Source organism: Panicum virgatum, chromosome 7N, assembly GCF_016808335.1.
Source record: "Panicum virgatum strain AP13 chromosome 7N, P.virgatum_v5, whole genome shotgun sequence".
Classification (NCBI taxonomy): domain Eukaryota; kingdom Viridiplantae; phylum Streptophyta; class Magnoliopsida; order Poales; family Poaceae; genus Panicum; species Panicum virgatum.
In genome coordinates this window covers 23,859,586-23,931,674 of record NC_053151.1, presented here as the reverse complement: position 1 = coordinate 23,931,674, position 72,089 = coordinate 23,859,586, and the positions used below count along the sequence as shown (strand labels likewise).

Sequence of the window (72,089 nt, the reverse complement as noted above, 5' to 3'; positions counted from 1 at the left end):
ATCGGCCACGAAAATACTTGAACGCATTATAATACGATCAAGTCTCCTCTCATTTTTGCGCTAGAGGCGATACATTTTCTGTATCGGCTATTTCAGAATTAACCGATCTTCTCGTGCAATCGGCTATGCATCTACCCAAACACTTGGGTAATATTTTTTTAGATATTTACCATTGAGTGCACTGAAAAATTCTTCTCCTTCCAATGTTTTCAGAATGTACGTGTTTCCAGGAACACATCTGCTAATCTTGTATGGCCCCTCCTATGTTGCAGACCACTTGCCGAATTTGGGGTCTTTTGTTCCTATAGGCAAGACTAGCTTCCATACTAAGTCTCCTTGGTCAAAAGACTTGGCTTTGACTTTCTTATCATACCATCGGCCCACTCTAGCTTTATTAGTCTCGATACTGATGAGAGCGTTCAGCCGATGCACAACCAAATCTTCCAACACATCTTTCATCAGCGCAGTATAATCATCGGCTGTCAGCTGATCTTGAAGTGTAACCCGTCTGGAACTGAGCCTAGTTTCCCAAGGAAGTATAGCTTCATGCCATAAACTAACTGATATGGAGACACTTTAGTGGCCCCATGGCAAGACATTCTGTAGTCCCACAAAGCTTCATTAAGAGTCGTATGCCACCTCTTTGGCTGCTCTTCAATTTTCCTCTTAATTAACTTAATGATCCCTTTATTGGAAGCTTCTGCCTGACCATTGGCTTGAGCATAATACGGAGAAGAATTTAACAATTTAATTCCCATACTTGCAGCAAACTTGATCAGTTGTAATAGTCTGCGGAGTACCAAACCGATAAACAATATATTCCTTCACAAATTCAATCATCTCTTTAGATGTCACAGTCTTCAGAGGAATTGCATCAACCCATTTTGTGAAGTAATCTGTTGCTACTAGTATGAACTTGTGATTTTTGCTGGATGGTGGATAAATTTGTCCAATTAAATCAATTCTCCATCCTCTGAATGGCCACGATTTAATAATAGGATTCATAGCCGAAGCCGGCGCCCTCTGCACATTTCCAAATTTTTGACACCCTTGACAACCTTTATAATAAGTGAAGCAATCTTCTAACATAGTTGGCCAAAAGCATCCATTCCTCCTGATTACGCACTTCATTTTATATGCCAATTGATGTGAACCGCAGACACCTTCATGTATCTCCCCCATCAAGACCTTAGCTTCCTCTTTGTCAAGACATCTGAGTAAAACTCCATCAATCGTCCGATAATATAGCTCTCCTTGAAGCAACACATATTTAGTCGCCTGAAATCTGATCCTTGGGCTTACTTTCTTGGAGGGATTTTCCAGATATTCTACAATCTCTTTTCTCCAATCATCGGTAGGCAATTCCAAAGTCATCACACCTTCCATTGGCTGATAACCAGAAGCATGTTGTGCCAGCCGGTTAGCATCTTCATTGTATAGCTTAGGTACATGTTCTATGGTCACCTTTTTGAATTCTTTCAGTAACTGGCAACACTCTTCTTGATAAACTCATAAGATATCATCTTTACGCTCGTATATGCCGATCAATTGATTAACCACCAACATAAAATCCCCAAATATTTCGACTGCATCAGCTCCGATTTCTTGCAACAGCCAAATTCCCTTAAGCAAAGCCTGGTACTCAGCCTGATTGTTGGTAGTAGTAGTAGTAGTTTCTATTGGAAAAAACAACTCAAATGTTATCCCCCCCGAGGTGACACCAAGACAATGCCAATACCAGATCCAACTCCACATGATGAACCGTCAAAGAACAATGTCCATAGAATTAGATCAACAAATCCCAATTCTGGCCCATAATGTTGAACAACAAAATCAGCCATAACTTGCCCCTTAACTGCTTTAGCTGATTCATATCTCAGATCAAACTCAGACAAGGCCAGAATCCATTTTCCAATTCTCCAGCTTAGAATTGGCAACGAGAGCATGTATTTAATAACATCATCTTTGCTTACCACAACACACTCAGCCGATAACAGATAATGTCTAAGCTTGGTACAAGAAAAGTATAAGCAAAGATATAATCTTTCAACAGAAGAATACCTGGTTTCAGCATCCAAGAGTCTTCTACTGACGAAATATATCATGCGTTCTTTTTCTTCAAACTCTTGAATAAGGGCCGATCCGATAGCACGCTCATCAGCCGATAAATATAATTTAAACAGCTTGTGTTTTTATGGTGGAACCAACATAGGAGGCGATGTTAGATATTATTTTATTTCATCCAACGCCTTTTGCTGTGCTTCTCCCCATACAAATTTCTGATCGGCGTTCAACTTCAATAAAGGACTGAACGGCTATATTTTACCGGATAGATTAGCAATAAATCTCCAAATAAAATTAATCTTGCCAATCAATGATTGAAGTTCAACTTTTGTTTCTGGGGCTACTACTTCGTTAATAGCTGCAATGGTCTTCTAACTGATCTCAATCCCTCTTTCTTGCACCATAAACCAATGGAACTGACCAACTGACACACCAAATGCACACTTGTTAGGATTCATTTTCAATCCATGTCTTCTGGTACATTCCAAAGCTTTGCGCAAGTCGGCTAAATGTTCTTGGTATCCCTTGGACTTCACCACAACATCATCAATGTAAATCTCAACAATCTTACCGATGATCTCATGGAAAATGTAGTTCATGGCTCTCTGGTATGTTGCTCTAGAGTTCTTCAATCCAAAAGTCATGACAATCCACTCGAACAAACCGACATGCCCTGGACATCTAAATGCAGTTTTATGAATGTCTTCCTCAGCCATGAATATTTGATTATATCCAGCATTCCCATCCATGAAACTTATCACTTTATGTCCTGCAGCAGCATCCACCAACATATCGGCAACTGGCATTGGGTAACCATCCATCGGTGTAGCTTTGTTGAGATTCCTGAAGTCAATGCATACACGTAGCTTCCCATTCTTCTTATACACAAGAACCACATTGGATATCCATTCAGCATATCTGCACTGCCTGATGAACTTTGCTTCTATTAACTTTGTGATCTCGGCCTTTATGTCTGGTAGGATCTTAGGATTGCACCGTCTTGACCCTTGCTGATGTGGCCAATACCCAGGCTTGATAGGTAGACGATGTTCAACAATAGATCGATCCAAACATGGCATCTCGTAATATTCCCAAGCAAAACAGGCTTTATATTCTTTTAACAACTTTACTAACTCTTGTTTATACTCGGGATCTAGCTTAGCTCTAATAAACGTCGGCCTTGGCCTATCTCCATCTCCAATGTCTACTTCTTCCAACGCATCGGCCGACGTGAACCCGTGCCCCAACTTCCCTTCATCTTTTAGGAACTCATCCATTAGGAACGATTGGGAGAACCGATTGCTTGGAGCGGTAGAAGCATGGAGGTTACATTAATAGATGTAGCCAATGATTCTGATTGCTGTCCTTCATCGGCCTTTGGTTTGACACGCCAAACTTCAGATCTAACTCCCCTCCCAGGAGCCTCTCCCTTTTTCTCTTCCTCTAGCGCCTCTGTCTGACGCAATCTCTGTAGTCGTCTCTTCTGTGATCTGGTCAGACCTCCCGGGCACCATCGAGGCCGATCAATGTTGTCATGAACATGCTCTCTCTCTCTGGATCTATGCGGTGTGGATATTCATCAGGAACTTGAACAACAACAGCTTGTTCAACTCGCTCATCAGCAGAAATCTTTCCTCCTGCAGGATCACGTAGCATAGTCTAGCCCCCCAACCGATCATGCACTGAAACCCTGCCCCCCAACTGATCATGTACAAAGATGTGTCTATCATCACCTCTCTCTCTCTCTAATGATCGGCCCTCGAGGCCTCTGGTCGAAATGTGGTTTCTTGCACGACCGGTCTCCATGATACAAACCATTGCACTCTGGATAATTATCCACTGTCGGCAGAGTCAACCCTTCTTCCCAACAGTACACAAAGAAAGGACACTTCCAGTGCCCTTCACATCGTCGTGCAGACTCCTCCCGGTACTGTCTCCTTTCTTGATCACGCTGGAACTTGTTCAGCAGCATCTGAGATGTGACCTTCTTTGGTGCCGCTGATTCTTCTTTCTGTTGCGGCTCTTTACCTTTAGCTTCATCGGCCGTTATCTGCGCTTTGGGATCAACAGCACCAGTCTCCTTGGCCGATTGCGATGTGAGCAACTTTGTTTGCAATGAATTTCCCTTTTTTCCAACATCTACCATGTTTGCTGGAAATGGATGCCCATCAATCTTCATTGTCTTTTTGGGTGTCTCAAACTTGAGCCTACCCTGTTCTATAGCCGATTATATCTGCTGGCGAAATACCTTGCACTCATTGGTGTCATGAGACGTTGCATTGTGCCACTTGCAGTACTTGATATTTTTCAACTCTTGATCTGTCGGGATTGTATGATATGGCTTCAGCTTGATCTGCCCCTCTGACAGCAACAGGTCGAAGATCTTGTCAGCCTTGTTAATATCGAACCCATACTTCTTGAGTTCTTTGTTACCGAAAGGACATGAGATCGGCTTCTTATTATTCTGAACCCATTCAACCGATCCTACCATCTGATCATCATCTGAGTCAGAAGTATCTGAGCAGTCAACAAAGTTGACCTTTTTCTGGAAGTTGCTTCTCTTCTGCTCATACGTTCTTGCCTTCCCTGTCATCCTGTTGGCAATCTGACTGATGTTGTAGAACTCTTGAAAAGCATACTTCTCCTTGATGTGTGGCAGGAGTCCTTGGAAGGCAACCTCTGCAAGCTGCTGATCAGATAAAACCAGACTAAAGCACCGGATCTTGACATCTCTGAACCTCTGAATAAAGGCAGCGACCGATTCATCATTATTTTGTCTCAGATTAGTCAGATCGGTCAGTTTCATCTCTTCTACACCAGAGTAGAAGAACTGGTGGAACTGCTTCTCAAGATCGGCCCAGTATATAATGGAATTGGCTGGTAATGTAGTGAACCACGTAAAGATCGATCCAGATAGAGACATAGAAAATAAACGCACTTTTAATGCGTCGTGTTGAGCTGCTTCTCCACATTGTACAATGAATCTGTTGATGTGTTCCACCGTGGAGACTTCCCCCTGTCTAGAAAACTTGGTGAAATCTGGAAGCTTATACTTGTGAGGCAATGGCAGTTGATCATAAGCAACCGGATACGGAGTTCTGTACATCAGATTCTGCTGCTTTGGCTTCAAACCAAACTGATCTCTCATCACCTCAGCAATCTTGGATGCCCAGTCGATCTATTGGCCACCAGCTGATGCTGCCTGTGGTGCTGGTGGAGTCAACGGCATGGATGCCGATGCTGGCTGGACGTTCGACATGATCGTCGGCTGAGCAGCCGATGTAGTCTGTGTGACTTGCTGAGGGGGTTGATTGGATGGTGACTGGTAAAGCACCATCTTATTGCCATGATTGCTCTGTGTTGTCCTCTGACCAGGCTGACACTGTGCGATATTGGGTACATTGGGCACATCCACATGGCGTAAGACACCAGTCGCAAGATCATGGAAAACCCATGTGACTCAATTGGCATGAGGAAATCTATTTGCCAAGACTTCTATAGGAGACTTGGGCTGCAGCATCATCACTAGATACTGTTGTTGAGGTGTCGGCCATGGGACCGACACATTGCTTGGGATTGCTGGCGAAGGTACTGACGTAGGTGTAACCGCAGGTTGTGACATTGGTGCGGTATCTTGAGGCTGAGTCGGCTGTGGAGCCGACACACTGACTTGCTGATTCATCGGCTGAGAAGCCGATGTACTTGGTTGCTTTGTTGGAGATGGGATCATGAATTCTGGAGGCATACCAAGTCCAGTAGTGGGATCCCAACCAGCTGGGTATCCTGACATGAAGCTCCCTTGTGCATATGTAGCCATCGGCGTAGAATTGGTGTACACAGGAGGAATCTGAGTTGATGCTACAGTACTAATCGGCTGTGCATATATGACACCCTCATTAACCTGAGCTTGAGGATGGATCTGTGAAGTGCCAACAGCCAATCCAATAGGAGAGAAGACCATCTGACTAGCCTGATGATAAGCCGGTCCCACGAAGCCAGGTGTTCCCCTATCTTGTAGCGTCTTGAGCACAGCATTATGGACATAGTTAGCCATGATCGGAGCATGATTCACAAAAGCATGCCCAATCACCTGATTCATCTGATGTATCATCCTGTCCTCCTTCTGTGACTCTTCATGTGATATGAAAGTGGGAAAATCAAATTTTTTTCATTACCTCCCCACTCCCGTTGGTGCTGAAGGATAAAAGGCACCGCTGTTCAAAAGCATCTGTAATTGCTTTAAGTTCTGCCTTGTGTTCTTCCTTCAACTTCTCCTTATCGATCGGGATCTGGTTCTGTCCAGAAACCTCTGCCTTCTCTGACATCTTGATGTTTCTTGTCCCACCAAGCGTGCCAAAAGATGTGTTGACGCTAGATGATCACACACCAAGCCCAGGAGCCCCGTACGGCAAGCCCGGACTGCACTTGATTTGAACCAAGGCGTGCCAGTCAATTTGACCTGTAAATTGACAAGGAAATAGCAAACAGTCAAATTCAATAGTGTATCGGCTGGATTTCCAAATCACTCTTACGCGGGGTATCGGCAAGGCCCTGCCGATACAGAAAACGACAAAAGATCGGGTATGATGAGCGTGTAATAAAAGCGATCTACTACGGATTGGCAATGAGCTGCCGATGCCGATAAGCAGCTAGACGACTAGATCTAAAGCCGACACGTGCCGGGTAATAATGTACAAACCCACGAATGTATGGATCTAGATAAAGCGAAGCTTATGATTCAGTCTAATCGGCTTTACAAGGTTTATCATGATAAACAAGGAGCTTACGGCCAATTAAATAGATCATTAAGCCAGGTAGTTTGTGAATTAATCTAAATGAGAAAATAGCGATGCGCCCATAGATCAAAGCTTAGATAAATTCGATAAATTTTGAATAGATCTGAACGAAGCGACAGCGATACGCCCGGAAGCTAAAGCTCATATTTACTCGGTAAATGAAGACTTACCAGCAAACCAAGTCGCTCGAATGTGAGACGTCCTTGATCAGCTTGAAAGAACTCGCAGAAAGAAAATAGATGGCGAAGTCGCCGATGAGAAAGTAAATTGCAAGTAGTAAAGTTTGTTTATTTGGATGTGTATCAATCTTTACAATAGTCAGGGGGCTCATATTTATACCCCACGCTAACACAATCCTAGCCGATTACGGCAAAGCACGATTCTATTTTAAGGAATAAAAACTACTTCTAAAAACAAAATAACTCTTGCTAAACTGAATCCAAAACATCTGGCCAACTCCTTCTCCTTCGGTCAGCAAGATCTTTGACCGTGGCACACGATCATCCTCCCAAATCTACCGATCGTACAACGCAGAATCCTTTCTCCTTCACAATACGCCTCCTTGACACGTGCCAAAATCTGGTGTCAACAAGGTGGATGGTGAGGAGGAGCCCCAGGAAATCCAGGGTGTCTCAGAGATGGACTTTGAGGAGCAGGCGCCGCAGCCCGCGCCGGTCGAGACTCACTCTCCCGCAGTGAGCGAGGCGTCGATCAACATGTAGACAGAGGCGCTTTTCTTAACTTTTGTAGACTCCTCTTAGTGTATCCTAAATTTTGGATCATGGGCTACTAGGCTAACTCAGAGTTGAGTAACCCCCTTAATATTGATGTTAGAAGCACTCAAGTAGAAGTGAGAAGTTGATGGATGTAATGAACCTCTAATGCTACTCATGTAAGATATTGGCAGACTGTGGAAAACTGAATGCAGAAGCTAGTTCGAATTTTTATCCTTATTTCCTTTCCGAATTAGCTCGTGAGTTGAATACCAACGTTGTTACAAATTTCGTCATCTAAATTCTCACAAAATTTCAGCACAAACGGACGTGTACAGCAGGATATATCTGCAAAGTACCGAGGTTCTGTTTTCTGTAAAATCAGAAAACCAGAGGAGGAGGAGTAATTGAATTTTTCGACTAACTTCCTCTGAGAATCTGACTTTATGTTGACTACCAAAGTTGTAGCTTATGAAATTATCTATCTCCTGTAAAACTTTCAAGTCCATATCTTGCACTGAACTCCAGTTATGTGCTTTTTCGTATCGCCAGTTTTCTGTGTAACGCGATTTATGCAATTCCTGTTATTGCATTCATGTTTTGAGTTGCATATTTCCATTTGAGATGATGAAAATGTTGATCCTAATGCAAACTACTCACGTTACAGATGGTTGGATCAACTCGATGTAGTCCCAGTGGTTTTGGAGCCGGAGGGAATGGCAATCTGCTGGAGTAATGGGCTTGGCCCATTTATTCTAAAGCAATAAAAGAATTTAAAGCCCACTATTAATGCTAGGGAATCAATGTTTAATTCCGTACCGGGAATTGAGGAGGATCTCAACCGACTTAAAAGGTGGACTTCTTGTACACCACTTGTGAAGCCGGTAAGAGGAGGACGGTGAACCACACGCGCGCGCGCTCGCTCGCCTCGCCGGGCCGGGCCGGGCCGTGGCCGTGGCCGTGGCCGAGGCGAGGCGAGGCGAGGCGAGGCGAGGCGAGGCGAGGCGCGGCGCGGCCGGCCGGACGGGCGGTGCGCGTGCGCGTGCGCGTGCGCATGCGCATGCGCGGCCGGACGTGACGTGCAGGTGCGGTGCGGTGCGGTGCGGTGCGGTGCGGTGTGATGGCTATTTTGCCGTTGACAGCAATTAATCGTGCGATTAAACGTGCAATTAAATCTGTAATTAATGGCCATAACCTCATCACCTAAATGACTCTGATGGTGTCCAGGTTCAACGATCCTGAGCACCTGAGACACTATATAAGGAGTGCCATTCCCCTCATCCATTCTGCACCAGAGCACTGAGGCAACTCGGCTCCTCTCTTCTCCCTCTCCAGTTGCAACAACTGAGTTCCCCAACGCTAATTTCTGCGCGCACAGAATTAGCGTGAGCAGGCCTCCGAAACCTTGCTCGCCTTGAGATCCTGCACGGGATAGGCGGGCAATCAGGTTTTTGGGTAACGCTTTAGCGTGACTGCTCAAAAATACTAAGGCTTTGCCCGATTGAACGACTACTTCCTGGTGGACGAGCCGAACGACTACGTCGACTACATTCTGGTGGCCGAACGACTACGTCGACTACATCTTGGTGACCGTTCGCGGGACTGCACTGCGAACTTCTTCCTGCACCGATTTAGTTCGACTACTTCGACTGAGGCCAATCGAGTAGATGTCTACTCCAGTTGGTAACAGCGCAGCCAATGCCTCCGGCAACGGCCCCGCTTCAGGGTACTCCCTGAAACTTTGGTTATTTATATTGTTTATGCTTATATGTGTGATAAGTATAAACATGTTCACATGTTTTATTTTACTCCTTAAAGTCATAGAAATATTGCTAGTTTATACATTTAATTTTGGAATTAAAATATACCGAAAATTGCCTAGATTTCTAACAATCCAAAAACCTGATTGTGTTAATAGGCTTTCGGTATCTAGCTTTGCTGCATCAATCAAACCACCACCTTTTGATGGTTCAAATTACAAACGTTGGCAAGAGCGGCTTATACTGTGGTTAACACTATCGAGAGTGATCCATGTGAAAGAGGGTAAGCCTGAACAATTCTCTCCAGAGGAATGGAGTGCGTTCGATGAGGCTGATATCCTCTTTCGAGGCTTGATCATTAGTGTTCTCGGTGATAACCTGGTGGATTCTTATATCCGGCTGCCAACTGGCAAAGCATTGTGGGATGCTCTTGAGGCTCAATATGGAGTATCTGACGCCGAGAGTGAGTTGTATATCATGGAGCAGTTCCTTGATTACAGGATGGTCGAAGACCGTTCTGTAGTGGAACAGGCTCATGAAATACATACTCTGGCAAAAGATCTCAAAAATTGCAGCAAAGAGTCCCCATGTGTGTTACCCAATAAGTTTGTGGCTGGAGGTATAATCTCTAAGCTGCCACCTTCTTGGAGTGACTTTGCTACTTCTCTAAAACACAAGAGACAGGAGTTCACAATAGATGGACTCATAGGGACTCTTGATGTTGAGGAGAAGGCGAGAGCAAAGGACATACGTGGGAAAGGAGTTGTTGGTGCTTCAAGTGCCAATCTTGTTCAGAAGAACAACTCCCACAAGAACAAGAAAAAGCCACCACAGAACCAACCAAAGACTAAGAAGACAACCACTTTTAAGAAGAAGAAGAAGACGGGAGCTTGCTATGTGTGCGCTAGTACGGATCACTTTGCTGCAAAGTGTCCGAACCGCAAAGGCAACGACTCCGCCAACATGGTTATTAGCGAGCCTGGAGGAACTTCGGGGTACGGTAATTTATTACCTACTGTTCTTTCAGTCTTTGGTTCACCCGAGTGGTGGGTTGACACTGGTGCTAATATTCATGTTTGTGCTGATGCTTCTTTGTTCTCTTCTTACCAGACCGGCGGGACTTCCTCCTTGCTGATGGGGAACGGATCACATGCGCGTGTTCTTGGTGTTGGTACGGTAAATCTGAAGTTTACTTCGGGGAAGACCGTGCAGCTGAAGAACGTGCAGCATGTCCCCACCATCAAGAAGAATTTAGTCAGCGGCTCTCTACTGTGTAGAGATGGTTTCAAATTAGTCTTTGAGTCCAATAAATGTATCTTGTCTAAGTTTGGTACTTTTGTTGGAAAAGGTTATGAAAGCGGAGGCTTGTTCCGTCTTTCTTTGTCAGATGTTTGTAATAAAATTGCATACAATGTTATTAACGTTGATGAAACAAATGTTTGGCATTCGTGGCTTTGTCACGTTAATTTTGGTTGTATGATGCGCTTAGCTAATTTGAGCTTAATTCCAAAGTTCACTTTTGTCAAAAATTCTAAGTGTCATGTATGTGTTGAATCAAAACAAACTCGTTAGCCTCATAAGACCGCGGAGGCAAGGAGCTTGGCACCCTTAGAATTAATTCATTCCGATTTGTGCGAAATGAATGGAGTGTTGACAAAAGGTGGTAAAAAATATTTCATGACTTTGATTGATGATAGTACTAGATTTTGTTACATCTATTTGTTGAAGTCAAAAGATGAAGCTTTACACTACTTTAAAATCTATAAAGCTGAAGTAGAAAACCAACTTGAGAGAAAGATCAAAAGAGTTAGGTCAGATCGTGGTGGCGAGTATTTCTCAAATTTATTTACTTTATTCTGCGAGGAACATGGTATTATTCATGAGAGGACGCCTCCCTATTCACCTCAGTCAAATGGGGTTGCCGAAAGAAAGAACCGCACTCTAACGGATTTGGTTAACACCATGTTAGATACAGCGGGACTTTCCAAGGAATGGTGGGGTGAGGCTATATTGACTGCATGTCATGTCCTAAACCGTGTTCCTACAAAGAATAAAGAGATAACTCCTTTCGAGGAATGGGAGAAGAAAAGGCCAACACTGTCATACTTACGTACATGGGGTTGTTTGGCAAAAGTGAGTGTGCCAATAACCAAGAAACGTAAGCTTGGACCTAAAACTGTGGATTGTATCTTTCTAGGTTATGCTATTCACAGCATTGGATATAGATTTTTAATAGTGAAATCTGGAGTACCTGACATGCATGTTGGTACTATAATGGAGTCCAGAGATGCTACATTTTTTGAAAACATTTTTCCCATGAGAGATGAAACAAGTTCATCTAGGCAAGAGTTCATCAAGGATGATGGCTCTGCTGAGCCGATAGAACACAATGAACATACACTTGTAGAAAATCCTGAGGAGGATAACAATGATGCTCCGAGAAAGAGCAAGAGACAAAGGACTGTAAAGTCTTTTGGTGATGATTTCATTGTATACCTCATAGATGATACACCCAGAACCATTGAAGAGGCATATTCATCTCCTGATGCTGACTATTGGAAGGAAGCAGTAAGGAGTGAGATGGATTCTATTATGTCTAATGGAACCTGGGAGGTCGTTGAACGTCCTTATGGATGTAAACCGGTTGGATGCAAGTGGGTGTTCAAGAAAAAGCTTAGGCCAGATGGTACTATTGAAAAGTACAAGGCTAGGCTTGTGGCCAAGGGTTATACACAAAAAGAAGGAGAAGATTTCTTTGACACTTATTCACCAGTTGCCCGATTGACCACAATTCGAGTGTTACTTTCCTTGGCAGCCTCTTATGGTCTTCTCGTTCATCAGATGGACGTTAAGACGGCTTTCCTCAATGGAGAGTTAGAAGAGGAGATCTATATGGATCAGCCGGATGGGTTTGTATCAAAGGGTCAAGAAGGAATGGTTTGTAAGTTGTTAAAATCTTTATATGGTCTCAAGCAAGCGCCTAAGCAGTGGCATGAAAAGTTTGATAGAACTTTGACCTCTGCCGGCTTTGTTGTGAACGAAGCTGACAGATGTGTGTACTATCGCTATGGTGGGGCTGAAGGAGTGATTTTGTGCTTGTATGTGGATGACATACTGATCTTTGGCACTAGCCTTAATGTGATTAAGGAAGTCAAAGAGTTTTTATCTCAAAATTTTGAGATGAAGGATCTGGGAGAAGCTGATGTTATCCTTAATATAAAGCTGGTAAAAGAGATCAATGGTGGGGTGATTCTTACACAGTCTCACTATGTGGAGAAGGTGTTAAGTCGCTTTGGTTATAGTGACTATAAACCTGTCTCAACACCATATGATGCCAGTTTAATTCTTAGAAAGAACAAAAGGATAATGCGAGATCAGCTGAGATATTCTCAGATCATTGGTTCATTAATGTATTTAGCGAGCGCTACAAGACCTGACATCTCGTTTGCTGTAAGCAAACTGAGCCGGTTTGTTTCAAACCCGGGAGATGATCATTGGAAGGGTCTTGAAAGAGTAATGCGCTATCTGAAGGGGACAATGAACTATGGAATTCACTACACCGGGTACCCAAGGGTACTAGAAGGGTATAGTGATTCAAATTGGATTTCTGATGCTGATGAGATAAAGGCCACAAGTGGATATGTGTTTACACTTGGTGGTGGAGCTGTTTCCTGGAAGTCTTGCAAGCAGACCATCTTAACGAGGTCAACTATGGAAGCAGAACTCACAGCATTAGATACCGCCACTGTTGAGGCTGAGTGGCTTCGTGAGCTCCTTATGGACTTGCCGATAGTTGAAAAACCGTTACCGGCAATCCTAATGAACTGTGACAATCAAACGGTAATTGTCAAGGTGAATAGTTCAAAGGATAACATGAAGTCATCTAGACATGTGAAAAGGCGGTTGAAATCTGTCAGAAAATTGAGAAACTCCGGAGTTATAGCCCTGGACTATGTTCAGACGGCTAAAAATCTGGCAGATCAGTTTACAAAGGGTCTTTCACGAAATGTGATAGACAATGCATCTATGGAATTGGGCTTGAGACCCACGTGAGTCATTCTATAGTGGAAACCTGTCCTATGTGATCGGAGATCCCGTGAATTAGGATGGTGAAACAAACTAAAGTCTGACTGTGAGAAGAGAACCTTTGTGAAAAGGGCTCATTCCGTGTATAAGGTGCATTTCTCTTCTAATCTGTATGGCAGGTTGGTCTATACCTTAATGTGTGCCAGATGGTTTCTTTTAAACAAATGAGTTGTTTTCTTGAGACAAAGATGTTGTCCTACAGAACATCTGAAAGGAACACACCTATATGAGTTTGACCACTGGTCATGGTCTATGAGAATTGGGTATTCTCTAGAAACTCATGAAGGGCCTGGAGTATGACTTATAAGCTCCAAACCGCGGGGATGCTTTTGCAGCCTAGTACCAGTGTAGGGCTCTGGTCAAACTTGTTTGCACAAAACTGGCAATTCAAGGCATAGTCCATTGCACAGTTGTGAATAAGTGTAGCCTTTGTCCTAGATGGAAGTTCAACTTAACAGTCTCTGTCGAATACTGGTATATCAATGAGAGAATGAGGGTATTTCTAGTGTGGCTTGAATTTCTTGGTGGGGATTGTTGGAGTAATGGGCTTGGCCCATTTATTCTAAAGCAATAAAAGAATTTAAAGCCCACTATTAATGCTAGGGAATCAATGTTTAATTCCGTACCGGGAATTGAGGAGGATCTCAACCGACTTAAAAGGTGGACTTCTTGTACACCACTTGTGAAGCCGGTAAGAGGAGGACGGTGAACCACACGCGCGCGCGCTCGCTCGCCTCGCCGAGCCGGGCCGGGCCGGGCCGTGGCCGTGGCCGTGGCCGTGGCCGAGGCGAGGCGAGGCGAGGCGAGGCGAGGCGAGGCGCGGCGCGGCCGGCCGGACGGGCGGTGCGCGTGCGCATGCGCGGCCGGACGTGACGTGCAGGTGCGGTGCGGCGCGGTGCGATGTGATGGCTATTTTGCCGTTGACAGCAATTAATCGTGCGATTAAACGTGCAATTAAATCTGTAATTAATGGCCATAACCTCATCACCTAAATGACTCTGATGGTGTCCAGGTTCAACGATCCTGAGCACCTGAGACACTATATAAGGAGTGCCATTCCCCTCATCCATTCTGCACCAGAGCACTGAGGCAACTCGGCTCCTCTCTTCTCCCTCTCCAGTTGCAACAACTGAGTTCCCCAACGCTAATTTCTGCGCGCACAGAATTAGCGTGAGCAGGCCTCCGAAACCTTGCTCGCCTTGAGATCCTGCACAGGATAGGCGGGCAATCAGGTTTTTGGGTAACGCTTTAGCGTGACTGCTCAAAAATACTAAGGCTTTGCCCGATTGAACGACTACTTCCTGGTGGACGAGCCGAACGACTACGTCGACTACATTCTGGTGGCCGAACGACTACGTCGACTACATCTTGGTGACCGTTCGCGGGACTGCACTGCGAACTTCTTCCTGCACCGATTTAGTTCGACTACTTCGACTGAGGCCAATCGAGTAGATGTCTACTCCAGTTGGTAACAGCGCAGCCAATGCCTCCGGCAACGGCCCCGCTTCAGGGTACTCCCTGAAACTTTGGTTATTTATATTGTTTATGCTTATATGTGTGATAAGTATAAACATGTTCACATGTTTTATTTTACTCCTTAAAGTCATAGAAATATTGCTAGTTTATACATTTAATTTTGGAATTAAAATATACCGAAAATTGCCTAGATTTCTAACACAATCCACCCCCACCTCCACCCGCGGGCATCGCAGAAGTTCTTGCCACTCAAACAGAAATCTTGTGGCAGTTGGTGCAAGCTCAGCAGCCGCCGTGAGGTGGGCATCATGCTCATCAAGCGCAAGAGGCGAGCTACCAGGACTTTCTCAGTACGCAACCCCTGCTGTTCACCAAAGCGGAGGAGCCACAGGATGCGGATGCTTCGATTCGCACAATCGAGTCCAAGTTTTCTTTGCTGACTGTTCCTTGTTCCGAAGCAAACAAGACTCAATATGCCACGCAGCAACTTCGCGGATCAGCTCGTATGTGGTGGGATCATTACCACAGAATGCTACCGGCTGATCATGTGGTGAATTGGAATGAGTTCAACGATGCTTTTCGAGCTCATCATATTCCGGCTGGACTTCTTGATCGTAAACTCAATGAGTTCTTGGCTTTAACTCAGGGCACTCGAACTGTACTACAGTATGCCCAGGCTTTTAATCACTTGTGTCAATATGCTAGTCGTCATGCGAATGCCGACGCTAAGAAGTGTGAATGCTTCTGTCGAGGCCTCGGCACCAAGTTGCTGGAAAGGCTAAATCTTGTCCGTGCTGATTCTTTCAATGATCTGGTGAATCTGGCCATAACTCAGGAGGATCTCATTTCGGCTCATCGCGCTGAAAAGAAGTGCAAGGAACCTGCTGGACCCTCGAGTGCCTCTGCACCGAGGTATCGTATTGTGCAGAATACTTCAGTTGCACCCTCTCAGAAGGCCCCTCAGCCAGGGCGTTGGGTTATTCGGCCTCCTTAGCAGCAGCAGCAGTAGAAGGCTCGTTTTGTGCCACCCCAGCAGAACCGTTATGCTCCACCACAGAAGCAGCAGACTGGCCCTAGGCCGAATTCTAAGCAGGCCGCTCGCCCTGACAACAACAACCGTTGTTTTAAATGTGGGAGCCCGAATCACTTTGCAAAGATGTGCCCTCAAGCGGGACAAACTCAGGGGCAGGCTTCTCACAAAAATGATCAAAACAAGGGCAAGAAGCAGACCGTTCAAGTCAGGCAAGGCCGACTTAACTTCACCAATTTAGCTAATCTTCCAGAGGGAGCACAAATTATGTCGGGTACATTCTCTATAAACCATCACCCCGCAATTATCTTATTCGATTCTGGTACATCTCATAGCTTCATTAGTTCTAAATTTGGAGCAAGAGTTGGGTTAGATTTTTGTCACACAAAAGGGTCATACATGATCTCTACTCCGGGTGGTAAAGTCGCATCGAACCAAATCGTTGAAAGCGCACCAATTAAATTGGGTAGTAAAACAATTCCCACCAATTTAATCCTATTACCACTGGAAGGGATGGATGTTATCCTAGGAATGGACTGGATGAATAGACATGGGGTACTGTTAGATATCTCTTCCCGAGCTGTTGAAATCAATTCTCCTACCCATGGCCACTCGATTCTATATCTACCTCATTCAGAATATGTCAATTCTTGTGCTTATGCCTTGAAAGATATTCGTATCGAAGATATTCCCGTAGTCCGTGAATATGTAGATGTTTTTCCAGATGATTTACCTAGTGTGCCACCAGACCGGGATATTGAATTTGTCATTGAACTACAGCCTGGTACAGCGCCTATTTCAAAAAGGCCGTACCGAATGCCGCCCAAAGAGCTGGAAGAGCTGAAAATCCAATTGCAAGAACTGCTGGACAAGGGTTTTATCCGCCCAAGTGCTTCACCTTGGGGCTGTCCAGCATTGTTCGTAAAGAAGAAGGATGACAGTCTGAGATTGTGTGTCGATTACCGGCCTCTCAATGCGGTAACCATAAAAAATAAATACCCACTTCTCCGTATTGACATACTGTTCGATCAGTTGGCTGGAGCAAGGATCTTCTCTAAGATCGATCGTTCGGAGTATTATCAAATAAAAATCAGACCTTGTGATATTCCCAAGACCGCATTATCAACCAGATATGGCCTCTATGAATATTTGGTTATGTCTTTCGGTCTCACAAATGCTCCCGCTTATTTCATGTATCTTATGAACTCAGTATTCATGCCAGAACTTGACAAGTTAATAGTGGTTTTCATCGACGACATTCTGATCTATTCCAAGAATGAGGCGGAGCATGAACAACACCTGCGTATTGTTCTTCAATGCCTCAGAGAACATAAACTGTACGCGAAATTTTCCAAGTGTGAATTCTGGCTGGACACAGTCAAATTTTTGGGTCACACCATATCCAGTGAAGGTATCTCAGTTGACCCCAGCAAAGTTCAAGAAGTAATGGACTGGAAGCCTCCTACTTCCGTTCATCAGATTCGCATTTTCCTCGGATTGGCGGGGTACTACCGCAGGTTTATTCCGGACTTCTCCAGAATAGCAAAGCCAATGACGGAACTGCTAAAGAAGGACGTCAAATGTAAATGCGATGCGAAGTGCGATGAAGCATTCCATACATTGAGAGCACATCTAACCACAGCCCCAGTCTTAGCTCAACCCGACAACAGCAAGTCCTACGATGTTTACTGTGATGCATCGGGTACTGGTCTTGGCTGTGTTCTAATGCAAGATAATCGGGTGATTGCATATGCTTCCCGAGCCCTTCGACCACACGAACTCAATTATCCCACCCATGATCTTGAGCTAGCAGCAGTTATTCATGCTCTCAAAATTTGGAGACATTATCTTATGGGTACTTATTGCAATATTTTCACCGACCATCATCATCAACAACAACAACAACATAGCCTTTTTCCCAAGCAAGTTGGGGTAGGCTAGAGATGAAACCCGAAATAAATAAGTTCAAGGTTCAGGCACATTGATAGCTATTCTCCAAGCGCTCCTATCCAAAGCTATCTCTTTAGAGATATTTCAATCCTTAAGGTCTCTCTTAACCGACTTATCCCACGTCAGTTTAGATCTACCTCTACCCCTCTTTACATTATCGACCCGCTCAAGAACCCCATTACGCACCGGCACCTCAGGAGGCCTTCGTTGGACATGTCCAAACCATCTCAGCCGATGCTGGGTAAGTTTCTCCTCAATTGGTGCCACCCCGACCCTATCCCGAATAACCTCGTTCTGGACTCTATCCCTCCTTGTTTGCCCGCAAAACCACCGCAACATCCGCATCTCTGCTACACTCAGTTGCTGGACTTGTCGCCTTTTTGTAGGCCAACATTCAGCACCGTATAACATCGCCGGACGAATTGTTGTCCTATAGAATTTGCCTTTTAGCTTTTGTGGCACCCTCTTGTCACAATGGATGCCAGAAGCTTGCCGCCATTTCAACCAGCCAGCTGAAATTCTATGCCTAACATCTTCATCAATGTCACCATCCTTTTGTAGCACCGATCCTAAATACCGAAAAGTATCCTTCTGGACCACCACTTGCCCATTTAGACTAACGTCTCCCCCCTCATGCCTAGTCGCGCTGAAATCGCACATCATGTACTCGGTCTTGGTCCTACTAAGTCTGAACCCTTTCGACTCTAACGTGCGTCTCCACAGCTCTAACTTCCTATTAACCCCTGCCCTACTCTCGTCAACTAGCACCACATCATCAGCAAAGAGCATACACCAAGGGATCTCACCTTGTATATCCCTTGTGACCTCATCCATCACTAAAGCAAATAAATAAGGGCTCAATGCTGACCCCTGGTGTAGGCCTATGTTAATAGGAAAGTCAGTGGTGTTGCCGTCACATGTCCGGACAAACGTCGTCACATCCTTATACATATCCTTAATGAGGGTAGTGTACTTAGTTGGGACTTTATGCTTCTCCAAGGCCCACCACATGACATTTCTCGGTACTTTGTCATATGCCTTCTCAAGGTCAATAAGAGTCTCAAATACATTTTCACCCAAAGTGAGCTGAACATGAGGCAACGAAGATGGCTGGAATTAATCAAAGATTATGACCTGGAAGTTCATTATCATCCAGGCAAAGCCAATGTCGTAGCCGATGCGCTCAGTCGCAAGGTTCGCTGCAACTGCCTTTCAGCAGAATCGTACAATGACTCATTGTGTGCTGAAATGCAAAAGCTGAATTTGAAGATCATTCCTCAAGGTTTGCTGACTCATATTTTTGTGGAACCGACACTCCATGACCAAGTCATCATGGCGCAATTGCATGACAAGAGTGTCGGAATTATCAAACAGAAAGTGTTAGAGGGCGAAAATAAATACAAGTGTTTCCGTGTGGACCATAAAGGAATTTTGTGGTTCGAAGATCGCCTAGTCATTCCCAAAAAATCATGAGCTGCGGAAACAAATCTTGGACGAAGCACATCTCTCTAAATTTTCCATTCATCCGGGCAGCACCAAAATATATCAAGATCTCAGACAAAATTTTTGGTGGACTCGAATGAAGAGAGAAATTGCTAAATATGTCACAGAGTGTAACACATGTCAGAGAGTGAAAGCCAGTCACTTGAAAGTTAATGGAACTCTCCAACCTCTACCAATTCCATCTTGGAAATGGGAAGATATCAGTATGGATTTCATCATGCGCTTACCCAATACCTCTCAACATCATGATTCCATCTGGGTTATTGTCGATAGGCTCACAAAGACCGCCCATTTTATTCCAGTGCATACTGAATATCGAGCTAAGAAGTACGATGAAATCTATATCGATCGAATTGTCTGTCTACACGGAATACCTAAAACCATTATCTCAGATCGTGGTACTCAGTTTGTGGCACGGTTTTGGGAGCAGCTCCAAGAGGCTCTCGAAACTAAATTAATTCGAAGTTCAGCTTACCACCCACAAACTGACGCACAAACCGAAAGGGTGAATCAAATTCTAGAAGACATGCTTCGAGCATGTGTCATCCATTATGACAAGAATTGGGACAAATGCTTGGCTTTGGTTGAATTCTCCTATAACAACAGCTATCAGGCCAGTCTGAAGATGGCACCATTCGAGACCTTGTATGGTCGACGGTGTCGAACTCCTTTGAGTTGGTCCCAGACTGGAGAACGCAAAATATTTGGACCCGAATTAGTGGTCGAGGCTGAGGAGAAAGTGAGAATCATACAAGCAAATCTCCGAGCAGCCCAATCCTGGCAAAAGAGTTATTTTGACAAGCGGAGGAAACCTTTGAAATTCAGCGTTGGTGGTCATGTTTATTTACGAGTTTCACCAACTCGAGGCGTTCAACGCTTCAGAGTCAAAGGCAACTGTATAGTACTTTACTATTCTGAACATGGTTTGTAATAAATTTACCTTCCGCTGCAAAACTCTGAGATGTATGAGATGTTCTGTGTTGTAATCTCTGGGCTCACCTTCGTGTGAGTGTTGTCTGCGCGATCCTGGAATAGCATGGCTTTTATCGAGGCTTCACTCGAGGAACTACCGGTGCGTGCCGAATTGGGTCTGAGTTGCCTACCAACGACGATTAGTGCACCCGGGCCCAGTCTTTTGGGTGGTTCCGCCACAGATCTCCCGGACGCAGCTGGGGATGTTCTGCCGACGAGCAGTAACGGTGCCGCCTCGAGCGTTCACCAACTCTGTTGCGGTGTGGATGCGTCGAGGAGGGCTTGGACTTGCGACTCCAGTTCTTAAAAGGGGAGGATTAGAAGCAAGAAGCCGGAGCAACAGTAGAAAGAGCTAATGCAAAGAAACTTACTAGCTACCCTAGCATCAGCGGTGGTGAGCTGGCCGCGGATGATGGCTCGATCGGTCTGCGCCGCCTAGAGTTGTCGGCGAGCCTCGTCCCTCACGCGGAGGAGGTCGCAGATGAACTCCTGGGTACCCTCGTCGAGGGTGTGGAAGTTCTCCGGCAGGTTCTGGGTTTCGTCGTCCCTACAAGAATCAAGAACTGAGTAAGCTCCGATTCGAGCCATGGCATTGGTCGTGGGAGGAGAGGTACATTACCCATGGCGAGGACGAAGAGGTGGAGGCTGATCGGAGGGACCCTCGCCTACGTGTTTGTTGCCCGCCATTGGTGGAAGTGAAGAAGGACTGGGGTTTTTAGCTGAGGAGGAAGAAATAGGCTGGAATGTTATAGCCGATGGAAGCTTGGTAGACTTGCCGTACCGATCGGTATTATTTATAGATCGGAGGTGAAGGAGGTGAATCGGCCGCAGGGATACCAAGCGCCTTTTTACTCTGAATTCAATTGGACGGGTGTATGGGTGAAAAGACATAAGGTGAATCGCCGTATTCCGTTTGTGTGGCTGAGAAGGCGAAAGGTGAAGGGCAAAAAAGAGTTTTTGGCTCGCTGTCCGCACGGGATACGAAGAGTGGCAGCATTGAAGCGTCCGTTCAGAAAAGCAATCATGACAGAAGTTAATTTCAAAGTAAAAGGGGTATTTTACTCCGAAATTGGGGGGCATGTGTTGACACCAGTTTTTGACATGTGTCAGGATGAGTGTTGAAAGGAAAGATAGATTGTTGTTTGAAAGGTGACGATGGATTTGGCGAGAATGATCAGCTGGCGGTTCGCTGCTGATTGGAGATTCTGTTGACCAACAAGAAGAAAGGATTGACCAAATCTTTGTGGACTCCGGTTTGGAAGGTGATATTTTGTTTAGAAATTATTTTTCTTTTGCGCCAAGCATGTATTTGCCGTAATCGGCTAGGACTCGGTTAGCGTAGGGTATAAATATGTATCCCTGGTCATTGCAGAAAGTTTGATACACATCCAATACAACAAACCCTTTATAATTTTCTGCACTTTTTACTTTCTTTTCAGCGACTTCGCCAACCCTTTTTCTGCAACTTCTTTCGAGTTGATCAAGGACGTCTCACATTCGAGCGACTTGGTTTACTGGTAAGCTTTCGTTTTTACCAAATTTATCTAAGCTTTAGTTCAACTGGCGCATCGATGTTGCTTCATTTAGATCTATTCGTAATTTACCGATGTTTGCTAGATCTAAAGGTTTTTCCTGTAGTTTTAGCTTTTACCAAACCTATCTAGCTCATAATATGTTTGATCGGCTGCAAATCCTTTTGCTTTTGTGTTAAATCTTGCAAAGCCGATTAGATCTGTTCTGAGCTTAGCTTTGCTTCAACCCACACATTCGTTGCTTTTTGCATTGTTTCTTGGCACTTGTCGGTTAGATCCAGCTAGTTGTCGCCATCCGTATCGGCAGCATCTTGCCAATCCCCGTAGATCGCTTTAATATCCGTTTATCCTGTTCGATCTGTCGTTTTCTGTATCGGCAGTGTCTTGCCGATACGCTGCATGAGAGTTATTCGGAAATCCAGCCGATACGCTCTCGAATTTGACGGTTTGCCGATTCCTTGTCAATTTATAGGTCAAATTGACTGGCACGCCTCGGTTTGAAGCAGTTGCAGTCTGAGTTTGGCGAACGGTGCTCTCGGGTTTGGTGTGTCGATATTTCGCGTCAACAGCAAGTTTGCTCTAGTATGATGTCTGTCCATCCGAAGGGTGGGCGTTTCGCTCGGGTTACTAGAGTATCGCTTAATAATGCAGGCATGGTGTCTGGGCTAGTTAAGTGTTGCAGGTGGTGATAGCCCTGTTTTGTGGCATCGTAATCCTCCACGTTCAGTTAGGGGGTAGGATGTTCATAAAACACTATGATGGCTAGTCGGTCCTATCTGTCTGTCATGCACAGTTCTCCCAGTAGTACTAGGTTGACTAGAGTTAGGCTAACCATATGCAAATTGTAAAGTGCTTAGTAATCTATATAATCAACTTAAGAATATCTAAAACCCATGCTGCTAACTTCTACCTATCTCCCTGGCTGTTATCTTTCTTTGAGCTGAGAATACTTGTGTGCCGCACTACCTTTACCCAATATTTATCTTACCCCTATTTATGCACCAGTAGAGTTGCTTATAGTGTACGAGTGGAGTTGTACGTGCATTTAATTTGTCTTCCATCAAGCAACGGTGTTATTTATTATCCTTCTAAAAGATAATACACGCCTTTATTTTCTTTCCATAAAATAGATATATCAATTATTATCCTTTCAAAACAAATAACGACGTGAATTATGGGTGAACGCATGTGCAAACGAAAGTAAAGTGTGTGTCACAGGAAAGTACTCCCTCCGTCCTCACATAGAAGGCATGCTGAGATTCAAAATTTGTCCACAAATATAAAACATCCTGGATTCTGAGTGGACTCAACCATCTTAATTGTGCATCTTTTCCAGATCTTTCCCAATAGAAAGACGTGCATGCATCCATATAGGAGGAGGTGCATTTGGGAGAGGTCCATGGAAAAGGGCATGCTACTTTAATTAGTACATATTTAGTTACCCAAATAGAATCTCAATGCTTAATAATTAGGGGTAGGAGAGTCTTTTCTACACAATCATAATCTATCCTAAAAACCATAATCTATCCTAAAAACCATAATCTATCCTAAAAACTCCAGAATGCCTTACATTTGATGACGGAGAGAATAATACACGGGCACAAGAGTTGGGTATAGAAAATTACTAGTGTAAAAAGTATTAGTATTTCGGTATAAATATTCTTTTTCTATTAAAAAATTGATATCCACCCCCTTCGTCAAACCTTTTGTCCTGATAAGTGGAATCTCCATAAGAGATACGGTGGGTCTAATCTTAGTGAGAAAGAGTCTCAATTATTTTAATTTTTATAGTATAAATTATAGTATAGATATATATATAGTGTATATAGACAAACAGCATGCATGCATACGTTTGAGGGGGATCTCGGTAAGTATGTTAGGTTGGGCTTCCGTATAATTTTCGTTGTTTACCAAAATGCACACATGACTGCCTAGTTAATGAGCTTATTAGGTTTTTCTATAATGCCGTAATGCTCCTATACCTGGGTTGGTGTTGATATGTTTTTTGCCCATTTTTTTCCTCAACCCTGCAATGACATGTTACCTCATGTTTTGTGAGAAAAAAGTTGTCACATTACCTCATGTTAGGAGAAAAACATGTTGCATCTAATATTAGCACATTGTCACAGCTAATAAATTGTCACGTTACACACTGGGAGACCTAGATGTTACAATTTGTCAATGTCACACTATTACGAAATAAATATTACACCACTACAAGATTCCACCTGTTTGTCGTGTGCTAGGGGCACACCTCAAAGGTAGGAAAATACTCCCTCCATACCTATAAAACAAGTCATTTAGGATATGATTGTGCTTACCGAAGAGTGATTAATTAGTGTAGGTTTTCCCATCTTACCCTTATTAAATAGGGTAGCGGGTATATTTTCAACACAAGCTGTCAACCGGTTAACTGGCTAGCGTGGGAAGGCCGGGTGGGCTCCAGATCCCGAGGGGTGCGTGTTCGATTCCAGGCTTTCTGCATTTTCATTTGGTGTTTGCATGCGCGGAGCTAGCAGCAGGGGCAAACACGTCCACCAGAGGGCAAGGAAAGCCCCAACGACTTAATTTGTGGATACGCGTCCACCCTCTAAAACGACTTCAATTTTGAGTATGGAGTACTCATCAAACGATTTTCGGTGTGCAACACATGGTAAACCACGCACGGCATATATCGGCCGGCAAAGGGAAGTTTGCCGTGTGCTTTTTTCGGGACACACGACAAATATTTTACCGTGTATTTTTCACGCTCACAGAAAAAACGATTTTCGGTGTACAACACACGGTAAACCACGCACGGCATATATTGGCCGGCAAAGGGAAGTTTGTCGTGTGCTTTTTTCGGGACACACGACAAATATTTTACCGTGTATTTTTCACGCTTACAGAAAAAAAAGCGACGACGATGGAGCTAGCCCTGAACGTCAATTTGTCGTGTGCTAATGGCAGGCACACGGCAAAGTTCAAATGTATGATGTGTGCCAGGAGCCTCGACACATGGTAATGTTCAAATGTATGCCGTGTGCCCGGGCTAGCACATGGCAAAAAGAATGGTCACTTTGTCGTGTGCCATGACCTAGCACGCGACAAAGAACGGCCACTTTGCCGTGTACCCTCCCAAGACACACGGCAAAGGGGCCAATTTCATCTCTTTTTTTTGTTTTGGTATGTATGTATACGAAATCCAATCAAATATCATATGCAGTTCATATATATTGCAATAAATACTACAAACATTTCATAAATCACAATAAGCATCACATGCAATCCATACAACCACTAGAACTCCATACAATAATCGATACAAATCCATACAATAGTCGATACAAGTCCATACAATAGTCGACACAAATCCATACAATAGTTGATACAAGTCCATAATCTAGTCGATACAAGTCCAAATGCAAAGCTAGAGTATGTGTGGATGCGAAGCAAGTCCATACAACTCACGGGGCCGGTGGCGGCGGCGGTGGCAGCGACGGCATCTGCGAAAACGAAGGGAGTTGCGAGTACTGAAAGTAAGGAACCCATTGAGGAGGCGGCCACATATTAGGAGTCTGAACCGGCGCCGGAGGCGACATGTCTACATTGATTGGCCCATCATTAGATGCTGCCGATTGATTGGATGTCTGAATTTGAGTTAGAAACATTGGAATGAAGTTATTGTAGCTTTATCCTAAGTTGGAAGCATGTATATTATGAGAAATGAAACTACAAGCATTATCCTAAGTTCTTAGTCATTGTAGTTGTATTCTAAGTCATTCTAGTTTTATCCATCATTTAGAGTGCTAAGTCACCATGACAAATGAAACTACAAGTTGTCAAGTCACTCACCGGAGTTACTGTAGGAGGTGGAGGTGCAGGTGGAGTGAATTGTGGCAGCGAAAAACCCATCACCGCGCCCAGAGACTGCATGTATTGAACAGCCTGCTCCAGTTTCTGGCGTTCAGCCTCCTTCCTCCGCTGAAACTCTTGCTCCATCCTCTCCCGCTCGGTCCGCCATCTCGCCTCCATCTCATCCTTCTGTGCTTTTAGTTCTGCTTCCATACGGGCCTACATTATTTGATCCTAGGGTTAGAATACAAAGCATGAATGCATGTAAAAATCAATGAACGAATGATAAAACAGAAGTAACCTGGAGTGCCGCAAACTGGGTCTGTGCAGCCTGTGACCGTGAACGTATGGCTGGGCTTGAGTTGGTGCTCCTAGCTCGAATCTGCGCGAGAGTTGGAGTACTGGCCGTGTCAATTGTGATGCCGGCAATCCAGTACCGGCCACTTTCCTCCTCCCACCCTCATGACGAGTTCTCCATCAATGGGCTGCGTGATCGGATCAAACTCCGGCCCATGGATCTCCCCTTGCCATCGAGATGTACTCACTGAGGCGGCTGTGGATGGTCGAATTGTTGTACGCCTTGTGAGGGTCCTCCGGGTTGTAGGTGACGTCGCACTTCGCCTTCCCCATGTGGGCCAAAGCCCATACCTGGACCTCAGAGCAAGGATGGCCACCATATGACACCGACTGCGAAAAGAAACAAGATGGGTACATATCATGAACAAAGAAATCAATTCACGTACCTATGTAGCCGCGTACTGGCACAGCTGACGGTTGCCTTGATGGTGTGGTGTACTAGGCATCATCAGACGCCGCTGCCGGCAAGAGTTGTGGATCTCCACCCAACCCTCTGCGCACCACTTCGCCGCCATCATTTCCCAGCACTGAGTATCCCCGGCTAGCCACCACAAAGGCACCTGCAAGTCATGAAGTACATCACATGTAAGAAGATCAAATGGAGTGTACTTGATCTAAGAAAAAGTAAGTATTCATAATGTTCAACATTTACCTGCAAGAATTGTTCCTGGGTCAGCCTCATGTTTCTCGCAACCTCTTTCTTGACCTTCCTTCATTAGAAGTGTATGTTACGACGGCCTGGACACATGCCTCATATTGCATATCCGCCACCATCTTGACACAGGCTGCGTTAGCCACCTCGAGCGCCCTGCGCAGCATTCCCTCCTCGCATCTGTAGAATCCTGGAGATAGACACGATGTCATTATTTCACGAATCCTGTAGAAATCCTGGAGTTTGAATACACTGCAAACTGGCTGTTTCCGGTAGTGCACCCCACCAATGTCACGTTACGAAAAATAATGTTACAACTCACCCATGTCATGTTACAAAAAAAATGCAAATATTACAAGCAATCTGCTTATGGGTATGTGACGGCACATCACGTGGGAAAAAAACAGAATCTCATAGCCAGTACATCACGTGGAAAAAAGAAACAGAAATATGATATTTCAACTAATCATGCATGCGAGATATATAGAACAAATATTAAAACTATATATATATATAAATATTAAAACTATTACCTCCTAATTCCTAAAAGGTAATATAACATTAGATCAATGGTCCATGGTCATTTCGGTGTACCGTAGCAAAACTAGACTGGGTGAGCACAATAATGGTTATATTATCTGTCTTCTGTCACTTCCCCGCGCGCCACACCCAGGTCAGAAAAAGAAAACGAAAAAGCATTGGCAATCTCTTCTTTAAACAAAGAGAAGTGTCTGCTGCTCTCTACCGGGTCATCCATGACTGTCTTTAACACAAATTACAGCTACTGCCGACCATCCTCCAAAAAGCAAAAGGGAATTATCCATTGCTTTGGAAAAAGAGAAAGGAGAATGCTTTGCTTGCTGTGAGAAGCAAGGCGTCCAGGAAGTAAAGCATGCATGGAGGAAGAAGCCAAGGAAGCAAAGCAAGGAACCATTCGTTGTGCAGAGGAACACAGCTGCCGACTGCCGTGGTGCCTAAACATTTAACACTACACTCCTACCGCCCTCCGCCTCTCGGATCGCGATGGCGTCTCCTGCCGCCGCCGACTTCTATTCGATCTGAAGGCGAGCACACATCAATGGAATGATGGGTTAGATCCGCCTTCCTTTAATTCTTATCCATGGGAACTGAAACAGGTGTGTGCTGATCGTTTACAGTAATGCTGTGCGCAGGTGTTGATCGAACCAGCGGATTGATGGGTTATATCGGCGTTCGTGCGCACATTTCCTGTCTGTTGTTGGTCTTCTAAGGCAAGAGAGATTTCGTCATGGAAAGAAAGGTACGTACGGTGCTACTGTGATTCCTAATTTTAAAAAATAAAATACTACTGTAAGCATGATTCACATATATACAACCCTTGAAAATAGTCTACTTCAAGCATGCACCAGTACTGGTACTTTTTTATTCCAAATAAGTTCTGAGACACCATCAGTAGTGTACTCATTCTACTAGCTGGTTAGTTTATACTTGTTCTCCAACATCCACTGGTTGACAGACCCTACCAGAGCATGCATCCGTATTCTTGTCTGTTGTTCTTCTTCTATAAAGCAAGAGGGATTTCATCATGGGAAAATTGGTACGACCGGCACTACTGTAATTCATGCGACTGTAAGCATTGGTACATCTAATTCAAATAACTAGTCTATCAACTCGTGCTCCCGCACGGGCTAATTAGAGTTAATATAAAAATAAGATCAATAATTATAATTATTCATCTCACGTCTTTTTCATCTATTAAATATTCTAACACATACTCTAAAATATATATTTTCATTATTTAGTTACAATAAATTTTATTTTGTGCTCCTCCATATGTATTCAATATATGTTTAGTTGAACTATTTGTTTGTGAATTGGTGTTCTTATCTCTTCCATCATACATGAATATATGGTGACATAAATCGTGGGTCATATTTTTATATAAGCAATAATATAAATAATATACTAATAATGATAGAAATAGTAATTTTAGAACTTTATATTGGTGTACTTTAATATATTATTGTAATTATATAATTAAGATTCAGATTTCTAAGTAATTTAACTTGTAATAATAATGACATAATTGGACAATTTATATGCAAATTTAGGGGGGTATTTGTTTTATTTTTATAATGGCATAGGTGGGTAATTTACACAAAGATTAGGGGGTTATTTTAGATTTTTTTAATAATGGCATAGGTGGGTAATTTAGATACATGTTTAGAGGGTTACTTTAGTCTATTTTTATAATGGCAGAGGTGAGTAATTTATTAGGAAAGATAGCAGATCTGATGGTTATTATAATTAGAGTTGTTGGATCGATGGCCGGATATTTCTAATTTTTGTGAGAATTTATAGGATTTCTCTATTTTTTCGGAGTGTCCACTTAGGATCCTAGGTGGCTTCACGTGAAGACTCCAAAGAAGCCTGTAATTAGTAGTGCACTCTGCTAGCTGCTGGTTTATACATGCGCCAACATCCTTCGATTCGTATCTATCTCATGCACACTACCAGAGCCTATGCATTCGTATCGGATTGACTAGTTACTAGCCTCATTTTGCTTCCTCCTAACTCCACTGCAGAATATCTACGCAACAGATGTTGATAGCGCCAGAGAGGATATATTTGAGGCTATCCGGCAGGAGAGTGACAAAAACGTCATCTACTTTAATGGTTGGGGTGGCTTTGGGGCGGCCCCGGTTCTCAGATCCATAGAACAAGAACTTTGGTCAATCAAAGCTCAAAATATTCCTTCAAGGCTATGCTGTGACACAATAATTTACATAGATTGCTCAGCATGGGAAAGTAGAAGGGTGATGCAGAGGAAAATCGCAGAAGAGCTAAAACTAGGCCTTGAAACAGTAATGGCCATGTTTGACAAGCAGGATGAAGAGGATGACTTCAACGGTGTGGACTTTGGCTCTAGGGATGTGATACCTAGTGTTTCACAAGTGATTGCCCAAACCCTAATTAATAGAAAACTTGTGATGGTTTTCCTTAATGGGAGTGATGACGAGGTTGATGTAAGTAAGTTTGGCATTAGTCCTGACTACCTCGACCACGTAATAATATGGACATTCAAAAGATTGTCTTTGACTATACATGCCGACCCTTTTGAGATAGCAAGCAAGCTGAGATACACCCACCTTTTTCTCTCTTCTTGGTACTCGAGCAATCAATTATACAGTTCACAGTTTGATGCATTGCTGCGTAAAGAAGCAGCAAACATAGTTGATCGCCACCCATGGATGCAGGGCGTTGACCCAACAATGGTAATGGATAGTGTTGCCTGTACGAGCTGTTCTTGCAATATAATTTCCACAGGGCCACGGGATTTGATTGGGTGACTCATGCTCCAAACTACTGGATGTGTGATGGGATAATTAAGGGAGATGGAACAAGGGAGATTACTGATGCATTGCATCAGGAAATACATTGGGTAGGTGATCATGCTTCTCGGCTTGACGAAGTGTTTAAAATACTCATGGAAGACTGGGCACCATTTTTGGTAGTCAGGGATGGTATTTCCTTCTCTAGAAAGAGGCCATGTTGTCCCTGGATTTCTATCACCTCAGAGAATCTGACAATACAAGAAGATACAAAAGCTATATTGGAAAGGGCATCGTCTTTGTTCGTAGCACTTGACAAGTCTGGGAACTCACCAAATGTGTTCCTTAAACACTGCTGCAACCTTGGCGTGCTAATTCTCTATCATTGCACCTTCAATTTTATGTCACCTCCTTTCCTCCAGTGTAAGGGATTGTGATTCCTCGGATTGGATCGCTGCACACATGACAACATAAGTGAAGGTGGAGAGAACAATGCAAATTGGATGTGTCTACAAAGCCTATGGGTGCTTGACTTACGTTACACAGAATGGAATGATATCTTATTTGAAGGAAATATGGATATCATGATTAACCTCAGGGAGCTAAATATTGAAGGATTCATGTCTTGGCAATTAATAAGTAGATTACAAGGAAGGTTGCGTTACCTCCAAAAGCTTCGGATAATCAAACCCACTCATAAAGCAGAGACAACATCAATAGATTGGTACAACTCATTCATGGACAAAATAGATCTGAAAATACTTGATTTGTCTGGTAATAGAGACATGAAAAATCTGCCAGCAAACTTATCAATGGCCAAGAGCCTCCAGGCACTTATCACTTTAGGTGGGCTAACAAGATGTTACGCCGAATCGCTGCACGTGCATGATGCCGCAATCAGCACTAACATAACCTCGTCGTACTGGTATCGCCTGAAGTGGTGCCATGTGGAGAGGTGCCCCAACTTGGATATGATCTTCCCTGCAAAGGCAATCGACGGTAGAAATCGACTGCAAACCATCTGGGCATCGGATCTCCAGATGGCCCGGTGCATTTGGGGCAAAGGTTTGAAAAGCGACTGGTATATAAATGGTTCCTTCCAAAATCTGCAGCACCTACACCTGCGCTCCTGCCCACGGCTCCAGTTCGCGCTACCGGTGTGGGTCAACTCCTTCCCCAGCTTGGAGACCCTCCACATCTTCGGCTGCGGCGACCTCACGCACGTCTTCGTGCTGGACGAATTGTACTCGTCGGGGATAGTCGCCCGCGGCTTATCGTTCCAAAAGCTGATCACCATCCACCTGCACGACATGCCGAAGCTGCGGCAGATATCTGAGGTTAAGATGATCGCACCGGCGCTCGAGACCATCAGGATCAGGGGGTGCTTCGGCCTGCGCCGGCTGCCGGCCTTGCAGGGCCGCGGGCCACGCGTGAAGAGACCAGCCGTCGAGATGGAGAAGGATGTCTGGGAGGCGCTGGAGTGGGACGGGCTTACCGCCGGCCACCACCCCAGCCTCTTCGAGCCGCCCGTGCACTCGCGCTACTACAGGAGGAAGCGCCTCCTCAGGGGCACCGTTCTCAGGTACGCACACTACTTAGTCTGTACATCAAGTTTCCGGGTCGATTGAGGAGCAGGAATGTGGTACGATACTTGGGATACATTTTTACAAGACGGGGCTGAAAATATTCCTGTGTTCCATCTCCAGAATGACGTTTCTGGAACGTTTCATGTTAACTTACTCTGTCCGAGCACAATGGTGAAATGTTTTTTTTTGAATGATTACGTTAGTGACGTAACTTCTCTTTCATTCTTCCTATCGACTGCGTATGACTCTGCCTCTCGCATTGCCTAGGTGAATCCTGAACACGGTCCACACTGCCGTGGCTGCTGCGGGAGATGGCCGACTCGTTCACCCTCTACATGATGGACGCTGATCGAGCAGGGTTGCTGGCTTGCTGTGATGATTTCATTTCTGCTGCAGGCTGCAGCAGCTGCCTTTGGTTGAGTTTGTTGCTGAGAAGGGTAGGGGCCTCAGGTTGGCTTCCTGCTTGCACTGATGCTTGCTGGCCGAGTTGGCCAAGCAAGCGTTCGGTTCACGCGTTCTTTGGAATAAAAAATGCCGCCGGGTTTTCTGACTGCACGCGTGTTGCGCTCAATGGTCAGACACCGGCCGGCGTGTGTGCTCGAGTATGTGGCTTGCGATAGGATCTGAGACAATGAAGCAGCAGCAGTAGCTGGGTCTGGGTGTGTGCTGCCCACCTGCTGCGTGTGCGTTTGATGTTGTGTGGCTTGATGAGTGCCTGCTACTCCGTTTGAAACGGAGTGCGGGGCTAATAAGCAGCAGCTGTGAGTTTGCTTTCTTTATAATGTTTGATGAACCAAGAGACAGCTGGTTTGTGTGCCTGATGCCGGCTGCTGTGATTTGTGAACCATTTATTAAGCTTCAATGTATGGTGTTTGTGGTGTGTGAATTATTATTGCTGAGCATCAGCTGGAGATGTTTGTATCCATGCATTTGTTTCCACTTGGGGGAATAAGGCTCTGTATTAAGCAGAACATACTTTGGCATCTACCATCTAGCTATCAACAGAAGGAATTAGCTTGTGATGCGACACTGAAATGGGGACAGCTTATGTTTTTATGTCTATGAACAAGATAGAATCTTTTTTTATGAAACAGGAGGGGAAGATCCCCTACTGATCTATCTATTATCTTATTATTTGGCCAACAAACGGAGTCTCCATGTTCGCTCTCAAGGCCTAGAAATTACCACATTAAACAAAAAATAAATAAATTACCCACCATTACTATTATGATAAAAATAGCCTAAAATACCCTTACATATAGCTAAGAATAATCCACCATTGCTATTACAAGAAACATGTGACTATTTTACCATTATGTGAAATAAGTGATTGTTTTACCCTATCGGAGGAAAATCTTTAACACGTGATTGTTTTACAGATAAATCTTTCCATGGCGCGCGGTAGCGTGGTACTGCGGCGGTGGGGGCTTAAATAATCTGTTCCGAAGGAGTTCCAGAGCTGGTCGGCGTACATGCGAGCGCTGCTGGAGATAGGCCTCGCTGTGGGATCACGCGCTGGACTCGACAGAGCTGCATGAGGTCAGCGGCCAGAGCAGCGTCGAGATGAAGCACATGCTCACGTGGTGGGACCTCATCTGGTTCGCCATCGGCGCCATCATCTTCGTGCTTACGGGCCAGGAGGCCAAGAAGGCCGCTGGCCCCGCCGCCTTCGTCTCCTATGCGTCTCCGGCCACTACTATGTTCTAAGCCATTTGTCCCGACTGTCTTTAGGTCTGAGACAAAATGTGGATTTTATCCCGGGTCCAACGGCTAGCCGGACTAGTAGGGGCTAGAGGCCTTTTGTCCCGGTTGTATCCACCAACCGGGACCGAAGGGGTGTCTTTTGTCCCGGTTGGATCCACCAACCGGGACAAAAGGGCCGCGCGGCCTTTTGTCCCGGTTGGTGGATCCAACCGAGACAAAGATCTTCGCCCCCTTACCCCCTTCCCTCTCCCCCCCCCCCGAGCCATTCAGCTCACTTGTTCTTGCTGTTCTTGGCTCGGGAGAGGGGAGTTCTTGCTCATTTGTTCACCACATTTGTGAAGATCTTTGATTCCCCCGTCCATCCATCGGCGCTAAAGGTTTGGGGCTTGTTTTTCTCTTCTTCCCTTACTTGTGTAGCTCATTTCATGCTTTAGAAATAGAGAAAATGTGTAGCTTATTTCTTGGACATTTAGATTGCATATGTAGGTGTGATTTATTTGTTTTAATTGATCCAAAGGAGTATAGTATACTTGTTTTAGTTGATCATAAGTGTTGATGTGATTTTACACGTATAAATGGCTATATATTATAAATGAGTGTAGTATATTTTCCTTTAGATTTAGATGAGTATGTGGATAGTAGAAATTTTTAGAATGAGTGTACACACTTCATGTGATTTACTTGTATATATGACCATATTGTGGATAGTAGATTTTTGTATTACTGAATGAATTAATGAAATGAGTATAATAGAATTTTTTTATTATGAATGGATTATTTTGACACTAGTGATGTATTTATTTTTATTTGTAAGAGTAATTAATGTGATTATTGTAATTGTTAGAGTAATTAATGATGTATATGTTTTCATTGTAATTGTAAGAGTAATTAATATATACATTTTAGAAATACCATTGCAATACCATTGCAACATGATGCTTTCCAGCGCCGTGCGTCCACTCAGGCGGCGGTACGCAATTAATTGAAGCGCACTGGACATTCCCTTGAGTTCCGTCCTGAAGATCGTGTTGGTCTTGTGAGCGGTCGTATTCGTCGTTGGATTAAGAAAGCATTTTACTACTTCACAATTTCAAAAGCAGATCGTAAATTTCAGCATGAGTTTAATGTTGATTTGCATGGTACGGATGATGATCGCAAGTTGATGCTTGATATAATGCTTGACGTAAAGAGTCGGGGTTGGCAGAATTTGACCGTAACATGTCGAGATTTCGGGAGGCGGTTAAGAAGACATTGGTTGATAGGTCCCCTGAGTAGGATGTATCATCATGTATTTTAATTTGTACTATTTACGTGAAGTTCTGTAATAGATTAAGTACTCCTTTTAATTAATCATGATGTATGATGGATATTGCAGATCTTTTAATTATTCATGTTATGCTACATTTAATTTAATTTAGGTTGGATATATTTTATTTATTTGATACGTGTAAAGAATTCAAATCGATTCCTTTAAAATGCAGATGGACCGGCAATGGATGTATAATGCTGACCGACGTTCTAACGAATTCATTGAAGGCCTGCATTATTTTTTGTCTGTGGCTGAGGCAAACAAGCAGAATGGTTTTATGTGTTGCAAGTGTGTTAATTGCAAGAATAACAAGGATTACTCCTCTTCAAGAATCCTACACAGCCACATTTTCACAAATGGTTTTATAGAGAAGTATGTTTGTTGGACGAAACACGGAGAACAGGGGGTTACCATGGAAGACAATGAAGAAGAAGATTTTGACGACCACTTTCCCGGGAATGCTAGATTTGGTGTATTCGATGACGATATTCCCATGGAAGAGCCCGAAGTAGATGTAGCAGAAGTTGATCCCAGCGACGATCTGGGGTAGGCACTGCACAATGTGTGGGCAGACTGTGAGAGTAAAACGGAGAGGTTGAAGTTCCAGAAGATGTTAGAGGACCACCGTAAGTTGTTGTACCCAGATTGTGAAAATGGATTGAAGAAGCTTGGCACCACCTTGGAGTTGCTGCAATGGAAGGCGACAAATGGTGTATCCGACAAAGAATTTGGTGAATTACTGAAACTTATTAAAAAAATGATTCCTAAGGACAACGAATTGCCTACCACAATGTATGAAGCCAAACAACTTGTTTGCCCTCTAGGATTGGAAGTGCAAAAGATACATACATGCCCCAACGACTGCATCCTCTACCGCGGCGAGTACAAGAATTTGGATGCATGTCCGTATGCAGTGTATTGCATTACAAGATCAGAAGAGATGATCCTGGCGATGTCGAGGGGGAGCGTCCCCGAAAGAGAGTTCCTGCGAAAGTCATGTGGTATTCGCCAATAATACCACGTTTGAAGTGTCTGTTTAGAAATAAAGATAATGCTAAGTTGATGCGATGGCACAAAGAGGAACGCAAGCAAGACTCGATATTGAGACACCCCGCTGATGGGTCGCAATGGAGAAAAATAGATAGAACGTACCTTGAATTTGAATTGGATGCGAGAAACATAAGGTTCGATTTGAGTACGGATGGCATGAATCCTTTTGGTGAGATGAGCAGTGATCATAGCACTTGGCCTGTGACTCTTTATATGTACAATCTTCCACCATGGCTCTGCATGAAACGGAAGTTCATCATGATGCCAGTGCTTATCCCGAGCCCAAAGCAGCCCGGAAATGACATTGATGTGTACCTAAGACCATTGGTCGAAGAACTCTTATTGCTCTGGGGCGAAGAAAGTGTACGGATGTGGGATGAATACAAACAGGAAAACTTCAACCTACGGGCATTGCTATTCGTAACGATCAATGACTGGTCTGTTCTTAGTAACTTGTCAGGATATTCGAATAAGGGATATAAAGCATGCACACTGTAAGAAGGTTATATACCTAGGTCGTTGTCGATTTCTTCCCATCAAGCATCCGGTACGAAAAAAGGGCAATCATTTCAAAGGCCAAGCGGACCACTGAACAAAATCGATGCACCGTAGTGGTAAAAACGTCTTCGACATGGTAAAAGATCTAAAGTTATTTTTGGAAAGGGACCTGGTAGCCAGCCTGTTCCGAACAAAAACGGAATGGCGCCCATGTGGAAGAAGAAATCTATATTTTGGGAGCTACTGTATTGTGAAATCTTAGATGTTCGTCATGCAATTAATGTGATGCACCTCACGAATAATATTTATGTCAACCTGATAGCATTCTTGGGTGTTTACGGAAAGACAAAAGATACACTAGAAGCACGTCAAGAATTGCAACATATGGAAGAACGAGATGCCTTACATCCACAACAGCGAGATAATGGACAAGAATACTTAAGTCCTGCCAGCTTTACTCTTAGCAAGGAAGAGAAGGAAAGCATGTTTGACTGCTTGAGCAGTATAAAGGTTCCATCTGGATACTCATCCAATATAAAAGGAATCCTAAATTTGGCAGAGAAGAAATTTACAAATCTCAAGTCCCATGACTACCACGTGCTTATGACCGAACTTCTTTCGGTTGTGCTGCGGGGGATTCTTCCTGATAACATTTGGTTAACCATCATGAAGCTATGTGCCTTCCTCAACGTAGTTTCTCAGAAGGTAATTGACCCGGACAATTTGATAAAGCTGCAAAATGATGTGGTGCAATGCTTTGTTGGCTTTGAGCTGATATTTTCACCATCTTTCTTCAACATCATGACACATCTTCTAGTGCACCTTGTGAAAGAGATTGATATCCTCAGACCAGTATTTCTACACAACATGTTCCCATTGGAAAGGTTCATGGGGGTACTCAAGAAATGTGTTCATAATCGAGCTCGTCCAGAAGGAAGCATCGCCAGTGCCTACGGAACTGAGGAGGTCATTGACTTTTGTGTTGACTTTATTGATGACCTTAAACCGATTGGGGTCCCTAAATCGCGATAGGAGGGGAGACTAAAGGAAAGAGTACATTAGGAAAGAAATCTTATGTCTGCACAAATGATTTCTGGTTCAAGAAAGCGCATTATCTGGTTCTTCAACAATCATCCTTGGTTGACCCGTATATCGAGGAACACAAGAAGATTCTGCTCTCCGAATTCCCAGAAAAGTCTGAGGCATGGATTACACGTGAGCACATGAACACTTTCGGCAGATGGTTGTGAAAGCATCTAATGCATAACTTAGATATAAGTGAACAACTATTCTTATTGGCTAGGGGGCCATCTTGGAATATCTTAACATACCAAGGGTACGAGATAAATGGAAACACATTTTATATGATAGCCCAAGATAAAAAGAGTACCAACCAAAACAGCGGTGTCCGTATGGATGCCACGGACAATAATGGAAGAAAGGACACATATTACAGCTACACTGAAGAGATATGGGAGCTGGAATACGGTTCCAATTTCAAGGTGCCTCTATTTCGTTGCCAATGGGTTAAGCTACCTGGAGGAGGGGTAACAAAAGATGAGTATGGGATGACAATAGTTGATCTCAAAAATCTTGGGTATAGAGACAAGCCGTTTGTCCTAGCCCAGGATGTCGCTCAGGTTTTCTACCTTAAGGACATGTCCAGGAAGCCAAATAAAGGAGATAAACAAGGAAAAGAATGAGCCTAAGCGACACATAGTTCTATCAGGGAAAAGAAACATCGTTGGAGTGGAGGACAAGACAGACTTGTCAGAAGAATATAATAACTTTGTTGCCATTCCACCTTTCGAAATAAATGCTGATCCATGCATCCTGCTAGCTAATGATGATGCTCCATACTTATGCCGTGATCATAATCAAGAGACATTTGTCAAGAGAAAGTATGTTACCGCTAATCCTTCATGTACTTGAATTATTTTATATTATTCGAATACTTTTGTTATGAAATTGCTTAATTTTATGTAAAATTCACTTTTTAAACGTGATAGAACCCACTTTCTGTCGAAAAGCAAAAGTTTGAAAAAATTTATTCACCTAATCTATTTTTGCATGGTCAAAATAAAAAAAATATGATATGAAAAAAGTTATATATTTCGTTGACCCAATCACTTGAATGAAAATTAAATATTTTTGTTGCATGTATAAAGTCTATATACAATAAGAAATTTTGTTCCATATTTTTTGGAACCATAATTTTTTTTACTCAATTAACAAATGAAAGCCAATTTTAAAAGAGAAGTAAAAAGAAACAAATGAAAAAGAGAAAGATTTGGCGGGAATAAGGGAAAACGGGCCCCTTTTGTCCAGGGTGGTAGATCCACTCGGGACTAATGGTGGGCCGTGGGCTGAAAATTTACCCGGCCCGCCAAAAAGATACCTTTTGTCCCGGGTCTAGCCACAAACCGGGACAAAACACCCCCCCCCCTTTTGTCCCGGGTGAAGCCACCACCCGGGATCAAAGGGCCTTTTGTCCCGAGTCGTGGCTTCACCCGAGACAAAAGCCCCCCCCCCCATATAACTCACCTTCTTCCTCGCCCCCTGTTCCCCCCAACACTTGGTGCTTTCCTTGATCTGCGCCCCTGCTCCCAACCGCCTCCTGCTCGCCACCGTCGTCATCCCCGAGCACCGCCGACCACCGCCGCCAGAGGACGCGCCGCCGGAGCTCCGCCGCTCCATCGCGCCGTCGTCTCTGAGCGCTGCCCCGAGCTAGCGCAGTCGTCCTCCCCTCCCCCCGCCCCAAGCGCCGTTGTCCCCGAGCGCCACCGTTGTCCACCGCGCGCCGTGTTCTCCCCAAGCGCCGTCATCTCTGCACGCGCGCCGTCGTCTCCTCCTGAGGTCCCGCCGCCTCCGGCTCGCCTGCATGCCTCGCCGGCCCGCCCACACGCCTCGCCGGCCTCGCCTCCCCGAGCGCCGCCGACCACCAACCCTGAGCCACACCCCGCCCTGGCCTCGACGCCGAGCCGCCACCACACGCCGTACGTGCAGGCCAGACCGCGCGCGCGCCGCCCTGGCCCGGCCGTGCGCCGCCGGCGCCGCCGCCCCCTAACCCTACTTTGATTTTGTTTAATTTTGTTTTTGAATTATAGTGTTAATTTTATTATTGATTTTGTTTACCAATTATAGTGTTAATTTTGTTATAGTGTTAATTTTGTTAATTTGTTGAAATTTATAGTGTTAATTTTGAAATTTATAGTGTTAATTTGTTGACCAATTATGTTGTTTAATTTTGAATTATGTGTTAATTTAATATTGATGTATGAATGTGAATGTAAATTAAGGTATATATAAGTTTTAAATGTATGAATGTGTATGTATGTGTTTGTAAAGTGAGTTTAAATTAAGGTATATTTAATTTTTAAATGTATGAATGTGAATATTACTCGACCTCGTCCATCGATTGGTACTTAGTGAAATTATCGATAGAATATTTCATGTATATTTCTTGAATTACTTAGAGAATATTTCTCGACCTCGTCCATCGGTACTTAGTGAAAAAACATCTAGAATATTTCATATATAGAATATTTCAAGTTTATCTCTTGAATTACTTAGAGAGTATTACTAGACCTCGTCCATCGATCGGTAATTATTGAAATTATTTATATTTTAGTTATGATGGACCCGCAACAACAAACAGATGCGGAAGACGAACAGTTCCTATTGAATATGATTGCCGAAGGTGGTGGTGCACAAGGAGATGGCCCCGAACAAGCTGATGATGGCAGTAATATCGACATATATTTGAATATGTTCGGTGACGGAATTGAGGCATCATCCATTCAGGATGACACTGCTGGTGAACAAAGTGCTAATATACATATCACAACTATACTTGTATTGAGTACATGAATGTTTTTTATATGAGTATATGAATGTTTTTTATAGTCGTCTGGATCATCGTCGCAGTAGAAAAAGACGAAGCGAGGCTGACAAAGAAACTGGAAGGGCGGTACATTATAACGAAAGTTGGTCCAGATGATGAACCGATCGCTCCAGAAGCTGCCGCTAAAAAAATCGTAAGACAATCCGGATATATTGTCAGGGACCACATCCCGATCAGCTTCAGACTATGGAAAGCTTACAATCGGAGGTAGGAAAGGGATGCGGTACCCGAAAGAGAAAAAGAATGGTGCTGGCGCGAGCTTAAGAAGAACTTCACGGTTCCAGCTGAATCAGAAGAGATATGCAAGCGCTGGACCCTGAGCAAGATGGCCGAACAGCTGCGGTCATTCAAGAAAATTTTGATGAAGAAATATATCAAGACTAGGACCACGCCTATGTTTATCGGAGAGCTCGTAAAGCTAAGGGGTCACTGGGATGCATTTGTGCAATACAAGTCTTCAGAGCTTGGGCTTCAGAAGGTGCAGAAGGCCAAAGAAAATGCCTCGAAGAAAGTATACCATCACACTCTATGGCAAGGAGGCTACAAGCTTGCAATACCCAAATGTGAGAAGATGGAGTAGGATCTGCTTGACAGAGGCATCCAACCTGCGACCATGAACTGACCTGAAAGGTCAAGGACCTGGTTTTATGGTCACGGGGGAAGCTTGGACCATTGACTGGGGCCGGCATCTATGGGCCAAAAATCCAGCTAGCAGCCCAGAGACTACAGGAGGCCATACAAGCAGTGGCCGAGGGAACATTCCAGCCGAATAGAGAGAGGGACGAGTTGACTTACGACCTTGGGAATCCAGAACATCCGGGCCACACAAGAGGCAAAGGCGTGGTTCCATGGAAGTATGGGTTTAGGGATTATATTGAATCATATAGAAGTCGGCAAAGAAGAAAGAATGATGAGCGGGAGCACTTGTGAAGGCTAGAGGAACAGCTCATCTCACACGATCAAAGACTGGCAGAAGAGGTTCAATGCCAAGTGGCCATTGCAATGAGCCAGCAACAGCAAGCGCAACCGGTGCCTCCATAGCCTAATGTCGCAGTTGATCATCTGTCTCAGTGGAAAAGCAGCTGCGCTTCCACAGACGTCCCCATCGAGACAACGGGAATCCAGGCCGCATTTGAAGCGACAGCCCCGCAGCGATTTCCAATGGATGAGATCACCCAGCTAATACCTTGTGACATGCAGACTGCCATCAAGAACTTAATGTTCACTGTTGCGTACGGTACGGCCATGCCAACCCAACCAGGCGACGTGTACCACAGGCAGCAAATTCCGGCAGGATACACAAGAGTTGGCGTGGAGCAGGTGTACCAGGGTTGGGAGACGCTGGAGCTTGATATTCCTGGAGGCGATGGGGAGAGGACACTAGCAGAAGCCATTCATGGCTGCATCCTATGGGATAAGAGCTACATCGTCCTAAAGTCGGATGATCGAACACCAAGACCGGCATCTCAGCATGCCTCTCCAAGGCCGTCATCTTCGCAAAACTCCCCAAGGGCAGCACTGTCTCGACAAGGTTCACCGGCACATTCTCCATCACCATCATCTCATGCGCCGATGAACACTCAAGCATCGCCGTCACCTCCATGGTCACTCCCTCCACCGCCGGCATAGAAACAGAAACAGCTGCCGACAAAGAAGGTAGCTGCACCGGCTAAGGAGCCTCCTAAGAAGAAGGAACAGAGGAAAAAAAACCAAGGAGACTCCTATTAATCCCTGGGACATGAGTCTTGAAGAATGCAACCGGATAACTCAAGAAAGAGTTAAAGAGCATTTCAAGCCGAAGCCGAAAAAGGAGCCGGAGAAACTAATAAATCCGGGACAATTGAAATTTTTTATTGGAATGTGCGAAGCAAATAAGAGAAAATTTATTCCGAAAGAACCGCCTTCTGACTACGACCGCCAAATTATGAAGAGTTACGCGAAGAAGCAGAAATAATCAAGGTCGTCATCATCCGACATTCCACAGCTCGGAGCCCAAAAGAACCAAACAGTAGAGCCTCACATTGTGGAACAGACGATGAAACAAACAGACTTGATTGCATTTTTGAAAGAAGCAAACCTCATGGCGGCTCAAGTTGCTAGGGGACAGGATATTTCAAAGGCCCAAGTGATCGCTAGATGGCAGTTTCAGTTGGGCGCATCTCTTCCCCCCCCCCCCCCCCGAAGTCGTGTCTTTGATGCCAACGAAAATACGAAGGCTACACGACCGATACATGATCATGATGTCCCAGTGCGTCTTCATGAGTGGCGCGAAGATTAAAGATGATGACTTCTTTCGGGGCGAGGCCATCATATGAATTAATTGGGAAGAAGTTTACCAACTATACCATCAGGATGTCCTCGACGTCTCTATGGTCGGCTTGTGGGATCTGTAAGCGGTGTTCGTTATATTTTAATCGTTACGTATTGTATTGCATAACCTAAAGCACCTGATCCCTATTTGCAGGAGGAAAGGGTACTCCTACCTTGGCTTTGTGGACCCAATTACTTGTAATTGTAAGATTCTACGAGACAACCCCGACGAGACATTCCAAAACTTGTACAAGTACTTTGCCGTCCAGCACGACAAGTTCAAGATATTATTTCCTTACAACTTTTCGTGAGTGTTTCTTACCAACTAACTCTTTCTAATTATGTATAATTCAATTCTTTAAACCCTGCCATGTACTTCCTCCTTATAATCTTGCAGTGATCACCGGATACTACTAGTCATAATTCTCGACTATAGTGTAGTGCTTGTTATGGACTCATTGAGGCGAAATCCACAACAATACAAAGACCTTATGGACATGTTGAACAGGTAATTCTAGCACTACTCACTTTCAAATAATTTTTTTACTTCATTCTAATTGTTCTCAATTATGCACAGAGTTTTGAAAAAAATTCATTCAAAATCATAAAGGTAATTACAGCCATACATTATCAATTAAGACAGATTTTCTGGTACGTACTCGAATATTCTTTTAAAGATCTTTTAGTATATATTCATATAGATACCTGATAATTTATTTTCTCTAAAAGTGTATGAGGCAGGCACAAGGAAACAATTTATGTGCATACTATGTTTGCGAAAACATGCACAACCAAGTTGGTCCTCGGAAGAGCTTAGCAGAATGGCAGCAAGAAGTAAGTAGAAAACTTGTCAATATTTCAACTCTAATTGTAAAAAGTTATATTAAATATTCCTACTTTTCCGTAGGTCGAGAAGATGCGCGATGAACTTATACCAGAGGAAAGGATTCTGGCGGTTCAAGAAGCCTTGTGCGGATTTATTAATGATGAGGTACTCGACGTACATGGCGAATTCTACTACGACGGAGAGTTGTACATCAATAATAAAAGCAAATATGATAACATTGTGTAAACTTGAGGCACTTTGTGAATTTGTAATATGATAACATGATGTGTATGTAAATATATGTATATGTCAATGTATTTCTATTTATGTGTATGCATATATTTGTGAATTACTTTATATATGCAAACTATTTGGGACCAATATTATGCAAATTAATATATATTTACATTTATTAGTGTAATTGAAATAAAAGTATAATTGAGACGAAAAAGAAATGAGGACTGAAAGAGAGGACCTTTTGTCCCGATTGGTAACACCAACCGGAACAAAAGGGTGCGCACTCTTTTGTTCCGGTTGGTGTTACCAATCGGGACAAAAGGGTGCCTTTTGTTCCGGTTGCTAGACCCGAGACAAAAGGGCACCCCTTTTGTCCCGGCCTGGCGGTCCCGGTTGGGAAACCGGGACAAATTAGCGTTTCTATAGTAGTGGGCGTCTCTGTGGTGCTCACGGTCTTCTGCTACAGCTCCACCGAGTTCGCCGTTGACAGATCCCCATCGCAAGTACGTAGATGGAGTCTTATTTGTGTTTCGTTTCTGCAAGTTGTAGAGATGGCCGTCGGCGCTGTTGAGTGTTGACGAGAGTCTACACTAGCTAGCTAGGTAGGTCACGACGATGTCATCGTGGACAATTAGATGTCAACGTTGCAACTCAAGGTGGCCACATTGGATTAGATGAATGTCAATCGACTCAATCAGCATTTGTTGTTCGTTTGATCTCCTTGGTTGAAATGACCCGGGTTTTCGAAAAAAGAACCCGAATCCCTGTATCGTCGTGATAGTCCCTGGATCAGTAGCTATCACATACAGAGCTCATTTCAGGCAGTAAATTAGTTCATACTCACTTAAAACAGGTTCAAACATGGATTTAATTATTACAAGATCCGTAGGATCTGCAGTATGAATTTATTACAAGCCCATTGGGCTAAATGGAACAAGCAGAAAACAGAAACGGTAGCTGGTCTTCAGGCCATCCTTCATCTCGAACTTCAACTCCACATGCAGCACTTAAGCGTAGCACGGGCTTCTAAGTCTTCAATCGTGCCATCCGTCGGTGTTGGCGTCGAACTCCTGATCGGATCCTGCATCTTGCCAAACTATCCCCAAGGACGGGATAGGTTCACGTCACCATCCGTATGCAAGCTTTAAGTGGATGCAAAGGTATAAAAAGTAGCCAAGGATAGGCTGAGGTTTCCTATGCAAGCACAAGTATTTATAAATATCTACACATATCCATAATCATGTCTCTCACCCATCCCAGGTCGGTGCAGGAACTCCCTCTCCCTGCACCTCAGCTGACTCCACAGGGGGAAGTGGACTAGAGGAGGTAGAAAGCTGGGTTTACTACTCTAAATGAAAGTGCAGCCGGATCAAGAGATGTACATGACCGAGTACGCGGCTATACGTATAGTTTTCACCCTGCAGGGGTTGTACACTTGTACCTACTCGCCCCATCGCCAGCCAGCAGACAACTCCGACTGACTCCAAGGCACCGGTCTACTGAGAACGAGACTAACCGCTACGACACCATCCTGTCCCCCCAGGTTGGGATGCATCCTCTCTCAAGAGGTCGCCCTGGAGTTGTGTGGCCCCACCCCTTGCCATCCGGAGTTTATATAAGGCCCATGCTACTCCCACATCGGGCCTCCCCCGCACATACCCTACTTCTAACAAGTCTGTGATGTGCATAGCTAGCTCGGACCGGGTCCACCCACATAATGGATAAGTGGTGTGCACGTTTACAAAGTCCCACAAATCATAGTTACCGCATATGTCCATAAGAGCCGGGGCAAGCACTCCTCACGCAGTCCTCCGCAGTGGTCCGCCAAAGGCACCCATAACAGGTATTGCCTCTCCTTGGGCACCCATAACAGGTATGGCCCCTCCTTCTCTTCTCTTCCCACACCCGCCACAGGTGCTCCCAAGAATGTGGCCAATACACATTCCCGGCCAGTAGCTTGCCCTCGCTAAAAGCCCTATCTCTGGCTCCTCACAAAGTAGGTCTCATGCATGCCAAGACTATCATATCATGGAATTCCCATACCCATACACTCTCATAGTAGCCAAGGCATCCAAGAATCAATCAAGGTATAGGGATGCAAGGAATACGGTATAAGTAGGCCATGCAGGCTTATCTCACACACACACAAGTAAAGCGATAGCAATTCTAGCAAGCAATGCCTAAATAGGAATTCAAATCATAGATGGGCGTGAACCTGGATGCTCCTCGTAGAACTCCTGAGACTCCTGGTAGTCCTGGTCGTCGGTCTTCTCTTCAGCAGCAGGACCTATTTGTAATTACAGATTACTATAGGGGCCAAAGTGTAAAAATGCACAAAACTACTAAAATAAGATCCAACTCACAACAAAACCTACTCTAACGCGTAGATCGTGATTTTAGAAGAATTATGAAACTGGTTTCATAATTTTCGGAACTCCGGTTGGTTTATTATGATTTTATGAAGCTTAAAACAAATTCTAGAATTATATAAAAGTTTTCATAAAAAGAAAACACTCAGTCAGCCACGTGGCAGCCTCTGGGTATGCCACGTGTCATGCTGATGTCAGCATGACGTCAGCACGAGGTCAGGCTCCACTGACATCATCATGACGTCAGCATTGACTTGGTCAACATTGACTAAGTCAATGGTCAACAGGTCCACGGCCAGGTCAGCGGGGTCTGCGGTCAGCGGGGTCCACCAGTCAGCCTCACATGAGAGAATGACATGTGGGCCCCGCGTGTCAGGTCTGGTAAAAGAAAAAGAAAAAGGGAAAAAGGGGCGGCTGTGTTCGCAGGCTCAAAAGATGTCAGGCCGGCTAGGCGGCCCAAGATCTCGACTTGGCTCGATCCGTTCCGCGGCTCGGTGGTTTGGGCTAGCTTCAGGGAGCGGCTCCACAGGCCGGCTCAAAGTCCCGATGGCTCGGCTTCAACGGATTGGGCCGGCTCAGGTTGACGGCCCACTTCTTCTCTTCTTCTTTTCTTCTCCTTTTCTTCTCTTCACGGGCTGTCTTGGGCCGGTGCAGCACGGGAGCGTGTGGACGTGTGTGCTACAGGGTGTGTGCCAGGCGGAACAGAGAGGCGGTGGTCCGACGGCGAGGTCCGGCGGCAGAGCGGAGTATCGGTGACGGTGAGGCTTCTCTTGGCGGCGACGGCGGCTGAGACGGTGGCAGGGGCCAAGGCGAAGTAGCGGCGGAAGTGGAGATGGTGCAAGGTTGGGCTGCGGGCAGCGCATGCGCGGGACAAGGCCGGCACGGCGGTGGCTTGGTCGTGGTCGCCGACGGCACGGCAGCGGAACGAGGGTGGCAAGAGGACGGGGCGCAGGTCGACGGTGAGACCAAGGCGGCGAGACGGATCTGCTCCGGCAAGGCAAGGCCAGAGTAGGGCTATGGCGAGGCAAAGAGGCATCGCGGGGCAAAGGACAGCGGCCAATGGGCAAGGGCAAAGCTTGGCGCGGCGGTGGCACGGCCACGACGCGCGCGAGGGTGAGGTCCAGTTGTGTGTGTGTGTTCCCATGTGCCCTGCAGGTGGCGTGTGCGCGCACTCGACACGGCGCGGCCATGGCGAGGCAGGCTGGTGCGGTGCGTGCGCGGCCGGGGCTTGCCTGGCGTGGCGCAGTCGTGTGCGAGGCTGGTCAAGACGGAAACAGAGGAAGGCCAAGTAACGCGCGGGGACTGGTTCCGCGGCGCGGGGTTCATGCAGCAAGGCGGGGCAAAGGCCCGTGCCAGGGTGCCAACACACGCGCGCACGCGCGTGACACACGCATGGCGTGGCCACGGCGGCGGGGCTCACCGTGGCGCGCCAAAATGCTACGCCTAGGCATGGGTAGCGCACGCACGCACGCGGGCACCTGGCTTCCAGGGCCGCAGCGTGGCCATCCTGAGCGGGCTCGGTACGGCAGCGCAGAACAGGGGCGACGGTGGCTACGAGGCTATGGTGGCAGCGCGACGGGTCCCTGCAACACGCACACAAAAGGGGATGGAGGTCCTAGGGACGGCTAGCGGGGTTCAGGGAAGGTCGGCGTGGCGGCGGCTCACCCGTCGGGCTCGGAGAAGACGGGCTTGGTGCCACGGAGAGGCGAAGCAGGGGACGGTCGGGGCAGTGCAGGACGCGCAGCAACGTTGGTGGAGCCGTTCGGGTGCAGGCTTGGCGAAGCTCCGGTGGGTGGCGGCGTCCTCCTCCTCCTCCCGGCGGCGATCGTGTCCTCTTCCTCGAGCTTAGCTCCTCCTCTCCTTCTTCCTTCCTCTGCTTTGGCTTTCCCCTTCTCGATTGGAGGCGGCGGCGGAAGGGAAAAGAGCCCGGGGCCTAGGGTTTGCGCGGAGGCCGATTGGAGGCTTTATAGGCGGCGCTCGGGCTTGGCTTGGTCCTCACGGCGGCACAGACGCCGAGGATTGCACCGCGGATCAAGGGCCTCCGCGGCGGGACTTGGCGCGCATCAAGGGCCTCCGCGGCGGGACTTGGCGCGCAAGGAAAGGGGCTACGTGGCGCGCATCAAGGGCCTCCGCGGCGGGACTTGGCGCGCAAGGAAAGGGGGAAGGGCAGCGCGGTTCGCGGCGGGCGTCGCGGGCGTCTGCTGGCGTGGCAGGCGAGGTCATTGGCCCTCCTTGGCACGGAGCGGAGTCACGCGCGTGGGCAGGTGAGAGCAAGGGCGGTGTCGTCGCGCGGAGGAGAAGAACAGAGGGAAGGGAAAGCTGCCGGTGGGGACGGTTCATTAGCGGCACAGAGAGAGGGGTGAGGGGGTGCGGCGCTGGGTTGGGCTGCGCGGCGAGCTGGTCCGCGATGTGGGCCGGCGGGGTGTGCGGCTCGGGCCATGCAGGCCAGGTTTTAGCAGGCCGGTCGAAGGGTTAGGCTGGGCTGGTTGCAGCCTTCGGGTTGGGCCAGCGGTAACGGGCTGGCCGGGTTGGCTTGCTGGGCTAGGGGGTTAGCAGGCCGGTGGGTTTGGTTAGGTCTTGTTAGATGGGTTGGGTTAGATGTTAGTTGGGTTTTGTTCCAAGGCCAAGTTAGAGGTTAGCATTGATTTCAAATTTGAATGGCTCAATTCAAATTTGTAATCCACACAATTTTCAAACAAGAGATATAAAATCAAATTTCAAATAAACAAGGTAGATCCAAAAACTCCAAACAAAATCCAAAGAAATCACACTAGCATTAGAGTCCTTATAATTTGTTTTTAATTTACTAGGAATTTAGAGGGAATTTAGAAGGCAACCTTATATTATCCTAACTATTTTCACATTCACACAAAATTTTTTTGAAAACTCGCATTTTTGGGAATTATAACATTTCGTAAAAATTACGGGATGTTACATTGGTAGTATTGAAGTAGTATTAACTATCCAACAATCCATATCCTTATGTGTCACAACCTTAAGGGTTTTTTCCTTCGATTTGGCAGCTTTTGCCTTTTTCGAGCTTGAAGAACACCTTCCATATGCTGTGTTCAATTACATTTTATCGTTGAGTAGTAGTGCAACGAAGTTTAATTTTGCTCTGGATATACTCCGTATATATTATTCAACTAGCACATGGTTTGCTGTTTGGAAGCAGTCAATCGGTGTGCAAATGTGATTTCTGATGAGTTTGATTACAGACTCATGCAGCTCGAGCTAAGCACATCTGTGGTACCTATAGCCTATTCATGGAGAAACTAAAAGGCTGTTGAAGATGGGAGGAGACACACAGGCATGCTTGGCAGGGTACCATGCATTGCACTAAAACTTGAAGCACATGGTAAAACGAGAGGACGCTAAGATGATTGCACCGAGTGGTTATTAATAAACAGGCTTGATTTGTCTCTTCCTCATATATACAATCATTCACATGTATGATTATTATAATATATGTGCAGCCACAACACCACTGACTTTCCTATTAACATAGGCCTACACCAGGGGTCAGCATTGAGCCCTTATTTATTTGCTTTAGTGATGGATGAGATCACAAGGGATATACAAGGTGAGATCCCTTGGTGTATGCTCTTTGCTGATGATGTGGTGCTAGTTGACGAGAGTAGGGCAGGGGTTAATAGGAAGTTAGAGCTGTGGAGACGCACGTTAGAGTCGAAAGGGTTCAGACTTAGTAGGACCAAGACCGAGTACATGATGTGCGATTTCAGCACGACTAGGCATGAGGGGGGAGACGTTAGTCTAGATGGGCAAGTGGTGGTCCAGAAGGATACGTTTCGGTATTTAGGATCGGTGTTACAAAAGGATGGCGACATTGATGAAGATGTTAGGCATAGAATTTCAGCTGGCTGGTTGAAATGGCAGCAAGCTTCTGGCATCCTTTGTGACAAGAGGGTGCCACAAAAGCTAAAAGGCAAATTCTATAGGACAGCAATTCGTCCGGCGATATTATACGGTGCTGAATGTTGGCCTACAAAAAGACGACATGTGCAGCAACTGAGTGTAGCAGAGATGCGGATGTTGCGGTGGTTTTGCGGGCACACACGGAGGGATAGAGTCCGGAACGAAGTTATTCGGGATAGGGTCGGGGTGGCACCAATTGAGGAGAAACTTACTCAGCATCGGCTGAGATGGTTTGGACATGTCCAACGAAGGCCTCCTGAGGCGCCGGTGCGTAATGGGATCCTTGAGCTAGTCGATAATGTAAAGAGGGGTAGAGGTAGACCTAAACTGACGTGGGATGAGTCGGTTAAGAGAGACCTTAAGGATTGGAACATCTCTAAAGAGATAGCTTTGGATAGGAGCGCTTGGAGACTAGCTATCAATGTGCCTGAACCTTGAACTTATTTCTTTCGGGTTTCATCTCTAGCCTACCTCAACTTGCTTGGGAAAAAAGGCTATGTTGTTGTTGTTGTATGTGCAGCCACAACACGATAATAGTATTATTAATGCAAACATTTTATGACATTGAAGCAGGATCTCACAAGGGGGCAACAAGGCAAAGATCATTGAAAATTCAAGTAAACTCCATTATTAGGTCCATCCGAGGTATGCACATGTGAGCTCATAGTTTTATTTCTTATTACATGTTCCATTATTTACTTATCGTCATCAACAACATACATAGGTCATATAAGTTTGTTTATTTCCTTAAATAAAGTAAAAACACTGAAGAAAAGTACAAATCCAAAGAATAATAAAAGTATTATTTGAAGCTAACACTCAAAACATGAAGGACTATAAGAAATCACCCAATTAGTTAATAAAAAAGGTATCGCTGCATATAATCCATGAGCTAGCTTTGAGTAAACTATAACCAACAAAAAGGAAAGACAAGAAAATCTTACTACAAAGTTCCAGACTAAAATGTAATAACTAGCCTGGTGAAGCATAGCACGGCTGTATAATAAATAACAAATTTTCTCATGGAAGTACTCTATGTAATAAAAAAATATGTGTATTTAAGTTCATATTAGATCAAAACCTATTAATTTTTACCAGCAATTGCTAAAATCATATAAATTGATATGGTTGATGTGCCTAAACTTTGAACTTATTTCTTTCGGGTTTCATCTCTAGCCTACCCCAATTTGCTTGGGAAAAAATGCTATGTTGTTGTTGTTATTGTTGTTGGTTGATGTTACTACATTGATTATCATGAAACAGGTTTCTCTAATATGCTACTCTTTTGTTTCATATAATATATCTTAATATTTTTATAAGTGTATTAGCAGGCCACCAATTTTATTTAGCTGCAGCAGAGACCAAAAGCAATCCTGGAAAAGCAGACGCCTAATGTCCCATAATGTCTTAAGTTTAATCTTTAGCTTCTTTGACATTTTTTTCGCTTCATACTCCAAACTTTGTTTTCTTAATATATAAAGTAGACGCCTTGGTCCTTCCTATTCCTAAACAAAATGGCAATCATCATGCAAATATTACTATCACCTGAAATTTGAAGAAATGAGATATGAAAAGTAAAAGCAAGGTATGGTTTTATAACGAAAGGAGGCACGTGTTGATATAACTAGTTAGTCTTTAGACTCTCAAAACATATTATACCAGCATTTGAATTATTATCTCATCCACTAATATATTCGTATTTCCATAAGAGAGCATTGATAAGATGCTCATGCCCTGTTTTCACATACTTCAGTGTACTTGTTCAACATATAATTCTTGATTCATCTATAAATATTTACTATCTAGAAGTTATAAATATGTGCACATATATCCATCCATGACCTTGAAAAAAACTTAAAATAATATATATCAGTACATGTCTCTCTCTAAGAATTCTAGCCGCGCAAATTGCACGGGTTGCCTTCCTAGTTATATATTAAGTTATAAAGCAATGTAGAAGTACATAGAGTTTTTGAAGATACAAAAAAGGAAACAAAAAATCAAGAAGATTACAATAGAGCTTCTAATCATTCTGTCATAGCAAGCTTGTATCTTGATTTTGCCCTTAGAATAACCAGGGCAAATTCTCTTTTGAAATGAGCTAAACAATTGTCGATGAGGTTGTAATCCCTTGAAGATCAGATCATTGCGTTGCATCCAAATGCATGATGATCTCCATGAAAAAAGGAACTTGCACCTGAAATTTGAGGGACTCAAGTTCAACAAGAGGTTCTAAGGTCCCAATTTGAAGATTAAGTTTTAACCAACACGCCTGTGCAAAAGGCCAATCCAAGAACAAATGTTCTAGACTTTCTTCAAGATTTTGGTTGCAGCAAACACACTGATATGAGGGTAAAGCCATGTTTCTTCTTCTAAGGAGCCCTCTAGTACTTAATCTGTCTTGTAGCAGAAGCCAAAAAAGACCTTATATTTATTTTGACATGCTGATTTCCACATCTGTATGTCTGTGGCCTATTAAATGAACAAATGCCTTTGAAGCTGAATAGAATGAATTTCCCCAAATATATGTCCAGTAATCATGTTCATCAAAAATTGGCAGATCCACTAGAAGTTGAGCTAGTTCATTTAGTTGTTGAAGTGCAATCTGAGAAATCGGCAAATGAAGGAGAGAGGCAGGACATGTTGCATCCTTTGCATTTTTTAGAGAGATACTAGTATCTTTAGTAAAAGAGAATAACTCTGGAAAGTGTATTTTAGGAACATGATCATTCCAAAGATCCTCCCATAATAAACAGCTAGCACCATCCTGGACATTCACTCTTGCCAAACCGTTGAAAGAGTCTAGAAATCTGAGGTTGTCCCTCCACCAGAATGACCCTTTTCTTTGTCGAGAGGGTAAAGATCCATTACTGTAATATGATTCCCACACTAGATGCACCCAAGGGATATCCATCCTGTTAAAGAATTTGTGCAGGTTCTTCAGGAGAAGGGCTTCATTTTGAGTCTGTAGGTTTAAAACACCCAGGCCACCTTCTTTTTTGGGTAGTCAAACCAATTCTCATGCCGCCTTGGGTGGCTTTTTGGCATTGATATCTGATCCTCTCCACAAGCAATGTTTTCTGTACTTGTCTATTTGTTGAATGACCATTTTATGCAATTTGAAAGTGCTCATGAAGTACATTGGGAGAGCAGTAAAGATGGCATTTGTTACTTCCAATCTCCCAGCCTGAGACAACAGTGCAGAAGTGCAAGAGAGTCGTTTTTCACATTTTGAAACCAAGGGAAGACAATCAACGACCTTAGGTTTAGACAGACCCAAAGGGAGACCTAGATATGTGAATGGAAGAGTGCCAGTCTCATAGCCAAGGCCTGAAGTTGAATCAGGTAGCCCATGGCCGCCAAGCTCAATTGGACGTACCACTTTTGGCCACGCGGCCACGCCAGGGCGCGGTGACCACCGGATAGGATCATGTTAGTTCGATAAGCATGCCACCTTTGGTGGCGAATGTTCAGTCTAAGGTAGCACAATATTTAGTTCGAGTGGGAGTACACAAGTTTGAGTTGGTTTCCCAAAGCTGGAAAACAAGGCATGTGTACCAGTACGTGTAAGCCTTGCGAAATACCAAATCGCCTATGATATCAGAAGATGCGAGTGACTATACCCTGTTTCGTGTATAATATAACACCTAGTCTAGTTCGAAGTTCCATAATATACCTATTTTGAAGTTCCATAATACAAATTATAAGACATCAGAAGTGCATGTGTCTGGAGATGAGTAGCACACATGTAACATGTTCGTCCATGTACTGACAAATAAATTTTGAGAAAAAAACGGTGGCCATTTACTAATTGTATCAGCAGTGGGAGAAAAGGTTAGTTAATCGGAAATTTCTAGACTGAGTGGTGGCCGAGCTCTCTTTTAGTCCTTTGGATTTTCTCTCTGCTCTCAATTTGAAAACTTCATTTGACAATCAAATTGGAAGTTTGAGTGAAACTGACGGGGGAGTAAACCCAAGACCCCTAACGGGCCCGACTTGTATGGAGCAAGGCCCAGTAGGCTTACTGGGCCAAGGACGGGACGGCCCGCCAACCCGTGCGGGGCAGCTGCCTTCGCTGCTAAGCCAACGGATCCGGGAGACCGACCTCCCAGGACACGTGGCGGCCCCCCGACCCAGCGCCTCGGGTCAGAGCCATGACGGTGACCCAGGATGTGCGCTCCAAGGGCGCCGTGCTTCCTGACAGGCGTGTTGGCCAAGACAGGTTCCGTGCAAACCCCAAGACGCCAGCCCTCCTTATCTTGCGGCAAAGGCTAAGCCAGTGGGACTCCCAGACAAGGGGACGGCGCCGCTCGTGCGGGCCCCTTGACACAACGGGAGGGGGCATCCGCAGACGCTGCCTCCCCTCGCCGTAAATGATGGCTGCCTCTGTGCACTGCCTTATTACGCCAGCGAGCGTGACTGGACGCCCCCGGTCAGGCCTCGGTAAAACACCCCTCACCGGGCGTGCTGTCCGTTGACAGAGCTACGTAAGATAGCCCCGCGGGTAAGGAACACAGGCTCCGACGGACAAGACCGGAGGAGACCCCCGAGCGACCGTCCGAGCGGTCGCGCCGCCCCGATTGAGCCAGGATGGGGCAGCGCCGGGGGAACGCGCCGCCCAAGGAGATCGACAGGATCATCCCTTGCTCCAGAAGATTGCCAGGATTGAGCTCGCCCACTCCTGACCGACCGAGTGGGCCCCGACGACTAACAAGGACGAACTGCACCCCGACGGTGCCAAGACACAGCACTAGATATCTGTAAATGGGGGCCCCACCTTGGACTATAAAAGGAAAAAGCCTCCCACGTTGGAAAGGGTTGGACTCTCACGGGTTCGACACTGCTTGACCAGCTTGTATGCTCCCCTCTGAACTTTGAGCACCCGGGCTCGAGAGCAATAGAGCAAGAACACTACCCCCATACTAGACGTAGGGCATTTCAGGCCCGAACCAGTCTAAATCCTCGAGTCTTTGTGTGCTAGACCATATCCGATCAAGCGCACAACCAACGAGCAATCGAGTAGTTTTGTAGTCGCCCATTTCCCGCAACGATAGTTTTGGCGCCGTCCGTGGGGAGCGCTTTATGCGTTCATTGCTACGGCGATCGGATGGTTTCGATCACTCCATTCGCCACTCCAGCGGCAAGCCACGGCGAGACGATCCGTTTCGGCCCGCTGGAGTTCCCCGCGATCCCCCGCGACGAATTGTGGGCACCTCCACCGTTCCCGCCTTCCCGGACCTTCCAGTTCGGAAGTCTAGAGTTCATCACTGACCAGCTCGGTGCACTGCACCTCCATGAGGAGGAAGCCACTCCGGCGGACACCGAGGAACCCGATCCTCCTCCCAAGCTTCACAATCTGAGGCGTCAGCGATCAGTTCGCTGGTGCATCAAGAAGCACAAGCCATCACAGCCAGCCTGTGCAGTGCTCCGCCGCATCGCGCTCATGATGGCCTCCAACCCCGCCGTCATGGACATCAACTTGGTCCTCTTCTCTCTGGCCAACATCTCTCAACAGCTCGTGAGCGGTCCTCCGCTCCAGACGCCAAGCATGTTCTCAGAGCGAATGCCGTTCGGCCTACGCAATGCCGCAGGCGCCTACGCTTGGGAGGTGCGCAGGGCCACCTAAGGGTTCCAACCCACGTCACAGTTCATGGGCATGACGGAGAGCTACCCTGACTTTGTCCACGACCTCCTGTGCTTCGAGGATCCTCTGAGCGATTCCTCAAGCACGGGGGACAACCGCCTAGGGGGCACATCCGCGCCGCCGCGCATGTGCACCATGGCCAATGGTGACCAGACACTAGCGGTGGTGCCGTCGGAGCAGACGCACACTGCGGCGGACCACCGCGAGCACGCACTCGCCAACGCGCTGGCCCACGGGGAGGGTCTCCTCCACCGCCAACAGATGCCTCCGCCCGTGGGACAGCCTCTGCGGGCCCCCTCCGGGTCCAAAGGAATAAACCCTGGAAGTTCCGTGCGTCGGCGCGCACGTGCGGTCAACCACAACATCATCAACGATGCCCGCATGCAACTCCCGCAAGAGTTCTGTGCTGGCTAGAACATCGCAGCGGCCGCTATCCTCCTGCAGATGCTGCTAGAGCCAAAGGATCCGGCCCAAAGGGACCTTCACCACCAGGTGGGAAACTTGGTGGAGCTCGCCGCCGTCCAGCAGGCGGAGAGCTCCTCGCTACACCGCCGGCAGGCCGCTGCCTCGTGTCCCGCAGGCGGCGGGAGCCACGGTGGGCGGGAGCCATCCGAAGTACAGCGCACCCCACCTGCACAGCAGCCCGATGTGGGCGGCACGCCAACACCAGCGGTGGAATCCGCTCCTCTTCCGCCAAGGCCACCGATTCACGACAGCGTCGGCCCCAACTACGACGCGCGTAATGTGATCCGAGGCCGGCAGCAGGCGAGGCACCACGCCGACGTCGACCACGCGGCTGCTCGAGCAGATGACGTGCGGGTATACGCGCCTAACCCGGAGCATTCGCCGCTCCGACACGGGGGACGCCCCTGGGACCCTTACATGGATCGCGACCGGAGTCCGAGCCCGGACCCCACCGGGCTAAACGCCTTCTCCAAGGTGATCTGGGGGGTGCCTTTCCCCCAATGCTTCCGACCGTCGGTGAACATCGTGAAGTACACTGGGGATACGAACCCCGGCGTGTGGCTGGAGGACTACCGGCTTGCATGCCGGGCCAGAGGAGCAAGCGACGACCGCTTCATCATCCAGTACCTCCCCATATGCTTGGGGGAGAACGTCCGCGTCTGGCTGGATTTCTTGCCCGCTGACTCCATCGGCAGCTGGGCAGATCTTTGGAAAGTGTTTATCGGCAACTTTCAAGGCACGTAAGTATGCCCTGGCAACTCTTGGGACCTCGAGAACTGCAAGCAGGAGCCCGGCGAGTCCCTGCGCGACTACATCCGGCGCTTCTCCAAGTAGTGCAACTCACTGCCAGGCGTCGTCAACGCCGACGTCATCGGCGCGTTCCTCAGTGGGACACACTGCAAGACCCTGGTCCACAAACTAGGGTGCCAGAAGCCGCGCACTACGCACGAGCTCCTGGAGATCGCCACCAACCACGCCTCCGGCGCGGAAGCGATCGGAGTGGTCTTCGAGCGCGACCAGCCCGCGGCAAAGGCAAAGCGACACGAACACGACAGGAGGACAGAAGAAACAAGAAGAACCGCCGACCCCCCGTCGCCGACGAGGTCACGGCAACCGAGCGCCAAGACAAGCACCCGCCAAAAAACGACCACTTCAACCAGCTCCTGGAGAAGCCGTGCACCAATCATAGCTATCCGGTGAACTACAAGTTCAAAGATTGTGATATAATGAAGTGCCACCTCCGCAGAACAGCCAAGACCGACGGCGACGGCCGCGACAAGAGGCCGGGCGCCGACTAGGACAAAGGGAAGCTAGCGGAAGGAGAGTTCCCAGACATGGATCAATGCTTGGTGATCATCGGCAGCTGTTGGCGCCTACCAACGTCACCTGGCGATGATGCCCACGGACGCCAAGTTCGGAGTGGCAGTATTTTATGAACCACAATTAAATCCGCAAGCACACGGAATACCGCTGTAGCATTTTACACGGGAGTATACCGGGGTGTCATTTATATTTCTGCAGGGAAGGCGATGAGTGGGAGAGTATATAAATTAGTTCGTGAGCTCTATCTAGAGTGGGATATTCTTTTTGAGAGGGTGTCACTTCGACTTCTTTGATTTTCTGAGGATTTGGCCCAAACTTGACTCGAATCATCAAGCATTGCTCTTTCTTGGGTCGGAAGTCAAATTTCTCCTCTTTACCATTGATATGGAGTCGGATTTCTCCGGCCCCAACATCAATATGTTTATCTGCTGTATTGAGGAACGGCCATCCTAGAATGAGAGTAGTCTCCTTCTGATTATCCATATCAAGCACCACAAAATCGACTGGGACGAAACGGTCCCGAACTCTCACTGGGAAATCCTCAGTGATTCCTTCTGGTGTCGTACTGAGGAGTCAGCCAATTGCAACTGCATGGGTGTTGGTGTCAACTCTGTGTAGTTGAGTTGGTCGAAAACTGCCTTCGGCATCACACTAACACTGGCTCCCAAATCACATAAGGCTTTGTCGAAGTTCTGTGCCCCTATCGAACATCTGATAGTTGGGAATCCTGGATCCTTCTTCTTCTCGGGCAATTGTTGAAGTATAGCTGCACTGTATGCCTCAGTGAGCTTGATTACTTCGGTAGTTGGCAGTGGTCGCTTGTTGTTGATTATGTCCTTGATGTAGCGAGCATAGGTCGGAACCTTCATAGCATCCATCAAGGGCATATTGATGTTCACTTGTTGTATTATCTCAACAAAGTGGCTGAACTGCTCATCTGTACTTGGCTTCCTTGCCCTCATAGGGAACGGCAATACTTGGGTATCATAAAATTCATGCGGAGCCGTCTTCCCTTCATGAACTTCCTCGGGTTCCTCCTCCCGAGGTGGTTCTTCTGCCACCGGGCTTGCTTTCTTCCTGTTAACATGGTTAGGATAAGGTGGGTCTTGAGTAGTTTTACCTCCTCGTGTGGTTATCGCCTTAACATTCTCCAAAGCAGGGGCATGGTCGCAGCCACTTGAGCCAGTTGAGTCTCAATCATCCTGTTGAAGCTCGACTGATTCTTGATGACAGTGGAGAATCCATCCATCTTGGCATGGATAGTCTCCATAGATTTGTCCATAGCGGCCAACTTTTTCTGAAGGGGCTCATTGATCTTCGCTTGGCCATAGACAAGATCTCTCAAGGTAGGCTGGTTAGGACCGAAAGAATTCGAATTCCCATTACCTCATTGGTAATATGGGTGTGGTTGATTCTACCCCCTGACCTCCTTGTGGACGAAACCCATTGCTGCCATTGAGAAATAGAGCTTCTTCTTGGATTTCTGGGCAATTGTCACCTGAATGTCCAACATTCCCGCAGACCTCGCACGTCTTGCGAGCTTCCAAGGCTTGAAGTGTTTGCATTTGAGCCTTATCTTGGGAATAATCCTCAAATTTCTTGAGGAGGAGATCAATCTTCATAGCGAGCATGTCAGTCTCCTTGACGGAGTGCATACCTAGCTGGCGCGGTTGGAGGCAATCATTGCTCCAACCTTGGTTGGAAACCATCTTCTCGATCAATGATGTAGCTCTTTTAGTGGTCAGCGAGAAGAAAGCTCCACCCGCAGCGGCATCTACATGATCACGGGATGACTGTGTCAACCCGTTGTAGAAGTTCTGTAGAACGAGCCAATTGTCCATTCTATGGTGCGGACACGCCAGAATGTACTCCTGAAGCCTCTCCCAAGCTTCCGGAATTGACTCATTTGATGCCTGCTAGAAGTTCGAAATCCGACCACGAAGAGCATTGGTTTTGCCCATCGGGAAGAACTTCAAGAGGAACGCCTTGGCACATTTGTCCCAAGTATCCACAGCAGCCTTGTTAGCATAAAACCATTGCTTCGCTCTCCCCAAGAGAGAGAACGGAAACAGATGGAGCCGGATTGCATCTTGGGATACACCCTTGATAACAAAAGTACTGCAGAGTTCCAGGAACTGCTGGAGATGAGCGCTGGCATCCTCAGTGGCCTTGCCACAGAATGGGTTGGCATGCACCATCATAATGAGACCCGTCTTGATCTCAAAATTTTCTCCTCCGGTGTTAACCTTGGGTCCGGTCGGGACTTGGCTAGCAGGTGGAGCAGAGTAATCACGGAGTGTCTTCTGGGCCATAGCTCTAGGAGCTGATGACGATGCGATGACTGGATCAACTGCCGAGAGTGATCTCCGAGGTGATACGAGACGAGCTCGCGTCCTCCTCAAAAGTGACTCTGGATCGGAATGAAAGTTTTGCGGCAAGTCGAAACCGGTCATACACTACCCCGTTTTCATATCAACAAAGACAAGAAAACAAAGCCAAGTTAGCCTGTTTAGCATGCGAATACCAATCTCGATTTTGTTCAAAACTTTGTATATATATTCCACTCTGTGCCTTCCACGGCAACGGCGCCAAAAATGCTTGTTGGCGCCTACCAATGTCACCTGGCGATAACGCTCGCAGACGCCAAGTTTTGAGTGGCAGTATTTCATGAACCACGAATAAATCCGCAAGCGCACGGAATACCGCTGTAGCATTTTACCCGGAAGTATACCGGGGTGTCATTTATATTTCAGCGGGGAAGGCGATGAGTGGGAGACTATATAGATTAGTTCGTGAGCTCTATCTATATTGGATATTCTCATGCATAAACAGAGGTAAGATAATAACATGGTAGGAGGTAGTGTGACACACACATAAACTACCCTCTTGGATAAATAAAAGATAAAGATTGCTTTAGGCCGGGAGCAAGGTAAAAGTCAGAGCTCGAGTCAGCTGTGCTAGGCTAGCTATATCTACACTTTCTCATTAGTTATCTTGTCAGAGATTAAACTACACAACAGGGATATCGCTATCGAAGTAACGGGAGGAGCCCGTACACCCCGGCGACTTTATGTACCTCCTACCCCCCATACCGAACGTGGAGGATTACTAAAAGGCTCAGACAGGGCTGTCACCACCTACCGGCTACCTCTACAAGCCATGGGTATAGTTGATAGAGTTCTACGAACAGTTGATAGAGTTCTAGGAACAAAAGACTAACTATCTCCAGCACAGGGCAATTATGCAATGCAAGCATTGAATAATAATGCAACCATGACAAGAAGCATATAGCCGATAACTCAGAATATACTTCAAGCAGATATCGGTAACCATAGTCTAATTCTATTACATACGACCGAATATTACAAGAGAGAGCTAGAGATGAACCCATACCAGACTCTCGAGCAACTCCGGCGACTCGATGACTCCTAGACTTCGCCTAAACTCCACAAAGCCTAAAGACTATGCAAGAAGGAACTTGAGAGGTGAGTGAAGTGAGGTGTGTGTGTGTGTGTGTGTCCTATTCTCTACCCCCCCCCCTTGTATTTATAGGAGGGAGCCACCGACCGCAGCACCCCAAACCGACCTAAAGGAGCAACAAGGAGGCGCCATGTGGCAAAGTTGAGGTGGTGGGGCCCATGGGCCTGGTCGACCGACCTATAGGTCGGCCGGCCTGCCCTGGCCGCCAACCGCCCCCAACTGCTAGGGGTTGGGCTTGTCTGGGCCTCCTTGTCTGATCCACGCTGGGGTTGGCCTGTCTTGACTTGTTTTGCTTTGGTTCTTGGGCTACACTTGGTCCATTTGAGCCTGAATCGGTACTCTAATATTTTCTGTGATTTTCTGCTGGGCCAAAGTGTGCTTGCAACCTACATATTAGCTCAAAAACACAACTTGCATATTCTAGAAGGTAAAATATTGTTTAGGGACTTTATTGAATATAAGTACGTGTAAGAAATGCAAACTCTCATGATTTTCTGATCAAGTTGATGCCTGGAAATGATCTTTAGTGAGCGTCAACAATGGCCTGGAGGACGAGTGCTACAGGCAACTGCAGAAGGTTCGGCTCAGCGAGGTACGTGCTGCCACAAGTTCCATTCCTAGAAAGTTGAAGTGGGCGTCCACGCCCATTATTTTCGATCAGGACGACCATCCGGCAAGCATCCCTCGACCTGGGAGCAATCCCCTCGTCGTCGACCCCATCGTCAGCAACATGCATCTGTCCAAGGTGCTGATGGACGGAGGCAGCAGCCTCAACATCCTCTACGTCGACACCTTGGAAGCCATGGGAATCCCACAAGGCTGCTTGCGGGAATCGCTCTTTCCCTTCTACGGCATCCTGCCAGGCATGAAGGCATACCCGGTCAGCAATATCGACTTGCCGGTCACGTTTGGCAGCAAAGCAAACTTCCGTACCGAAACCCTCACATTTGAGGTGGTGGACTGGAAGGGGGTGTATCATGCCATCCTCGGGCGCCCTGCCTACGCCAAGTTCATGGTAGTGCCCAACTACACCTACCTCAAGCTCAAGCTATCAGGCCCGAATGGGGTCATCACCGTGAGCGGCTCTTTTGAGCAGGCCTACATCAGTAGCTGTGAGTACTATGATCTCGCCACCACCATGGCGAACTCGACTGAACTTGGCCAGCTTCGCGCCACCACTCCCGAGTGCCGTCCTGACCCTGGCAAACCTAGCCAAGCATCGGCCTTCGTCTCAACCGACAAGACCAAGACGGTCGTGGTCGACGACGCCGACCCAACCAAGACTGTGCGGATCGGCTCCCAGCTGCCGGCCAAATAGGAACACACGCTCGTCGACTTCCTCCGCGCCAACAAGGACACTTTTGCCTAGAAGGCGTCCGACATGCCGGGCATCCCAAGGGAGGTCGCCGAGCACGAGCTCTGCATTTTGCCGGGATCCAAGCCCGTCCAGCAACGACTGCGCCGTTTCGACGACGAGAGGCACAGGGCCATAGGAGAGGAAATAGCTAAGCTATTAGCTGCTGGCTTCATCAAGGAGGTCCACCACTTCGACTGGCTCTCTAACCCAGTCCTTGTAAAAAAGAAAACTGGTCAATGGAGGATGTGTGTTGATTACACCAGCCTGAACAAGGCTTGCCCCAAAGACCCTTTTCCTTTGCCTAGAATAGATCAGATAATCGATTCCACCTCTGGGTGTGAGATCTTATCCTTTCTAGACGCTTACTCGGGCTATCACCAGATAGCGATGAAGGAATCCGACCAGCTCGCGACATCCTTCATCACACCGTTTGCCTCGTACTGCTACGTGTCGATGCCTTTCGATCTCAAGAATGCAGGGGCAACATAGTAACGATGCATGCAAACCTGCTTTTCCGACCAGATCAACCCTGAAAGTGATCGGGTGCTCTAGTCTAAGAGGGGGAGGGGGTGAATTAGGCTCTAATAAAAACTTAGACCTATGGCTCCAACTAGTTTGCACAAAGCTTAAACTAAAACATGCTATCTAGATGTGCAACTAGGTTGTTCTAGTGTGAAACCCCTATCCCAAAAGAGTTTAGCAACCTATAGCCTTTCCTATCAAGAAACTATTCTATGAAAGTAAAGGCACACAAATTGCTAGTATGAAATGCGGAAGCTTAAAGAGAGGGATAGGAGATAGCAAACTCTTGACGCGGGTGTTTATCCCGTGGTTCGGTTAGCCACAAAGGCACACCTACATCCACGTTGTTGTAGCACTCACTAAGAGTATTGCTACTCGGCCACCAAGTCTCTTCCGTGAACACAATCACGGTCACCTTGGCCCCGGGTTCCACTAAGGAGGTTCTCCACAAAGGATGGGGGTCTCCACGTCCCCCGCACAAAGTGTCGTCGCCGCTCCACACCAAGTCGGAGGGTCGATGACGTTGCCGGCGAGCTTCACGCTCCAAGGTGCCGGCGCACCAAGCTCTTGTTTTGGTTCACTAGAGAACCACAGCACAAAGGCTTAAGGCCTTGCAATCACACTCACTAAGAGCTAATCTAGCACTCACACTTTACAAAGCTAGTGCTATAAGCTAAGGATATGATCTATGAGCTCTTGTATGGCTTGGAGATGTTCTTGGATGTGTATGAGGTGTCTTGGGACTCCAGCAAGCTTCAAATGGCCGGGGTGAGGCGTATATATAGGCCACCAAGTCTTGTAGCCGTTGCTCCAACGGTTAGCTGAAAATCTGCGTACCACCGGAAGAACCGATGCCTCTTGGCGAGGTAGCATCGGTTCATCCGGTCACTCATAACACGAAGTAGCCGTTGGACTCCTGTCGGCTGACGCAGAGACCACCGGTTGAACCGATGCTTTGTGCTGATGCATCACCGGTTCATCCGGTGCTTAAGAATCTTCTCCTGGGCGCTGACATCATTTCACCGATGCAATACTCCGATGCACCGTCGGTTCAACCGGTGCTGAAGAAACTTCTCCTGGACACTTGACATCGTCTCTAGAACATAGGATGCCCAATGCACCGATGCCCTTTCTTGGACCGTCGGTTCAACCGGTGCTGAAGAAACTTCTCCTGGGCACTTGACATCGTCTCTGGAACATAGGACGCCCAATGCACCGATGCCCTTTCTTGGACCGTCGGTTCAACCGGTGCTGAAGAAACTTCTCCTGGGCACTTGACATCGTCTCTGGAACATAGGACGCCCAATGCACCGATGCCCTTTCTTGGACCGTCGGTTCAACCGGTGCCTATAGGCTGACTTGGCTTCATTTCCCTTCTGCACCAAAGTACAATGGCATCGGTTCTTCCAACTACCATCGGATGCTCCGATGCCCATGGCGTCGGTTCTTCCGGTGCTCCTGACGGAACCGGGTAGCGGAACCCCCGTAGGGGCGCTCCATCGGGCCTTGCTACGCCTATCTTCTCTTTCTCTTTGTCATCACTTGAACCTAAAAGCCTGAGAATGATCATCTTAATAATCATATTAGTCCAAGTGTTGTGTTGTCATTCGATCACCAAAATCACTCGAAATGGCATCAATGGTGCCATGTTCGTTACAATCTCCCCATTTTTGGTGATTGATGACAACACAATCAAAGCAAGCATAATTTGCAAAAAATTGACAAATTTAACAACTTGATATCAATTGAAATTAATTGAAAACCGCTTACGCTTGCTTGGATGTTTACCATCATCTAATGATGACTTGGCCTCCCCCTAAAACCATGATTCCCCCTTTGATCCTCCCCCTATGTTGCTACTTTTCCCTCATGACTTGATTCACTTAAGTATTTCTCCCCTTTTGGGATATGCTTCTCCTCCTTGAGAAAATACCTTGCTTTGATCCACATTTCTCCCCCTTTGGAATCAAATCACCTAAAAGGTCTTGTTCCTAAAAACAAGGTCTTGCAAAACAATATAGCTCAAGAGAAGATTAGTAGCCTAGGGAGTTAGTTCTATGATTCATGATCCAATTGTATGATATCAATGAAGATACCAATTGAAAACTTCACTATGGTGGATCACAAAATCACGAAATTAGCATGACTTGAGCTAAGCTTTCCATAAGTATTGTGCACAAAATGATAATGTGAAAATCAAGTGCACAACTAAAAGTAATAACTAGAAAGCTTAGATCATATCATGCACGGAGGTAGCTCTAAAGTAAATAGGATATGACAAAGATACCAATTTAATTAGTTTAGAAACTTGCATACCTCCGAGGGTTACTTTGTTTACCTTGTATGTACCAAAAGAAAGTGACTTGCAACCAATTGAAAGTCTTTAAACAAGAAGCACTTGGTACACCAAGGTTAAGCAAATGTATGAGCACATAGCCTATGAACTTAGATATGTGCATTTAAGTTCAATAAGCATGGCTCAATATGCATGAAAGCACAATTTATTTAACCACTCTTAGAGAGTTATTTGTTCACATTTATCATGAGAAACATTCTCTTAGAGTGTTAACTCCACGTGAGACTACAAAAGATAAACTTGAAAACATGTTAGTCTCAAAATCACAAGCCATAGAGTGAACTCCCCCTAAATGTGTGCATTTAGTGTTTGAATCACCAAGCAAATGTATGCACATTTATTTTGACACAATTAGGAAGTTTACCCTATAGCTTGTGTTCATGGTACACATATGAAATACATACCTTATGAGATGCATGTACCATGAAGGGTAACCTTGTGTAGCTTTCTACACACTTATCAAACCATGTAGGTTGCTTATGGGTTAGAATCATGACACAAGCAACCCACCATATATAACACTAGGTGATGCAATGCAAACAACCTAGCAAGAAGCAATGGAGCTATATGATGCTTGAATTGAATTCTAGCTACCATTACCTTATGGGGGACTTGGGCAACAAATGTCCAAGTTGTGAGCTTAGCTTCTTTGGCTTGAACCTTCACTTCAACTTGTGAGCTAAGCCTCCAAATCCCCCGAAACCATTCTTGGGCTTCAAGTCTCCTTTGGAACCCACACCATTTGAGGCCCCTTCATATTGATGATGACATCCTTGGGCACCCAAATAGGGCGGTTTCAACTCCTTTCTTGCTTCCCAACCTTGTGAGCAACCACCTTGCCATTTGTTTTCTTCTTGATCACATAAGAGGTGCTATTGCTTTTGTTCCTCCGGTTGGGCTTGGTGTAGATGAGAGAACTTTTGATTGTAATCTTCTTCTTGTTCTTCTCATCCGAAAGCTTCTTCCTTGGTTGAGGACACTTGTTGGACTTGTGGCCTTCTTTGTGGCACTTAGAGCAAGTCACGGTGGACCCCTTCTCAAGCTTTTTCACCATGTTCTCACGGTTATCTTGAGAAGGTTGGACATTGCTCTCCATGCCTTTGCCCTTCAATCTATACAAGTCCTTCATGAGTCTTTCCACTTCTTGCTTGAGCTCATCATTCTCCTTGGCAATAAGATCATCACATGATTCTACAATAACATTCTCATTGCATTTCTTATTGCAAGGGTTAGAGCAAGAATTATCAATTAAATCAATGCAAGAAGTTGAAGCATCTACCCTAGAGATAGGAATTGCACAAGGGATAGTTTGCTTCATTTCCAAAGAGTCATTAGTATCATTAATGCTCTCAAATTTTAATTTGAGCTCTTCATGCTCCTTACTAAGCAAATTGAATTTGCACATTAAATCATCAAAATTTGTAGCAAGAGAAGCATTTAGATCCTTGAGAGCATTAAGGTTTTTAATTTCTTTTGATTGTCTCTTAATGACTTTTTGGTGCTCATGAACAAGGTCAAGAAGTTCATCAATTGAAGGAGAATCGGAGTCATCATCACTTACATCGCTATTCATACCTTTGGCCATAAGGCAAGTGTTTGATGATGATCCGAAGTTGGTGCGGGTGGTGAATCTCTTGCTTGATTCATCGCTTGAGCTAGCACTTGATTCTTCACCACCACTAACCCATTCACCAAATATGGCAAATGATTCACGCTTGGGCTTCTTCTCCTTCTTTTGTTTGTTCTTTTTGAACTTCTTCTCAACCTTCATAAGTTGATGGTGAGGCCCATCTTTGAGGAAGACCACATACCCCATGGTGTTAATTTCTTTCAAGCATTTGTTCATCTTCTTTACTTGCTTGTAGAGGTAGGGGTTCATTGGCTCTTGATCATCACTTGAGGAGCTTTGGCATTCCTCCTCTTCTTCCTCTTCACTTGAGCTACCTTTGATGGCCATCTTCTTCAACTTCTTGACTTGCTTGCATGCAAGTGCACTATGTGTTGGTGAAGAAGGTGGCGCTCTTGGCTTGATATCATGACATAGCTCATGGGCTATCACCTTGTTTAGGACTTTATTTGGTGTCATTGTGGTGAGATCTTTCTCATAAAGAATTGTTGTCTCCAAATCACAGTCCGGCCTTCTAAGTGAGTGAAGGATCTTGCGAATGAGTTCCAAATCTTCAATTTTCTTCACATCTAAAGAATTAATCTCATTCACAAGAATATTCAACCGTGAGTACATAGTTTCGGCATTTTCATGATCAAGTTGCTTGAAACTATTAAGTTTATCAATGAGAACATGATATTTTTCATTTGCAACATCTTTTGTGCCTTCATGGTTCTCACTGATAGTTTTCCATAAGACATTAGCATTTTCGCAAGCAAACACACGGTTAAATACATTTTCACCAAGAGAGTTTAAAATAGCACACTTGGCTATAGCATCATATTGCTTCTCTTGTTGACTATTGCTTTTAGTTCCTTCACTAGTAACTCTCCAAACATTTAGGCCCTTTGCTTGGAGGTGAGATTGCATAAGAATCTTCCATCGTTGGAAGCCCGTGCCATCGAAACATGGAGGAGGTCCTAGAGAATCCATCCCTTCCCCTAAAAGAGTTAACTCACTAGGCGGTGAAGCCTACCGATCTAATGAGCCGGTAAACACAAATTTGCCAATAGAATTGGCTTTGTTTGTGAAACAAGTGAGTCCCGGCTCTGATACCAATTGAAAGTGATCGGGTGCTCTAGCCTAAGAGGGGGAGGGGGTGAATTAGGCTCTAATAAAAACTTAGACCTATGGCTCCAACTAGTTTGCACAAAGCTTAAACTAAAACATGCTATCTAGATGTGCAACTAGGTTGTTCTAGTGTGAAACCCCTATCCCAAAAGAGTTTAGCAACCTATAGCCTTTCCTATCAAGAAACTATTCTATGAAAGTAAAGGCACACAAATTGCTAGTATGAAATGCGGAAGCTTAAAGAGAGGGATAGGAGATAGCAAACTCTTGACGCGGGTGTTTATCCCGTGGTTCGGTTAGCCACAAAGGCACACCTACATCCACGTTGTTGTAGCACTCACTAAGAGTATTGCTACTCGGCCACCAAGTCTCTTCCGTGAACACAATCACGGTCACCTTGGCCCCGGGTTCCACTAAGGAGGTTCTCCACAAAGGATGGGGGTCTCCACGTCCCCCGCACAAAGTGTCGTCGCCGCTCCACACCAAGTCGGAGGGTCGATGACGTTGCCGGCGAGCTTCACGCTCCAAGGTGCCGGCGCACCAAGCTCTTGTTTTGGTTCACTAGAGAACCACAGCACAAAGGCTTAAGGCCTTGCAATCACACTCACTAAGAGCTAATCTAGCACTCACACTTTACAAAGCTAGTGCTATAAGCTAAGGATATGATCTATGAGCTCTTGTATGGCTTGGAGATGTTCTTGGATGTGTATGAGGTGTCTTGGGACTCCAGCAAGCTTCAAATGGCCGGGGTGAGGCGTATATATAGGCCACCAAGTCTTGTAGCCGTTGCTCCAACGGTTAGCTGAAAATCTGCGTACCACCGGAAGAACCGATGCCTCTTGGCGAGGTAGCGTCGGTTCATCCGGTCACTCATAACACGAAGTAGCCGTTGGACTCCTGTCGGCTGACACAGAGACCACCGGTTGAACCGATGCTTTGTGCCGATGCATCACCGGTTCATCCGGTGCTTAAGAATCTTCTCCTGGGCGCTGACGTCATTTCACCGATGCAATACTCCGATGCACCGTCGGTTCAACCGGTGCTGAAGAAACTTCTCATGGACACTTGACATCGTCTCTGGAACATAGGACGCCCAATGCACCGATGCCCTTTCTTGGACCGTCGGTTCAACCGGTGCTGAAGAAACTTCTCCTGGGCACTTGACATCGTCTCTGGAACATAGGACGCCCAATGCACCGATGCCCTTTCTTGGACCGTCGGTTCAACCGGTGCTGAAGAAACTTCTCCTGGGCACTTGACATCGTCTCTGGAACATAGGACGCCCAATGCACCGATGCCCTTTCTTGGACCGTCGGTTCAACCGGTGCCTATAGGCTGACTTGGCTTCATTTCCCTTCTGCACCAAAGTACAATGGCATCGGTTCTTCCGACTACCATCGGATGCTCCGATGCCCATGGCGTCGGTTCTTCCGGTGCTCCTGACGGAACCGGGTAGCGGAACCCCCGTAGGGGCGCTCCATCAGGCCTTGCTACGCCTATCTTCTCTTTCTCTTTGTCATCACTTGAACCTAAAAGCCTGAGAATGATCATCTTAATAATCATATTAGTCCAAGTGTTGTATTGTCATTCGATCACCAAAATCACTCGAAATGGCATCAATGGTGCCATGTTCGTTACAAACCCGCCAATCGACCCCGACCGGCCGGAACCACCTCGGGCGACGGATGCGGTCTACGTCGACAATATCATCGTCAAAACTCCACGCGCGGACGACTTGGTCGCCACGCTAAGCGCCACATTCGCAAATCTTAGGAAGTTCAATATCAAGTTGAATCCCGAGAAATGCACGTTGGTCATCCTAAGGGCAAACTACTCGGATACATGGTGTCCGAGCGCGGCATTGAAGCCAACTGCGACAAAATCGCAGCCATCACCAACATGGGGCCCATCCGTGGTGTCAAGGGTGTCCAAAGGTTAACCAGGTGCCTGGCGGCGCTCAGCCGGTTCATCGCCCGACTGGGAGAGCGAGGCCTGCAGCTGTACAAACTCCTCAAGAAATCCGACACCTTTGTCTGGACGGAGGAGGCGCAGGTGGACCTCGACCATCTCAAGGCCCTCTTATCCTCTCCACTGGTGCTCGTCGCACCAGACCCCTGCGAGCCCCTTTTGCTCTATCTGGCAGCCACCAACCACGTGGTCAGTGCCGCCCTGGTGGTCGAAAGGGAAGAAAAGGGACACGCCCTCAAGGTCCAATGACCCGTCTACTTCGTCAGCGAAGTACTGACCGACACCAAGTCACGATACCCGCAGACACTAAAACTTCTGTACGCCATCATCATGGCGGCCAAGAAGTTGCAACACTACTTCACCAAGCACAAGGTGTCGGTCATCACCTCATTCCCACTTGGAGAAGTTGTTCACAACCGCGACATCAAGTTCGTGCCACGAACGGCGATAAAGTCCCAGGCCCTGGCCGATTTCATCACCGAGTGGACGGAAGTCCAAGCTTCGACCCCAGAAATCTCTCACGAGTATTGGACCCTTTACTTCGCGGGTCGGTCATGGGACCTGGCGCGGGGGCCGGGGTCGTCCTGGTCTCCCCAGAAGGAGGAAGGTTCCAGTACGTGGTCCGCCTCCATTTCCCTGCATCCAACAACATTGCAGAGTATGAGACACTCATCAATGGCCTCTGCATAGCCATCGACATCGGGGCAACCCGCCTGTATGTCTATGGCGACTCCAACCTGGTAATCGACCAGGTCATGAAGAACTCCAACTGCGAGAGCCCTCTCATGGACGCGTACTATCAGGAAGTCCGCAAGCTGGAAGGGAGATTCTGGGGTCTGGAGCTCCACCACATCCCACGTAAGCAAAACCCTGATGCGGATGCTCTCACAAAGATGGCCACTGAGCGCAAGCCGGCACCCAACGGCATTTTTGTCAACGACCAGAATGCACCGTCGGTGCGAGAAAACAGCCAGCCGTAGACAGAGCAAAAATAGAGGAAGCAGAGCGTGCACCAAAAATAGAGCACGCTCCCTCCGACCCAGCCCCCGACCAGATACCCGGTGGCCCAATCTGCTTCGCCATGGGACAATCCGACCCAAGTCAGGCAGACAACACAGATTGGAGAGCCGACCTATTGGCTTACCTCCTCCACGAAGTCCTCCCCGAGGAACGCAACACAGCCCGTCAGGTAGCCCGACGAGCCAAAACCTTCGTTGTGATCGACGGTGTGCTTTACAAGCGCAGCCCCTCAGAGATTGGCATTCTCATGAAATGCATCACCATTGCCCAGGGCAAGGAGCTCCTTCTCGAGATACATGCTGGGATCTGCGGACACCATGCTGTGCCATGCTCCTTGGTCAGAAAGGCTTTCCGACAGGGATTTTACTGGCCAACAGCCCTGCGCAACGCGGAAGACATCGTCCGTGCATGCAAAGGATGCCAGTTCTATGCCAAACAAACCCACTTGCCAGCCCAAGCCCTTCAGACCATTCCCATAACATGGTCGTTCGCCGTATGGGGTCTAGACATGGTCGGGCCACTCAAGAAGGCACCAAGAGGGTTCACCCATTTACTTGTCGCAATCGATAAGTTCACAAAATGGATAGAGGCAAAACTGATAACCACGATCGACTCCAAGGAGGCCGTCAAGTTCTTCCTGGACATCGTCTACATATTCGGGGTGCCCAACTCCATCATCACCGATAATGGGACCAATTTCACAGGTCACTACTTTCAAGAATTCACGGAAGGATACATGATCCGGATCGACTGGGCATCGGTCGGACACCCGCGCACGAACGGGCAAGTAGAAAGAGCTAACGGCTTAATCCTCCAAGGGCTCAAACCGTGCATTTTTTACATGCTCAAAAAGTTCGCGGGTCGTTGGGTGGAAGAGCTGCCGGCAGTGCTCTGGAGCTTGCGAACCACACCTAACCGATCCACAGAGCTGACACCTTTCTTCCTAACGTATGGCTCCGAGGCCGTGCTGTCTTCCGATCTGGACTATGGCGCGCCTAGAGTCAAAGCCTTTGACCAGGCGACGGCAGCTGAAGCCCAGAGGGACGCCATGGAAGTCTTGGAAGAAGCAAGGCTAGCTACACTCCACCGATCGGCTCGCTACCAACAAACTTTACGTAGGTACCACGAGAGGCGCATATGGGAGAGGACGCTGTAGGTCGGAGACCTAGTGCTGCGACGGGTCATGTCGACGAAGGACAAGCACAAGCTATCACCACCACGGGAAGGACCCTACAGCATCGCAGAGGTGATACGACCAGGCACCTACAAGCTAAAAGACTCCGACGGTAACATTCTGACCAACTCTTGGAATATAGAACAGTTATGTCGTTTCTTCCCGTAAGACGCACAAGCGGCCCAGTCCAAGTGCCCTGACCCAGCCACTTCCGGCTCGGAGCACTCGGGGCTCGACACCTGCCAATTTTTTTCTATCCACACAACACAGTGCACTCA

The 72,089-nt window shown here is 46.3% G+C and overlaps 3 protein-coding genes and 1 non-coding gene across 4 annotated transcripts; all 4 read left to right on the top strand.

Moving 5' to 3' along the window:
- Nucleotides 1-27,616: 27,616 nt before the first annotated feature.
- On the top strand, nt 27,617-32,511 carry LOC120680459 (putative disease resistance protein At4g10780). The gene is made up of 4 exons (XM_039961954.1): nt 27,617-27,815; nt 27,898-28,004; nt 29,290-31,618; nt 31,890-32,511. Exons 3-4 carry the CDS (start codon nt 30,540-30,542, stop codon nt 31,891-31,893), a joined length of 1,083 nt encoding a protein of 360 aa, XP_039817888.1. The 5' UTR covers nt 27,617-27,815; nt 27,898-28,004; nt 29,290-30,539; the 3' UTR covers nt 31,894-32,511.
- A 26,525-nt stretch (nt 32,512-59,036) lies between these two features.
- Nucleotides 59,037-59,143, top strand: LOC120684134. The gene has a single exon (XR_005679116.1). It is a non-coding gene; the product is annotated as a small nucleolar RNA R71 (small nucleolar RNA).
- Nucleotides 59,144-61,407: 2,264 nt separating this feature from the next.
- LOC120681051 lies at nt 61,408-61,995 on the top strand. Its single transcript, XM_039962603.1, has 2 exons — nt 61,408-61,692; nt 61,774-61,995. The coding sequence occupies exons 1-2, from the start codon at nt 61,408-61,410 to the stop codon at nt 61,993-61,995; spliced, it is 507 nt and encodes a 168-aa protein (XP_039818537.1).
- A 9,150-nt stretch (nt 61,996-71,145) lies between these two features.
- LOC120681050 lies at nt 71,146-71,793 on the top strand. Its single transcript, XM_039962602.1, has one exon. It carries the CDS (start codon nt 71,146-71,148, stop codon nt 71,791-71,793), a length of 648 nt encoding a protein of 215 aa, XP_039818536.1.
- The last annotated feature ends 296 nt before the right edge of the window (nt 71,794-72,089 follow it).

Coding starts and splice junctions, on each gene's coding strand:
- LOC120680459 (XM_039961954.1), top strand. CDS start 30,540: ATGTGTCTACAAAGCCTATGGGTGCTTGACTTACGTTACACAGAATGG.
- LOC120681051 (XM_039962603.1), top strand. CDS start 61,408: ATGCATCTGTCCAAGGTGCTGATGGACGGAGGCAGCAGCCTCAACATC. Junction 61,693..61,773: donor CTGCCTACGCCAAGTTCATG/GTAGTGCCCAAC, acceptor TCTTTTGAGCAG/GCCTACATCAGTAGCTGTGA.
- LOC120681050 (XM_039962602.1), top strand. CDS start 71,146: ATGGTCGGGCCACTCAAGAAGGCACCAAGAGGGTTCACCCATTTACTT.